We start from the raw sequence: 72,089 nt of genomic DNA, 5'->3' as shown, positions 1-72,089 counted from the left end.
CAGAGTAAGTCAACGAAGTAACTGGCTTTCTTGTTTCGGATCAGACTTGTACGAACCGACGTAATTTGTGTAAACTAAGTGAAGGCGATTCACTTCCTCGACTTCCAAGACTGTCTGTCTTCTATTTTGAAAGTAGCCACCCACTGAAGGAATGAATGCACTTCCCTGAGTTTCCAAGGTCTTTGCGCGGACAAAACATAAACCAGATGTCAAAGCAAGATAAGTTTACAAATTGCGGTGTGAAACCATCTCCCTCCCCCTCCTCCGCTCCGAGCGGCACATGACCGGTGCCGCAGATGGGAGCATACACATTCAGAGGGTTGCTTGCCCAGAAACGACAGCAGCACCATAAGCGGAAAATCCTCGAACTTGCAGAAGGCATGGGAACTAAATACTTGTCTTTCTTTTAATAAAATTATGTAATTTCTGTTGAAGATATTGTACAAACGCTTGGAATTATCTATATAAATTCACGACACTAAGATGCACAATATTGAACTTAAATGCTAAAATGGTTTAAAACTCTTCAAACGCCCCATTTAAAGCTGCTTTCAGATCCAATTAATGCTGAATTTCCAATTTTTTGTACGCCAAACTAGAATCCCAAAATGATTTTTTTATCATTACATCCTTCCGTGTATCCTTCTAGAAAAGCCTTGCAGAGTATCATCGAAATTGGAAGCATATGTTAGGAGATTCTGTCAATAGAAGGAGAAGCAGTTTTCAGCTGTTGAGAGAAACATCCAGCCGAGGCTTAAGGGCCAAAATGTATAGTTTTAAAACATGTAGTGGTAGTGTTGCTAAAAAAGCCAAGGGCGTTGGTAGAGTAATTGTAGATAAAGAGCTTGAATTTAAAGATTACGAAAATTGTCTTAAATCAGATAGGTTAATTAGAACATCCGAATGTAGAATCCAGAGTGTGGATCATTTGTTGACCAAAAATATTGTAAGAAAAGTGGCACTAGACCCACATGACGATAAGAGATGTATTTTATCATGTGGCATACATACTCTACCGTGGGGTCATTGTGACTTGAGAAGTGGTAATCAATGCCCAATTACAGAGTATGATTTGAAATAAATAAAACATGCCAATGAATTTATTTGGTTTTAAAAAAAAAGCTATTATGGACCTGCCGACACCAGCACCCTCTCCTGATATAATATCTAAACTAACTGGTTTCTTAATTATTCATCTCAATAGCATACTTACAGATGTTGATGATAAAACAGGTAAAAAATTATACATATTTAACAATAATTTAAACCACTACCAATTACCTATAGGTGGTCAATTACAATTTATTACAACTCCCGGGGGTGATGTCAAAATTTCAGTAGGGAGAAATATTTATAGAATTAAGCACTCAAATATGATTTCTGGTACTGTATATACCGTCTCAGCTGGTGACTGCTTATATATTGAGGTCCCGGGATATTATGACAAACTTATACCTTTTTTTATAGAATTAAGAATTAGATATTTTATAATAAATAACCCCTAAATCAAAAAATAAAAATGCCTAATGATATATTTGGCCATACAAGGCGCGAAGATCACAGTGATGAGATTCTGATGCTTGATGTCAGAGTAAAAAAATTAAAAAGTGATTTACAAGCTTTACAAACCACACTCAATGCTAGTCTTCAACTAGAAATTACAAATTTACAATCACAATGCATGGACCCTCTTCTTAAAATTGATTCAGAACTTAAATTATTGCTTCAAAAATATACTGATTTGGCAACATTGGATAATTTTCAAAATTTAGAGGAGGCTGTAGCGGCTCTTCAAGCCAAATTAAAAACTCAGGCTACCAACTCTGAACAATTAAAACAGCAACTAGAAGAGCAGATTAGTAGTGTCCAGACACAGTTCCAAACAATTGTCAAAAGCATAAAATCACAAGAAGATTTTGATCTAGTAATTTCCACTCTAAAAGAACAGATTCAATCACTACAGATACCTAATCTGGACCCCTTGAACAATGCCATAGCCGAGGTTAAAGAAAAAATTGAGACACTTGAAAATTTTATGAACAACTTACCATCTTCTGATGCTCTGAGTGCTATAACTCGTAGTGTAGCTAACATCAAGCTGCAACTTGAAACATATGAAGATTTTGGAAAAATTCAAAGTACCATAACCCACCTTGAGGGTACCATAGCAGCAGTACAAAATGATCTGACAAATGTACAAGAAACTCTAGAATCTCGCTTGCCTAGTATTGTAGACACCCTTATCAGTGTTCAGCAACAAATAACCAAACTTGAAAACCTCAACACCGAATCTGAGCTATCTCATTTTCATCACTTGATCGATGATATCCAAACAACTTGAAATTTTACAACAATCGACACCTACTCAGGCAGACATAACCCTGCTCCAAGATGCTATGCGTAGTGTGGTTGACGCTAGTGAATTAAATAGTGTGAAATTGGCCCTGGAATCTTTGCAACATGCTGTATCTAATTTGCCTACATCTCAGGAACTTAAAAATATTAAAAGAGCAGTGAATCGCATATTGAAATCAGAAGATATCAAGAATATCCAGACAGAGATCAAACAGCTTACTCAGACAGTGGCCACTCTACCAACCAATCAACATATTAATGAACTGCATGCTTTGTTTGAGGATATCAGAAGACAAGTCCATGATCTTACTGCCCAAAATTCTAAATTAGCTATTGTTGAAAATCTACAGCAAATTGTAGCTAATATCAAGCAACAGCTAGGGACCATCGAATCCAACCAAGCAAATGCTCTGTCTGTTTTTGCCACCCAGCTTCAAGAGATTGTGCAACAATACAAAAAACTTGCTGTGGACATAAGAATTAAACGAGGCCACGATGAGATTGTTAGGACTATCAACGAGCATCTTGAATCTGTAACAAGTAGATTACTTACAGCAGAAAGAGAAATAACTGGCCTAATCGAGAATCCTAAGCATACAATAATTCTTGAATTGTACAGTATCCCATACAAAGAATATGATTCACCATTTACACCAGGTGGCAAAATATATAAGCTGTCCCCTGCACAATTTTATTATCAGTTTTTTGTTGGGGGTACACTTAGACCAATCAAAATTAAATATTGGTTACATCCACAGGTACATCACTACCCTACCTTGTCAATAACAAATGCTGACAACAAACCAAAAATCACGAAAATAGAGTTAGAGGATTTTACAGATCCCAATACATTAGAAACATCTTATGCTGAAGATGATGGATCTCTGGAATTTAAAATACAAATAGGAGACAAATTATATTTAGAAAATCCTGTAGTATCTGCTGCTGAACACCCTATAGTTGCAATATTCTTATTTACATACCATGTCTAGACAAACTATTGTTAATGAACTACACAAACCAGGTAGACGTAACTATAAGCGACTGCCAGTGGTTACAAAAGGCATAGATGATTTATGGCAGTGTGACTTGGTTGTGATCGCGCCTCATGGAGGACAGTTGAAAAACTTAGACAAGGTCAACAAAGGATACAAGTATATACTTACTGTCATAGATACATTTTCAAAATTTGCCTGGGCATTGCCGCTCAAATCTAAGATTTGAAAATGTGTTACAGAAGCTTTCAGGACAATTATTAATCAGAGTGGAAGATCACCACGCTATCTACAAACAGATAATGGCAAAGAATTCTATAATTTGGTGTTCCAACAATTTATTAAAAGCCGGTCAATAAAACATTACTCGAGTTACAGTGATCTCAAGCCATCTATTGTAGAAAGATTCAACAAAACCCTAAAAAATCATATGTATAAGCAATTTACCCTTCAAGGTAATTATAAATGGCTTACTATCCTTCCAGAACTTTTAGATAGATATAATAATTCAGTTCACACTACTATCAACATGAGGCCCTCTGAGGTAACTTCATCTGATGAGCAAAAATTAATTAGTACTGTTTACTATCCTAAATACCAACCAACAACAAAAAAAGCTAAATACAAAGTTGGTGATCAAGTAAGAATTAGCAAATATAAGCACTTATTTAAAAGAGGTTTTACAAGAAACTGGAGTACTGAATTATTTACACTGGTTCAAGTTAAACCTGGGGCTCGTAATACATATATAATAAAAGATCATCGAGGAGAAATTCTCAAAGGGAGGTTTTATGAAGAAGAACTTAACAAAACTAGACAGCCGGACACATATCTTATAGAAAAAGTCATTCGCAAAAAAAGCAATAAAATACTGGTCAAATGGCTAGGTCTCCCAGAACACAGCTGGATCGAGGCAGACAAAGTAATACTATGAACACCTGGGATGTTATAAAAAGACTATCAGATCCTGAACAGCAGAATAAGAGAAATGGCAAACTACTACCTGATAATATTAGATGTCTTATTGTTGGGCCATCGGCTTGTGGTAAAACTACACTAATGATTGATAATTTTATATTGGCACCCAACTGGTTAGACTGGAAAAACAGGCACTTGTATGTCTTCTCTAAGAGTTTAGAACAATTAAAATATCAGCAACTGATGAATCTATATGATGGATTGGATATAGCCAGTTTTGAATCAGATGTTAAGCCACTTCATGAATGTCTCGATAACTCTGTTGTTGTATTTGATGATATTATATTGGAAAACCAAAGCAAGGTTAGAAATTTTATTACACAGGGCCGACACAAAATCATAGATTGCTTCTACCTGGCACAAACTTTTTCTAAAATACCAAAACAATTGATAAGAGACAACAGCAATTTTATATGTGTGTTTCATCAAGACCATACCAACCTCAAACACATACATGATGAATATGTAGGTGGGGACTTGAGCTACAATGATTTTTCTAAGTTTTGCAGTAGGTGCTGGAACCAGGATAGTTATGGGTTTGTCACAATTGATATGACAAGAAAACCCAATAGTGGTAAATATAGAAATAAAATTAACAATTTTCTAGACATTGAAACATATATAAATAACCATGAAGAGACCAATTATTGATGATCTTAAATTAAGAGACTATCTTGTAAAAAGATTTAAGGGATGGAAATCAGAGAACCGAGGAATCTATGAACAACACAAGCGCACAGAACAGCCGATTATTGATGCTATTAGTGAACTAGGTAAAAATATCAAAACTGTTACAGAGCAAAATCAAAATTTGATAACAGAGCTTGTACCTGTAGCTGCTAGGAACATATTAGATTATCCAATCACCCCACTTTCTAGTATTCATACACCTAGTCCTGTTGCGCCTCGAAGAATTAAAGCTACTCAGGATCCTATTGAATTGGGTCTTCTTGCTCAAAAATATTTAAGTACACCTAAAGACAACAAAGATGAGGTTTTTGGTTTATATGCTGACACAGAAGTTGATGGTAGCATCATACATAGAATTGGCAATTTTAGGGTGCATTTATGGGAGATGATCAATAGTATATTCAGAATCTCATCTTGGAGAAAGAGGTGGTTTTGTTAAGTATCCTGGAACACCTGGATTATGGGAATTGATGACTCGTAAGAGACCTGGCAGCTATACAGATCAAGACTATGAACACTACAAAGAAATATTAATAAAATCAGATGCTCTATACCAGAACAATGATCCCACACAAAGAAAGTGAAGTCTAGCAGTGGAGCAAAATACAACAACTTAATCAAGCCCATTTGGTCACAGATCAAGACAGGTAGTGGAATCAAACAATACAACACTCTGCCTAAAGAATTTGTCTGGGTTGACGATGTCAGGAAACTTGTAGATAAATTGCTCGTCATAGCTGGAGAAGAAAATGCCGGTAACCACAATTTTTACAATGAAAAAGTTGGAATTATGGACATGATAAGCACCAAATTGTCTAATTTTATAGTGAATGATACTAAGGGGATTGGATATCTTATAAAAATTATTAATACTCTACCACCTAAATTTTGGAATATCTCCGAGGGTCGAGGGCTAGTTAATGACATCATAAACAAGTTGCCATTTGAGCTACATATACCAGGCTATCAGTACTGTGGTCCCGGTACCAAACTAGACCATAGATTAAACAGAGGTGACCCTGGTGTTAATCCTCTAGATGCTGCTTGCAGAGACCATGACATAGCATACAACACACATACCGACCTTGACAAGCGACATGTGGCAGACAAAAAATTAGAAGAGGCTGCATTTGGTAGATTTGTAAGCAAAAATGCTTCTTTGGGTGAAAAAATAGCAGCGTTGGGGACCACCATAGCTATGAACACCAAACAAAAATTGGGGTGGGGGTTGTGATAGATTAAATAAATTAGCTACAATTTAATTGAACTAGTTAATCCCAAAATATGTATATAATAAACCAAAAAAATGAAGGCCAAGGGTGTTATGTATCAAATACCTTATGCAGGTCTTAAATCTTTTAAAACTATTGATAGTCTTCTAACCAAAAAACAGCGCAAGAAAAAAAGTTCTTGTCTTGCCAAGGGACATGGTATGAAATTATTACTTAGTATCCCACAATTAAAAAAATTACAGCAATCTAGAAAAAAATCACATATAGGTGGATTCATATTTAGTATCCCAGCTATTTTAGCAGCATTGGGGAGCTTGGCTGGGGGATCGGCTGCCATAGCAAAAACAGTAATAGATGCCAAGAAGAATAAGGCAGAATTAGATGAACAAAAGCGCCATAATCTAGCTATGGAAAAACAAGGCAAAGGTCTTAAGATAGTTATAAATAAGTTTAAAAAAACAAGAGCCGCTTACCAACCAAGATATTGAAGCTTTAATCAAACCACTGGGCATCAAACATTTTAGAGGAGTATACATGTCTGATTCTTTACCAGAACAATCACTCAAAAAAGAGTGTGGCATAGTTAATTTGGATAAGTACAAAAATCAGGGCACTCACTGGATTTGTTATCTTAAATATTTAAACAATGAGGCATTTGTGTTTGATTCATTTGGAGGTGTTGCACCTGAGAATTTAGTAAAATGTCTAAAATCAACTAATCTTTATTATAATAATACCCGTCTTCAAAATTTCAAAGATATTAATTGTGGACATCTATGTTTATCTGTTCTTAGATATCTGTCTCAAATTAATAAACCATCCATTGAAAATTTTCAAAAAGCTTTGTGGTATCTGAAACATCATGGGGGTATTCCATCTTACCCGCCAAAATTCAATATTGAAGCTCAAACTACATGATGCTATAGTATATCCCAAAACAATAGCTCTCAGAGCATTTTATGGCATGTACTTGATCTCTGATATTACACACCACAACAACACAATCACAGTTGGTGACCAAAAAATTGTCATCACTCCAGGGCAATATAATTTGTCTACTCTAAATGCTCAGTTACCTAGAGGTATATTGTTAACTCAAAATTCTGTTACTCACAGAGTAGAAATTGTGTCTGCTACAGAGACAGTAGATCTGGGTACTATAGGAGAGCTATTAGGATTCGAAAACAACACAAAACTTGAACCAGCCATTAAACACACTGCTATTAATATAACTAAATTCTTAACCATAGAGACTCTCAATATTCACTGTAATGTGGCCGAGGGTATGATCACCAAATCAAATGGCATAGGCACTCACAAACAAACTGGCATTATTGCAACATTTAAACCTAACTCTAAATTTATGGAACCGATCATCTATACTCCATCACCAACATTATATTTTTCTGTGTGCCATAATAGAATCGATTATATTGAGTTGATGGTCACTAATGAAAAAGAAGAATTAGTTGATTTTGCTGGAGCCACAACAACTGCTATCATAGAAATTAATATTTAAATAAAAATACATACAAAAAATAAATAAATAAATAAATAAAATGGAAAATATTGAGAGTTATGAGCTACAATCATTCCCCCCAAACAGGAGGACCTTTGCAAATTTAAATCAAGCCAACACAGAGATTGAGATTGACCTTGATGTAGGGGATGGCTTTATACACCCTCACAGAGCAGACCTGTACATAAAATTTGATGTTGTAAAACTCGATGGTACAGATTATCCGGCTAACTCAAATATAAGACTGGTAGACAATTTTGTGCCACATCTGTTCTCTGAAATCGAGATTAGAAAACATGGTGTTGTTATAAACAGAGTAGATTACCCTGGTATTACCTCTACAGCTTTGGCCACACTAAAATTATCCAAGACCGAGGCCTCATACTACAAAATAGGTGGATTTGAGGCTGGTGATAAAATAATATCTAAGAACCACACAGTACTGTTTCCTATGCGCTTGTTGCCAGGATTCTTCTCAGATTACAAAGATATTATGTGGAAGGGTGGTTTAAGAATTACATTTAGAAGAGCTGCCAATGATAATAATGCTTTGATGAGGTACAGTTCATTAAATTCTACTGGGGCAGCTCTGCCTAATACCCTACCTGATGAAGGCAAATGGCTTATTCAGACTATGGAGCTAAGAATTCCGGTTGTTGAATATGAAGCCAGTTATGCTCTTAAATACAAAGCAGATATCCTAAAAATTCCACAGGTGCCTTTACAATTTTATACATATCAATGTGTACAGAAGCCTGCCACTGGTAGCTATTATGAATTTGATGCTACAAACTCATTCTCCAGTATACAATATGACATGCCAGATTTTGTGGTGGTACTGTTTCAGACTGGAAGACACAATAATCAAGAAAAAAATTCAAGTAAATTTGATAACTGCAACATCAAGAACATATATCTTAAAAATGGCAGAAATGAGGTGTTCCCTAGAGAAAGTTATAATTTAAACATGTCCAAGGATGATTTCCTCAAATTATATGAGGCATTTTCAGCATACAAAAGGGTCACAATTGGGAATACAGACATGTATTACTCACCAGATGAATTCAAAGCACAGAGACCCATGTTTGTTATCAACACCTCAAAAAGGAAACAAGTTGTGGTTAATGACAGGACAAACATTAAAATTATCTGTGAATTCCATGAGACACTTCCTGATGACACCATATGTAGTGTTATTCTTATAGGTGAAAAATCATATGTTTATGATGTAAGAAATGAGAGAGTCACAGAGCAATTCTAGAAGACTTTTGCATATTATATTGTGTTTAGTATTAGATAAACAAGTTGAGCCTGGTCTTGAATTAAAATATTTAGAATGTTACAAGTCAACATATTAATTCTCTGAACTTAAACCGGAAGTGGACCGGAAGTAGAGACCGGAAGTGGACCGGAAGTAAGTATGTATGGGTATGTGTGTGTAGGTGTGTGTGGGTATGTGTGTGTGTGTGGGTGGGTGTGGGTGTGTGTAAGTAGGTGTAGCTCTTAAGAGCATCTTAGATTAGTTTTAAGTGTACGAGAAAAGCCATATTTTTAACAAATTTATAAACAGCAATTTTGACAAATTTAGGTTTAGCCACATCAATTTGAGAGGGTCTTCTTTTCTCGGAAGCTTTTTTTTACAAAAATCGTAGGTTTTACACAGTAACAATAAAATTTTATAAACATTTTGCCTTAGTTTTAAGTATTTCTATTCAGTCAAAACACCTCTTCATTTATCGATTTTATAATACCGTATTTTACACTACTCGAAAGGAGACAAGTAACGAGTTTCTACTCATAACATCTGATAACTCTACTCTTTGTTTCCTGGTAATGGAAGAAAATGAGCTTTACAAATGGATTTCTGTTTACCAGTATTATAGTAAAACCCAACTAATAATTTGTTATAGGCACATATTGAAGGGTCACATTTGGAGGAATAAATTCTATTGTAGCATTTTGTTTGATTGCAGGATTAAAGCCGACCCCCATGGTGGAGTGGTTAACACATCGCGCTACGACACCAGGGTTCCCGAGTTCGAATCCCGGTCTGGGCATGGATGTTGTGGGAGTCGATTCATCAATTTCATGATATCATCACTCATCCCCATCTTCGCAAATTAGCCAACAGTGGTACAAAAAGCGAAGTAAAACAAAACAAATCAATTACAATTACACTTGGAGGGTTAGAAGATAATAGAAAAACAGATCTGGTTCCAAAGTTTTAAGTTGGCAACATTGACAGCTCGGAAGCAACAAGACGGCCAGGCGAGAGAGGAACCCCGTCGGCATTTGCACGTACCTTTCCTCGCCTCTCAACCCCCTGGGATGTTCGGTACCAATACATGCGAAATAGATCCAAGATTTTACACACCCACACTTCCTGGTCCCAAGAGATGCGATTTAACACCACACTTTTACACAGACGTGAAGCTTCCAGAGCTGGCAGAGTGTAACACACACGTTAACACACAAATCGAACAAATAGCGACTTTTTGGTACCTTCGAAATACTTCGCGTACATGTCGAAAGGGGTCTCAGGAGTCTCGCAATGGTCTTTTCTTTGTTGGGACCGGCAAAAAGTCCCAACAATTTTTTTGGTCCCATTAAGAAAGGTGTTTAAACATACGCTGGTTCCCACAAGAATATATCTGCGTACTCACACACACACACACACACACATATATATATATATATATATATATATATATATATATATATATATATATATATATACACATTTACAATCATATATAGGCATATATACAAACATATACATACAGTGGCGTAGGAACTAGCTATACAGCTGTACATAGGGCACTCTCAAACCTTTAGGAAGAGGGCATAGTTTACCTCCGCGTCATCACATGTTACAACCCTGAACATTTGTCTGACAAGTGTAAATAGTTAAGGTTAGTAGAAGAAGATTTTAATCATACAAAACATTTTTACTCCCTCAAAGGAAAACATTCCTACGCAACTCAAATGATCATTTGATATGTTTCTGAATGTGAAGATTCTCCTAACATCAAAAGCATGGATATTATATTCATTACAGACACAGATTCCATTAATACATAACCGTTTTAAAAATAATACAATTCCGTGCAGCAATAAGAAACGTAGGGACATGAACTCCAATCACGAAGCACGTTCTAGTTTTTTTTTACATAAACAATATTAAATATTAACATTTGCTGGATATTTGACGTTAGAGTGACAATAGTGTAGCTGTTTATATCATATGATCCTCTATCATGGAATTTACTAATATAAAACCCTCTTTAACTAATAGAGAAAGAGTGACGGGTGTTAACACAGGTCGCCAATAGAATGAAATTGTATGTCTTGAGTGTCACATATGATACACAACAAGACGGCGGGCACCATCAAATATGGCTTTTATTTCCTAAACCATGGTTGATACAAGAACTGCTTTTGAACTATAAACAAGGTATGAATTACTTTTCATTCTTCTGTTGGTGCTTATAAGTAAATTATTTTTGTAAAACAATGATCTTTTACCGTCGTTCCAACGGAAGACGTTGGTCTACGGAATATTGTTTCGACGCTAATCGCTGAAAAATCATTTCTAGGTTTCTGTAGTCAGAGCCGACCCTAATAGAAATAATTGTGTGTGTACTGTTTATTATGGTGGAGTGAGAAATGAAATTCTTCGAAGAGTGGCTTGTAATAACACAATTATGTTTACTTTTACCTTCAGAAAAAAAATGTTTAAAATTTCACGTCCACATCTAGATTTTAAGGTTCGTCTCAACTTCTTTGAAAGTTATGGGTATTCAACCACGCCATACATTCCATTTGTTAGCGGTTTGCAAGCCAATTTCTCCAACTACGAGAATTGATTTTGGAGAGAAAACGGTACACATCAATGCTCGCAGTTTGATAAATCGCTTAAAAGTTGTATTTACAGCGGGGTTGCATACCCACAACGCTCCAAAGTCGTTGGAGCGAGCCTTAGAGTCGAGGTATCGACGTGAAATTTTCAACTCCTCTTTTGTAAGCAAAAAGGGAAACAGAATGTTGCTATTACAAGTCATATTTTGAAAATTTTAATTTTATTCCACCCTACCCTTTATTAAGATTCCAGTACTTCCAATGAAGTAACTATTGTGATTTTTCCGACTTGATTGATTGATGTGACATTCTTAAAAGCATCAACAATTACTGAAATCATATTCTAAACGAAGTTCTATATATAAATAGCGTTAAAATGTTTGAATCAAAAATAGTGAATTTCCACTATTCGTTTAATTATAGGATGAAATAATGAAATGGAAATATTATTGAATGTAAAAACTACAGCGTGGAAATTCAATGAAAAGAAAACGAAGAAGAAATGACAGAATATTATCAGATATGATTAAAAATTTCCACTTTGATAGGTGAAATTACATTTGGATAATAAATCAACAGAGTTTGGTAAATGAATATGATTAACGTTGCAGGAGAGAAACACGTACAATCACCGAAAATGAACAAGCGACACCAAGATCCTGAAATATTGGCTTCCCTGGAATGCGTTATAGTAGAAGGTAAATGAGATAAAGTCGGTCGCTATTTAATATTCGCAATTAATTTGCACGTACTTAGAACTAATTTGCACCTACTTAGAATACTTTACATTTATGTATTTGCATGTTTATAACTTTTTATGAATATATAATTATTTATTTTATGAAAACTATGTATATAGAAGGTAATTAGAGGTACTAAACGCTATGCATATGGTTTTATATTCATTACTGCAAAGTATGTAATGTATAAATCGATAATATTAATGTTTATAATATTGAAAATAAGTTTTCTATGGTTTATGAACCGCTTTGAATGGTGGTACAGGTCCAATTACGATTTAGGACGGTCCCGGTACTCGAACCCGCGATATGCAACGGTAATAAACGGTTAGACCTATAGTGTACAATGTATGTAATAATGTATGTTATTATTGTATTAAAGACGATGGTTTCAGACGCTAGACAGAATACTGTCTCCGAATTTCGACTCGGCGGTGAGGGTAGACGAGAAAGGAATTTGGGGGAAGTGCGGTCAAGGTCAAATGACGTCACAACGTCAGAACAAAGAAAAAAACGCGAGAACCTGATTGACCAATCAGAGAACGCGTCGGTAGATTTTCAGAACCATTTTTTTCCAAGGTCAACTATAACGCAAGAACAGGGGAAAGCTATGCAATACTGTAGGGCAGGGGAGGGATTCAACCAGACAACAAAGGATGTCTGGAATGCGCAGCAAGGGTCAAATTTTTTGAAACTGTGCGTCGCTTGCATGCTAGAATATGTTTCTGTTTAAGTAGGCCAAGGTTACCGAGAACACAAGATAAAAGGATTTTTGGATACACAATTAGATTGGAGCGAGAATTTTAATTTGAACAAGGAGAACGAAGCGTAAGGGTTTTATATCTGTACTAGGAAGAAGGGAGAGCTATCAGGGACTGGGCCTACAGTTTTCACTATTTGCTTTTATCACGGGGTAACGAACCTAGGACCCTTTGATTATTGATTTAGGTAGTAAATTTATGTTACTGTGTACTATTTAACATAATATTGAACTTATTTTTTACCAAACTTTGACTTTATGTCAAATCTTTTACAACTTTATGTTAATTTTTTACCAAAATAACACTATTTGTACTATTCAAGCAACATTTTTTATTAAATTTTGGACTCACAAAAATATTTTTCAACTTTTAACTTATTATTTTACAACTTTATGTTATTTTTTTTTACCAAAACAACACTATTTATACTATTCAGGCAACATTTTTTATTAAATTTTGGACTCACAAAGACATTTTTTTACCAAACTTTGACTTTATGTCAAATCTTTTACAACTTTATGTTAATTTTTTACCAAAATAACACTATTTATACTATTCAAGCAACATTGTTTATTAACTTTTGACTCACAAAAACATTTTGCAACATTTAACTTATTATTTTACAACTTTATGTTAATTTTTTACCAAAATAACACTATTTGTACTATTCAGGCAACATTTTTTATTAAATTCTGGACTCACAAAGACATTTTTTACCAAACTTTGACTTTATGTCAAACATTTTCCCAGCTTATCCTTATTTTTATCAAAATAATACAATTCAATCTGTTCAGGAAAGATTTTTTAGTTATATTTTCGACACACAAAGTGTGTGTTCTCAACTTCTATCTGTTTATTTTACAAGTTTAGGCTTATTATTACTCAAATAACACAATTTAATCTGTTCAGGAAAGATTTTTAGTTACATTTTCGACACACAAAGTGTGTGTTTTCAAATTTTTTCTGTTTATTTTACAAGTTTAGGCTTAATATTACTCAAATAACACAATTTAATCTAGTCAGGAAGGATTTGTTATTATATTTTGGATGCACAAAGAGATGTTTTCAACTTTTATTTGTTTATTTCACAAGTTTAGCCTAATATTTACTCAAATAACTTGAACTTTTTTTATTACATTTTGGACACACACACAGAGAGAGAGAGAGAGAGACAGAGACAGAGAGAGAGAGAGAGAGAGAGAGAGAGAGAGAGAGAGAGAGATTTTTTCCAAGTTTACAGGATTATTCTCTAGTTTACTCAAATAACACAATTTAGATGTGGTTTGAATTATATTTTGTACACATGAAGTGTGTTTCGTCAAGTTTTACCCTTTTATTTTACAAGTTTAGGCTTAATGTTGTTCAAATAACACAATTTAATCCAGTCAGGAAGGATTTGTTATTATATTTTGGATGCACAAAGAGATGTTTTCAACTTTTTTACTGATTTTTTGCAGGGTATGTATTAATTTTTATTTATTTTGTTTTGTATCATATTTACATTTACAAATTTTTAACTTAGAGTTTAGTATTTATTTAAATATTTTCAAAAACACTAAAAAAAGTACTTTTAGCTAAAATGTAAGCCACAGAATATATTATTATTATTATTAGGATTTACTGATTTCCACTATGCTATTTTTGGTTCTGTATTTCTATATGTATTTATTTAGGTCAGGTTACGCCTGCTACGTAGGAAAGTTTGTTTATTTTAGAGTTTGCTGAGTATTTTGTTACTTTTATACTAGGTAAAGTTTTCTAAATATATCAGGTAGGGCTCCATCCATATACTTTTGTTTTTGCTGTTTGGAGATGATGTGATCAGCATCACTCTCCATCTGCTTTTTATTTTATGTACCCAATATTATTTTGAGGCTTAGTGAATTTATGCAGGAGAGAGGGCTTGAAAATTTTGATCTCAGACAACCCACAACTATTTGTCAGAGTATTTTAAAGGATATTTTATACTTATTATGTGCCACTAGAATATCAAAGCTTGCTTAATTTTTATGTCTGTAACGCTGTTATTGTTTTTATAGCTAAGGCCTACTGGATAAAGTACACGAAATGTTTATCATTTCGACTATTTACCTTTATACGAGGCCAAATTTTTAGTGTAACGAAAATTATTGTGTGTCTATAAAGACTGAAATTCCTTTACCAAGGGGTCCATAACTGGACACTTACCAACATTGTTCCTTTTTTTTTAAAAAAAAAATATATAACCATTTATCAATATATTGACAATTCACAGGACAAGACGAAGTTCACAGACGAGTGACTATATGGACCATAGGTCCATTTGCTAAACTTTTTTCTATGCTAGAAGAATAATTTAGCTTTATAGCCTTTTTCAAGGTATTTTTTAAGTATTACTGGTTTTTTGGGTGCATCAACACTTGGGTTATTTCCATTTGGTTTATTATACGAGGCTACAATCACTATCTGAACACTGATATTCTCTGATTGAAACTAAGAGCTTAGGCTGTAACTAGGGACTTAGTATGTATAACGACAATTTATAGGACAAGACGAACCTTACAAAGGATTATAGGTGACGTAGGACCACACGCCAGAGCTTTGTTAACCTGCAAGAAGCACTTACAGCTAATATTACGAGGAAATGAGGTTGATTTTTACTGTTTCACAAGAATGCTATCTTTTTATACACCCAATATTTGCTCTTTCAAGTAACTACTTGTACCAGAAGCACTTACAGGCCAACTCTAACTAGACTTCGACTTATTCTATATCAGGTGCTAAATGTATCAAGAACACTGATTGTGTATATTTCTGAGGAAGTACGCAAAAGCAGTTTACCCGATTAAAGTATCTGAAAAACAGATTTTTCTATGCAAGTATATTTTATTAACTGGATTATTTAACAGATCAAACAGGAAGACTGCAAAATTCATTAAATGTAGTTCTATAGTATGGGTGTTTTTTTTTTGTTTTTTTTTTTGCTTCTGAGGCTAATTGCGACGCTAAGGGTAAATGGCGAGGAAATGTAATGGAGGAGAAACAGTCCCAAAAGTTATGGGCTGCATGTAAGTTAATACCACAGAGATATTACAGTAGGTGTAGGTTCTACCACCAGAACTTTTCTATCATAATAATACTGGTTATGCTGTACTGTTAGCTAAAGATGCTGATATTTGAGAAACTTAAAAGCTTATTTGCAAAATTTTAAGATAAATAATAATCTGTTAGACTGTAAACATATTTTATATCCATTCTGCACAAGATCCGATGGCAAAATTTAAAAATTGTAATCGCCCAGACAGGGACTCGAACCCTGGACAGATAGGTTAAAAGCCTAACGCTATACCAACTAAGCTATCTGGGCACAAGGTATTTTTTTCTTGAAAAGTTAGTTATGTTAAGAAATATATTGTAACATTTGAGAACACTCTTGGTCTGGTTCGACAGAGAAGGAGACAACATTTCCAAATTTTTACAGACTGGGTGTATTTTTCCACTATAGAGGCCTTCACTATATGTAATTCGAAACGCTAAAGTTCAGCTAGCTTCCAAAATTGAGGTAAAGATTGTGTTTGACGAGATTAACAAGTTACAATTATATCCAGTTATGGACAAATAAAGCTAAAAGTCTCAGATTTTCTGTACTAGCCAAGTTTTAGTAACATTTTCTTCACTTTAGTACAAATACCAAAGAAATAGGTATATTTTAGTTATAATTTGACAAAATGTACTAGTATTTAATTCACAAAGTTAGGTAAAAAACAGTATTTTAAAAAATATTATTACTGCCTTCAAATTTTATGTTATTTAGCCACTAACAACTGGTTTACACTGTTTGGCATCCTTTAAATAGGAAAAGAAGGAATTATTTGTTTAGTATTTTTACTACTTTATATTTATTTAAGAAAACAATTCTACAGTTTAACTTAATTTTTAACAAATTGTTACTAATTTATATATCAAAGGTATGTTATTTAGAGTGTATGAAGGCGTATAAAGTTAATATTTGTACTTATCAGTGCAACTAACAATTATATTTTACACACAAAAGATAATGTTTACAGTTAAATTATTTGAATCAGAGAATAATATTTTACCACAGGTCTTCTCGCCAGGTTTCGGAATGACATTTGCTGCAAGATCTATTGGTACTTCAACTTGAGTAACTTCAAATCTGTGTTGCTCCACGTCAACACTACAGGTCAGAACTGCTGGGGTTTCTTCCAGGCATCTACTCTGGGGAACAAGTTCAACACATTCTCTAATCACCACTTCTGGCGAGTCCCGAATGTAACACCGTCCAGGCTCCGGTTTTAACACTTCACTACTGTCCCGCGTCATGTAATGCCCTCTTAGTTTCCAGTGCTCAATACCCTTAAGTAGCTTTGCATCATGTTCTCTGTAATCCGATAGGACATGAACACCATTTGCACATTCGGTCATCTTGATCTGGTTTATCTCCTTATTGTATTTCTTAGGACTGCTATCGTAACTTTCCAGGTTAATATCAGTTGTGGTTTCTTCATTGACTTTCGTTCCGTTTGACTTTTTCTTCTCCTCCGAGTCATCACTACCTTCTTGGACATAAGTTTCTTGAGTGCTGGGTGGTTCACTTGGTGATGGCACTTTACTTGTTATTTTAACCTTCACATCTGATTTTATGAGGCTATCTTCAACATCCTTTCCTTCAATGTCGCTCTCTGTTTCATTCAAATCATGGGCAGTGGTGGTAGTAATTTCAGTGGTTTCCAGGACTGTCTGCATTGGTTGAATATCACTTTCACCATCTCCAGCCCCGATGTCTTGTTTTGTGAAACCTGAAATGTAAATAAGGTATTAAAATATGTTTCAATTATAGTGAAATTACATTTTCTTCCAACACTTTAATAGTAGTAGTATATCATGTTGTGTTATAGTTGTGATGTGTTTGTGTGTGTCTTGTGTAGTAGTTGTGCTGTCTAATGTGTTTGTGTTCGTCTTGTGTAGTAATTGTGCTGTCTAATCTGTTTGTGTTTGTCTTGTGTAGTAGTTCCTCCATTCATATTGGGGGTTAGGCGTAGAGCTGACAACTCTGCACTGTAAAAAGACATGTCAAGAAACAGCAATATAAGGCCATGGATGTTCCCAAGGTAAAATATTCCGGAGGTAAAATAGTCCCCCGTTCGGATCTCCAGGTGGGGACTACTTTGGGAGGTCCCTGGACTAAGCATAAAATCTACATTAGGAATAAGGATATTAAATTAGGCACCTGGAATGTTCTGAGCCTTTACCGGCCTGGGGCATTTCAGTGTACAGTTAATGAGATAGTTAAGTATAAATTAGATGTAGTAGCTGTCCAGGAAGTTAGGTGGCCAGGAGAAGGGAATTGTAAAACTAAAAATTATACTTTTTTCTATGGTGGTACTGAAAATCATAATTTTGGAACAGGCTTTTTCATAAATAATAGAATTATCTCGGCTCTTAAAACAGTAGAATTTATTAATGATAGGGTATCATATGCAGTTTTACAGGGTAGATGGTGTAAAATTATTTTAATAAACATACATGCACCAACGGAAGATAAAGATGATAATACTAAAGATGATTTTTATACAAAGTTAGAACAGGTCTTTGATAAATTTTCTCAGTATGATATGAAAATTCTGTTAGGTGACTGTAATGCACAGATTGGCAAAGAAGAGACATTTAAACCCACGATTGGTAAAGAAAGTCTTCATGAATTAAGTAATGATAATGGTATAAGATTGATTACTTTTGCAACCTCAAAGAATTTAATTGTGAAAAGTACCACTTTTAAACATAAAGATATCCATAAATATACCTGGTCTTCTCCAGATGGTAAAACTCATAATCAGATAGATCATATTCTCATTGATAAGAGAAGGCATACTAGTATAATTGACGTTCGTACACATAGAGGTGCTGACTGTGCCAGTGACCATTATTTAGTAATTGCTTAATTAAGAGAAAGACTCTCAGTGATAAATCATAAGCAACAAAATCTAAAAGTTCTAAAATTTGATACAGGAAAGTTTACTGATGAAAGAATTAAGAAAGATTACCAAATTAAACTGTCAAATAGATTTGATGTTTTGCAGGATTTAAATGATGATGAAAATATAAATGAAACAGACATAAATAAGAATTGGGAGCACATACGTAATGCAATAGAATCAGCAGCTAAAGAAAGTATAGGATACCATAAACCGAGAAAAAGTAAGCCATGGTTTGATAATGAATGTCATAATCTAATAGAAATAAGAAATCAGGCTAGACTTAGGTGGTTAAATAACTCTGATGATACAAATCTAAACAATTATAATAGAATAAAGCGAGAAGTTAACCGCACGTTTAGAAGTAAAAAAAGAGATTACTTGAAAAGTAAAATTAACGAAATTGAAACAAACAGCAAAAATAAAAATATCAGAGAATTATATAAAGGTGTAAATGAGTTTAGAAAGGAGTGGCAACCTAAAGTAAACTTGATAAAAGATAAAGACGGTGATTTTCAAGCTGACCCAAGCGATATTCTAAATAGATGGAAGAACTACTTTAATGACCTTTTAAATGTCCATGTAGGAGATAAATCAGAAGTAAATGAAGTACACACAGCAGAACCTTTAGTTCCAGAACCTAACTTGACTGAAGTTAAAGATGCTATTAAAAGGCTAAAGAATAACAAAGCACCCGGCATTGATTTAATACCAGCTGAGTTAATTAAATATGGTGGAAATTCATTAATATGTCAAATTCATAAATTAATTTGTTTAATATGGAATAAAGAAGAAATCCCTCAACAGTGGAAAGAATCCATAATTGTTCCTGTGTTTAAAAAAGGTGATAAAATGAACTGCAATAATTACCGTGGAATTTCTTTACTCTCAACAACATACAAAATATTGTCTAACATTCTTTTAACAAGACTAACCCCATATGCTAATGAAATTATAGGTGATTATCAATGTGGATTTAAACGTAACAGATCAACTACAGATCAAATTTTTCACATCAGACAGACACTTGAAAAAAAGTGGGAATATAATCAAAATGTCCATCAGCTATTCATTGATTTCAAAAAAGCATATGATTCGGTCAATAGAGATCAATTATATAATATATTAGTAGAGTTTGGAATACCTAAGAAGCTTGTTAGTATGATAAAAATATGCACCAGTGAAACAGAAAGTAAAATTCGTGTGGGTATTAATATGTCTGACAAATTTACAATTCATGATGGGTTAAAACAAGGAGATGCATTATCTCCATTGCTCTTTAATTTTGCCTTAGAATATGCTCTTAGGAAGGTAAAAGAAACTAAAGAAGGACTAAAATTAAATGGTATGACTCAATTGTTAGCATATGAAGATGATGTAGACTTAACGGGTGAAGATGTGAATACAATGAAGAATAATGCTAAAATATTTTTCAAAACTGCTAAAGAGATAGGTTTGGAAGTTAACAAAGAGAAAACTAAATATATGCTTACAGGCCGAAACCAAGTGTTAGGTAATAATCAAAATCTAATTATTGATAACAACTCGTTTGAACCAGTTTCCAAATTCAAATACTTAGGAGTAATATTAACAAATGAAAATTATATTAAGGAGGAAATAAAAAGTAGGCTTAATTCAGGAAATGCATGTTACTTCTCTCTTCATAAACTTTTGTCTTCTCGTTTATTATCTAAGAAACTAAAAGTTAAAATATACAAAACCGTAATTTTGCCTGTAGTATTATATGGATGTGAAACTTGGTCCCTTACATTGAAAGAGGAACATAAATTGAGAGTATTTGAAAATAAGATCCTTAGGAAAATCTTTGGACCTAAAAGGGATGAGGAGACAGGCGAGTGGAGAAGGTTACATAATTTAGAACTACATAATTTGTATTCATGTCCAGACATTATTAGAATAATTAAATCAAGAAGACTTAGGTGGGCAGGCCATGTGGCACGAATGGGAGAGGAAAGAGGAGTTTACAGGATTCTTGTTGGGAAACCTGATGGTAAGAGACCTGTAGGAAGGCCAAGACGAAGATGGAGGGACAACGTTGAGATGGACCTAAGGGAAATCGGTAGGGATGAAAAAGAGTATATAGAACTTGCTCAAGATAGGGAAAGGTGGAAGGCCTGTGTTGCTGCAGCCATGAACCTTCGGGTTTAAGAAGGCTAGAGAGTTAGTTAGTTAGTTAGAATAATATTTTACATTAATTGATACATTCAGCACTAGTCAGTACTTTTATGCATCAGAATTTTTCTTAATTTTCTATTACGCATGCTATTTTGGGCTATTCTTAAAATGTATTTCTAAGGCAAACTGGTTTAATTTTCTGCTTATAATGCAAAGTTGACATAATTTTCGCACAATGCATTGTACATTTGTTATATTCTCTACTTACAATCCAAACATTATGCTTATTTAATGTATAACTAACTAACTCTCTAGCCTTCTTAAACCCGAAGGTTCATGGCTGCAGCAACACATGACTTTCATCTGTCCCTGTCCTGAGGAAGATCTATATACTCCTTTCCTTCCCTACCAATTTCCTTTAGGTCCATCTCTACATTATCCCTCCATCTTTGTTTTGGTCTTCCTATTGGTCTTTTACCATCAGGTTTCCCATCAAGAATCCTGTATACTCTTCTTTCCTCTCCCATTTGTACCACATGATCTATACACCTAAGTCTTCTTGATTTAATCATTCTAATAATATATGGACATGAATACAAATTATGTACTTCTAAATTATGTAATCTTCTCCACTCATCTGTCTCCTCATCTGTTTTAGGCCCAAATATTTGCCTAAGGATTTTATTTTCAAATATTCTCAATTTATGTTCCTTTTTCAATGTAAGGGACCAAGTTTGTTTACTGTATTTAACTTTTATTTTTTGTAATTAACAAATATTAAAAGCTTATACTGTAGTTATTATATCTTTTTTCTATCAGCTTATTTTGAAATTAATATTATTAGGTATAGTCTTTGATTTATAACTATATTGCTTTTTTTATCAATTTATCTAAGAGTACACGCAGACAAACATATGTGTACACACTTTTATGTACATAGATATGCCTTTATTCAATATTTTAGTATGAAGATTGCACTTTAGCTATTCAAGCAAAGGTAGGAAAGGTAGGATTTCTGAGAATTTGTTGCAGGATTTTGTTGTCCAAGTATAGATGAGAACTGAGCTGGGAGACTGTTTTGAACCTTTTCATGAGAGTTTGCATGTGAACTGTATGCAAATTGAGCACTATTCACTATGCATGCTTCTAAGTTTTGCTGTTATTTCACATCAACTCTGTGAGACTGTAGACAGTTTTCCCATTTCAAGTAGTTTCTATTGATTGTATTTGTATATGTTTTGGGGACTTAACAGTTTTATGTTATGAGGCAGTTTATTGTAGAATATTTTTTACCTGTTGGTATGAGATTTTGAGTGTCTGCTGTTTTACTTGTAATTATCTTTCCTTCTTGTGTTGTATATTTGACTATATTTTGTCCAAGTTCGTAGTATTTAGAATAATTGTTATTGACTTGTAGATGTAGGGAGTAATAATCCTTTGCAAGATGCCCTATACTTTAGTCTGAACGTTATTCTTAGTGTTCACTTTTGAAACCTTAGTATTCTGGTAGTATTATTAATGTAGAGGTAAATTAGGCAGAAATGTAGGCATTTTTCTGATAAATTATACTCACTTAGTTGTTTCAGCAGGTAGAGGTTACATGATGGTTTACTGCTGATGATGTTAATTTGCTTTTCTTATGTACTACGTATGATGTAGCTTACTTGAGTAATTGGAATTTTCTACTGAAAAAAGGATTGCTTCTCTATTTTATTCCTATGTTGTTGAGTTTGTCAATAAGCAAGCCATGTTTTTACTCCATCCTATGCCTTGGAAGAATCTAGATATATTGTGTTTGCAGTTTTATGTTTCTCTAAGGTTTCAGCTATGTAGTTTTTTAAACTGTGCTGTGGGTGTGACTATTGATTTCTCTTTCTGGATGCCATGTTGGTTTCTGTGTATCCCTCTTGCTGCTTGAATTTGACATAGGTTGTTTGCTTTTTTGCTTAGATCTTTATTAAAATTCTCGCTCCAATCTAATTGGGTATCCAAAAATCCTTTTTTCTTGTGTTCTCGGTAACCTTGGCCTACTTAAACAGAAACATATTCTAGCATGCAAGCGACGCACAGTTTCAAAAAATTTGACCCTTGCTGCGCATTCCAGACATCCTTTGTTGTCTGGTTGAATCCCTCCCCTGCCCTACAGTATTGCATAGCTTTCCCCTGTTCTTGCGTTATAGTTGACCTTGGAAAAAAACGGTTCTGAAAATCTACCGACGCGTTCTCTGATTGGTCAATCAGGTTCTCGCGTTTTTTTCTTTGTTCTGACGTTGTGACGTCATTTGACCTTGACCGCACTTCCCCCAAATTCCTTTCTCGTCTACCCTCACCGCCGAGTCGAAATTCGGAGACAGTATTCTGTCTAGCGTCTGAAACCATCGTCTTTAATACAATAATAACATACATTATTACATACATTGTACACTATAGGTCTAACCGTTTATTACCGTTGCATATCGCGGGTTCGAGTACCGGGACCGTCCTAAATCGTAATTGGACCTGTACCACCATTCAAAGCGGTTCATAAACCATAGAAAACTTATTTTCAATATTATAAACATTAATATTATCGATTTATACATTACATACTTTGCAGTAATGAATATAAAACCATATGCATAGCGTTTAGTACCTCTAATTACCTTCTATATACATAGTTTTCATAAAATAAATAATTATATATTCATAAAAAGTTATAAACATGCAAATACATAAATGTAAAGTATTCTAAGTAGGTGCAAATTAGTTCTAAGTACGTGCAAATTAATTGCGAATATTAAATAGCGACCGACTTTATCTCATTTACCTTCTACTATAACGCATTCCAGGGAAGCCAATATTTCAGGATCTTGGTGTCGCTTGTTCATTTTCGGTGATTGTACGTGTTTCTCTCCTGCAACGTTAATCATATTCATTTACCAAACTCTGTTGATTTATTATCCAAATGTAATTTCACCTATCAAAGTGGAAATTTTTAATCATATCTGATAATATTCTGTCATTTCTTCTTCGTTTTCTTTTCATTGAATTTCCACGCTGTAGTTTTTACATTCAATAATATTTCCATTTCATTATTTCATCCTATAATTAAACGAATAGTGGAAATTCACTATTTTTGATTCAAACATTTTAACGCTTCTATTACGGTACGAGGGTAATTACGTATTATCGCTTCCTCAATTATTAACTTCACACACGCCTTCTGTATTTCCACATCACAAGAAGAAAAGCGAAAAAAGGGTAAGTTAAGTTTATCTTCTATACTTTGAACAGAATAGTCCGTACATTTGTCAAGAAGAATCCTAACTACTTCAACATTGGCATTTTCTGAAGCGATGTACAACCCAGCGCGCCCTCTTTCATCTTTGGAATAAAATATCTGCTGGAACTGAAAAACACCCTCCAGATTTGAACTAAAGTTACTGAGCATTTGTTCCAGGGGCCCAACTTTCCCATTCTGACAAATATATCTAAATAAAGTGCATTTCTCCTCTTTATATAATTTAATATTCATTCCTATAGATAGAAACAGAGAACATATCTCCCACTTCCCCACATTAGCAGCCACTTCCGCTGGTGTGTATTTGTTAAGACCGTCCTTTATGCATGTATTACATCCCCTTGTCAGGAACAATTCTGCTGCCTCCACGTGTCCATAAGATGCCGCTAGGTGGCAGGGCGTTCTTCCCAGTGCATCGCGTAGATTAACTGATATTCCCTTTTCCAACTCTTCCTTAATCACTTCTACATCATTTATGAGAGCAGCCTTATGAATTCTGTTTGTAGATAAGTTGTAGTCCAGAAACAGCCTGATCATAGAAAATCTACTTTCGTAAAATCCACTCTTCAAGGCCTTGACGAATTTCTAGCAATATTTTCTCATTGGTAGGAGATGGTATATTGCGAAGAAGTACTCTGCAAACCTGTGAATAAAGGATAGTCCTCTTCCTCCAACCTTTTGCAAAATCCCAATCCTCAGAATTTGATCTTCCTTTAGTATTTGCTGTTTCCTTGGTTCCCTCCTCAGACAGCATTTGCATGAAAATGCAGTGTATGGGAATAGATCTTGAAGAGCTACTTCAACACACATATGCCTGTGATCATCAGCGATCATTGTCCTTATGATCTCGTTAACTGAAGCACCTTCCGTTAGTTCTTTTGCATAGATGGCTTCATATTTCTTGTTTTCGAATCTTCTATAGAGCATTAAGACATTGTTAATTTCAATGATAACAGACTGAACTTGAGGGTCTTCCTTATTGCAAAATAATCTACATTTCCTTTCATACACTTCACCAAGTAACGTTACCAACAAGGGAATCCCTATCAAGCTCTCTATCCCTTTGTCCACTTTTTGGGAAAATTCCTTCACAAGCTCTCTAACATAGACGTAAAAACGTTCTTCTTTGTCCTCAGTGGAAGAAATACCCAGGTTCTTAATCCATGTTTCTGCCAGAATCGTTTCCTGCTCCGTTGCTTTCAATGGTTTCAAGCGGTAAGCAATGGCAGATACTGCTAACTTCAATTCCTCCTTGAAGTGGAGCCTTGTCGTAATAATTACCTGGCCAAGAGAGTTCTCCTTCAATTTCTGTAAGACGATACGTACCTTCTCCCGTTCTTTTTCTGGCCCAATTTCGTCGTATCCGTCCAAGAGGAGAATAAATTTCCCTGTCACTTCAAGGCTGTGTTGGAACAAGTGCAAGGAGATTGAACTATCTTCTTCTAATAAAACCTCACTCAAGCACTTGGCGATGGTGGAAATGCTGTCAGTTGGATTCAAGTTCAGGAGTTTGCAGGCAACATCTTTGAGGTGCACATTGACAACCCATCGGTTGCTGTGCTTCTTTTTCTCTTCCTCTGCTATGTGGGAGAGCAGAGTGGTCTTCCCCATTCCTGGCTCCGCGGCAACTACAGCGATTGGCTTCTGTTCAATCATGGCGACATCTGCAGTTTCACTCTCGTTTAAGTATTTGAACAGAGCATCCGTTGTACCATGAGTCTGGAGCCATTGAAATGTAATATATTGAAATGTGGAATGACGCCATAATTTATTCAACTTCAATTTATGAATGGCCTTATCAGGATTTTTTTGACATAGTGTGGCAAACTTTTCATCAGCTTCTTCCGCATTCACTAAATATATATTTGAGTTTTGCTCTGTCAATTCAGTTTTTGATAAATTTAGACTAATCAATGTAAGTAACAAGACCAATTTATTTCTCTCGTTCGAAGTTATTAAAATAAATAGCTCATCCGGTAGCTTATGCAAACTGTTCACTTCTAAAATACTATTGACGTAGAACTCCCTCGGGATGAATATCTCCAGCATATTTTCCACAATAGTACCACTTTCATCTAGGATGATGTCAGATTCTGACACTAGAGCTTCAATATCATGTGAATCAAAGGGAGGCATGCAATCCTGGCTACATAGTGTATTGAACGCTACAGGAACTCCTTGGAATGTTACTACCTTCTTCATGATTAAACCCTGACTTTCACCAGAGAGACTCTCGAAGGTATATGTGTCGTCCTCCAAACAAAGTATGTTATTGTGTAATTCAGTCATTCTAACCATGCTCACTCCCGATACAAGAAGTAATTTCGATACATTTGTCAGTTGTCTCTCTACGGAGGACTGTCGGTCTTCATTTGATTCTTCCATCTGAACTCTGGAGTCCGAAAACCGTTCCACAAGAGAACGCAAATTCTCTTCCCACAATTCTGAACTCGTCTCCATGTCGTAAACGACTAATATTGATAGCTCTTCGTTTAGAGGAAGGCAAGGCAAGACAATGCTTCTCACTTTTACCAAATCTTCGAAATTCAATAAAAGTGTTTCTTTTTAAACGTCTGGATGACTAATTAATTTGTTGCAACAAAGTTTTGGGTTACACGTGCTAATGTGAATAACACTTTTATTAGTTTGCCATATTTTTACTACCAGATCAGATGCTAAGAATGTAACATCTAACAGGATAGAAGTTTTACAAGTTTCTGAGAATTGCTGTAATATAATTTTAGCAACTCCCATTTCTGTGAAATATTTGGATTCTTGTGTGTGTCCCATGAACCAATTATGTAGGTTCAGGTAGATATTATCTCTTAAAATCTTGGGATCAATATGTGTATTCGCCTCCTTAACTTTGTTCAACAGGATATCGCTGAGCTCTTCAACTGTTGGTTGTCCCACAGCAAACCGGAAATGTTGCAAGAAGTCCTCTATGTTCTCGTCAGTGGCACCAGGTGTCTTCGTTAAGTGACGCTTTATAACGTCATCTGCAAGTAACTCAAACATGAAGTACCTGCTTGCATCCATCAGATCGTGCTCTTCTGTTACTTTTCTGAATCTGAGAGAATTATTTCCGGAAGTTATATCAGAAAATGTCTCATCGGTCTGATTGCTGTCGAAGTCAAGAAGTGCTGGTGTGTATATGACATACCTGGACACAGATGCTTCTGTAGATCCTTTCCTCTCCCAAGTGTCCAGGAATGACTGGAAGTACTTCCTCAACGAGAAGTCTCCCTTCTGCTCGAACAGAAGATCATTGAAAGTAATCTTTGCACCCTTTCTTCTGTGCTTGGCTTGAAGAAACCAGCAGATGTATTGTCCCTGGTGAAGAACTTTGAAGACAAGGTCATCGAATTTCCCCGCAGATGTGTCTTCCATCGATAGATTGTAACGGATATTTTCTTTCTTCAGGGCCAAAATCACAAACAATTCTCCTATCTTCATTTGATACTCTCCACCATTTTGTGCCCTACAGAGTGCAGAAGCCTTAAGGAAACCTTTCTGTCTATCCTTCAGCAACATCTCCCCTGCGGTAGGTTGCTTTTCCATCTCGAATTATAATTAACGATTATCTGCGACCTAATGGAGTCTAGTTTTCAGTTTAGATGTCAAGAACTGTCTGTGAACTCAACCTCAAGGTTTCCCTATGCAGATGATACACTTCTTCCATTTCTTCTTTCGTTCCTTAGCTCTGTAATGAAAGAGATGTCTTATGTAGAATCACAAACATTTGCATATTCGAAATTAGAGTACTTATATAATCTAAAAAGAATACGGCGTTACTGCAGCCCTTCGAAGGTCCAGTCATCGACTGATCAGCGCTTCGACCGCTGTATTCTGGCTTTGAGGACCTTAGTCAGCTACTAGTTCTGTGCGCCCTCACGATGTATAACCTACTCCAAAATTTTGGATCTCCTATGCTTCATTTATAGTGTAATATGATTTACATTTCTTTCTCCAACCAGAAAAATGGTTGTAAGTTCAAAACTCACGGAACGCAAGGTTAATTGATCTGCTTTGTGTGATATTTGCACACTAGCAAGTAAATAGGTTTCGTTCGTTTGATTGAATTTGTGTTTTGAGTCCACTTTATGCAAAGTAAGGTTAAATGGGACTGGATCTACGGTTTAAAGTGACATCCGGAGCACTATGTGCCTCTACCGGGTATCGAACAAGGAACCCCTTGATTACAAGGCGACGACGATACCACTGCGCCATCAGGGAGGCCAACTATTTATAGATGCCGATTGCGAATTTTATATTTGTAGTGTTGGAAAGAGAACACACAAAATATGACAATGCCTTTACCTTACGAAGACAAATTCCTCAAGTGTGTTTCATGACGTAGCGTAGGTCTAAATCTGACAACGCAACTGACAGAACTCTTCCGTAACTTCATGTTGATCGTCAATCATCTTCATTATACTCTGCACCATATCGTTTCAAAGCCACTAAGAACTCCACATTTTCAAAATTCTGAAAATAACAAGGTTGGAAACGAATATTGACAAAATAATAGTACACACGTAATAATTCAATGACACATTACATTGTATTATTGCAGAGTGCTACGAAAGTTTATCGGAAAATCCACAACGTATTTCAACATTTTTATGTATATAATGTCCCTTAAATATTTTAAATTATTATTTATCAATAGTAAAGTACATTTAATTGCTCTTTATGTAAAATATATTATGTATGTTATAATGAGACCTCGGATTTTTATGTTCTAAAAAGTGTGCTTTTAGGTTCTTAAAATAGGCTCGAAAAATCCTAAAGTAGGTCGTAAAAATCCTGAAGTAGGTTCAAGAAACCTTTGAATAGTTCAACAATTCTGAAAAATGCTGATCAGGTATAATCACCTTCAATGAAAATGGGATACGCACTATCTTGCATGACGTTGTGTGTGTTGCCTAACCCTACGGCGATGGCAGAACTTACCATTGGAACTTTGCTATTAGAATCCACTCCTCGACGTATAGTTAGGCAACAATATTTTTTCATGTTATCCACAATTAAACTCTGCAATTTTGTTTGTGAGGATCATCTTATATGATGAAAATAATCTTTCAACAAAAACATAGTCAATGCTGAAATGTTAGTTTGGAAGGCGTGAATGCCACAAAGCACCGAAGTGGCGCGAAAGTGAGCAGGACAACACAGATCAGAAGTTTGCACTTTGGACTGTGCAGGTAACAGTGGCACCAGATATTTTGCTTTGTTTAGAGCTTTGAAAAATCACCATGGACTTGGAGGAAGGGTAATCGACAGAGGGAACGTTTCAAACACGTTCGTCATTGAATTGTTTTCGTAACCAAACAAAGCAAATGACTCTGTGTGACTTAAAAATCCTGTAAAACCTTAAAAAATATATAAAAACCTAAAAAAGGCTTGATTTAGGCGCATAAACCTAAAATAGGTTCTAACAAGCAAAATAGGTTTTTTGTGGTACTATAAAACTTCGTCAGTTGTTGCGTTTTTTAATGAAACCCTGACATAACTTATTATTTCTTACATACCTGTAAAGGAAAAATAGGTTAAAAACCCAAAATCCGAGGTCTAGTTATAATATGTTAGATAATATGACAAAAGCAATGTAATATAAAAAGCACAACTATTAAGAAAATAATGTTACTATTAACGTAAATTATATACTATGCTTAGTGTAAAATTAGAGCCTAGAATATTTCTTTTCAGTTTGTGACTTAGTTTTAATTCTATGCGTCGATCGAATTCATTTGTCGACTTTCAGTAACCACCGAAGTCCCGAGGTTCGAGTCCCGAATGTGTCATGAGACTGTGAGCGTCATTCATTCATTTAATTTAATAATCATCACTCATCTTCATTATCGCTCTCAAGACGTCGTAGGTGAACGTTGGTGGTATGGAAGTAGAGATTGAAACTTGAATTGGCTTGATTTTTACCACACCCACCGCATAGTCCGGATGTGACGTCCCGTCCCAGAAGGATGCACTATGAGTGCAATTTTTCACCTACAACGCAGCTGTGAGAAGAACTGTCTCTGACATAACATCTAACATCGCTGACAAGAATCGATTGAGAAGGATGGACAGTGGAAGAAAAGTGATTATCCGGTGAAGGCTTGACGCAAAGGTGTCCTTGCTTCAACATGCATCTGTTGAAGTTTCCGTGGAAATAAACGACGAAAAAGATGATTTACCGTCGCAATCTACGGTAGTCACATTCGTTCTTTGATTGTTTCTGGAAGAACACCACTTGTTTTGCTTACCTTTATCAGTTTGGAGACGGTCCTAACCTTAATTATTTTTATTCATTATTTTTTGGTTTGGTGGTAGTGTAAATTATAATATTAATAATCAAATCATGCCAATAAATGAAATTTGAAGACCCCATATATTGGGTAAATCAACTGCAGGTATCTTCTTGGTCTCGTAATATGGTCACATAAAATGTTATTAATCATGTAATATGTAATATACAGGGTGGCTCAAAAAGTCACTTAACACCCTCGGTACAAGGCCACTGCAGCGTGCAACATGGAAATGGTAATGACCAATCGTTGCCAGGCCAAGGGGGAACCACACTGACGTCACCCGCATGGTCGGCGGCCGTCTTGATGTCCGAAATCTTGAATTCAACTTTAGAATTTTAAATAGGAAGGGGGTGATATGAAATATCAAATCAGTCTAGAATTTCAGGAGAAATGCAGTGGTGAAGGTTTTTTTGACTGTACCAATTTGCTCCTTTTCGAGGTGTTAGAAAAATGCCTTAAAATTTGTTTAGCGCATCGGTAATGCATCGAGATCAAAGTGATGTCTAGGGAGAGAAGTTCACATGCCATTTCACACGATTTTAATCGGATACCTCCACGAAGAGCTGTGCATTATGAATGGTTGTCGCGAACAATTTACAGTGTGACGCTTCAATTGAATTAAAAGTCCTTAACAGTGACAAGGCTAATGTTCAAGTGCACAAGGAAGTTCATAAACAAAATATTCGATGCTTTTTATCTGATAACTCATTTTCGACAGATCAAAGCTGAATGGTTAGTGCTGGTAAGTTAATGGTGTGGCGTGCTTTGTGGAACACGCTTAGGGCTACTTGGATTTGTTAAATAAACAGGTTTTTTCATCCTTGCTTATGGAAGAAGGTACTTTTTACACAGTTTTTTTTTCAATAGGAAGGAACACCAGAACACTGTGGGAACGTTGTGAAGTAGTTTCTGTCCAGCAGTTTCTGTTAGTTATCAGATGACAAGGATCGCATATTCTGTTTATAAACTTCCTTATGAACATAAACATTAGCCTTGTCACTGTGAAGGACTTTTAATTCAATGGAAGCGTCACACTGCAAATTGTTCGCGACAACCATTCATAATGCGCAGCTCTTCGTGGATGTATCCGATTAAAATCGTGTGCAATGGCATGTGAACTTCTCTCCCTAGACATCACTTTGATCTCGATGCATTACCGATGCGCTAAACAAATTTTAAGGCATTTCACTAACACCTCGAAAAGGAGCAAATTGGTACAAGAATTCATTCATAACTTTTTACTGGTTCAAGATACGTCGAAACAACCTTCACCATTGCATTTCTCGTGAAAAGCTAGCCTGATTTGATATCATATCACCCCCTTCCCATTTAAAATTCTAAAGTTGAATTCAAGATGGCCGCCGACCGCGCGGGTGGCTTTAATGTGGTTCCCCCTTGGCCTGATAAAGATTGGTCATCACCATTTCCATGTTACGCGCTGCAGTGGCCTTGTACCAGGGGTGTTAAGTGACTTTTTGAGCTACCGCGTAGTTGTATATATTGTACACCAACATTTATATATAATATATATAACACGCATGTATAAATAAAGACGATAGAAAATTTACGATTAAATTGCAAACCTTGCCTGTTATGGAAACCCAAATTTTCTGCAAAATACAAACCCGAAATGAAACAATAAAAGGAGAAAATGAGGGGAACCATTATTCATCAAACCGACGCTCAGTTAAAAGTTTTCCGGAACCAGGCCATAAGTGCATGCTTCTGAAAGTATGCGGTTGGAACGGGCTTTTTCCGGGAGTTTCCCCGAATTTTTCTTCCGTGGCAATAAATCAGGGACACTACTTTTGGAGAGGAGAAAACAAAAACAGCATCTACGCTGGGCATAGTGAATGAATTAAAATTCAGATTTTAAAAATTTCTGCTAAGTTACTTCTAAAGTCACTACTGCTATTACTACTGCTACTGCTGCTGCTACTACTACAAATAATAATAATAACAGTAATAATTTCATAGTTCTCACGTATGTTTACGATTTAGATCGTTGTTTAAATAATGTAACCTCATTTTTTTATATTTTTTTATTTCTATAAGCTGCTCCGCGTTTTGTTAGTGAATGTGACAAGAGGCTACTAGCGTTGAACATTACCTTAAATATATTTTTTAATTTCTAACATTGTTCGTGTCTTTCTAAGTAGTTGTCAATATGTACCTTTGACCGCAACTCTGATTTCTTGACCAAACGACCACAAAAACCTGAAAATCTCACTTTCTCCCCACCTTCCGCGCCTGATTTATTGGGCTAACGATGTTTCACGGCGCAAAAAGCCGTGATGAGTGAAAGATGAGCTCTCATCCTCTCATCCTCTCATCCTCTCATCCTTGAAGGATGAATGCATCTTATTGTAATTTTCCAAGTCCCGGTCAAATGTTTGTATATCGTGACCTTTGTAAACCTCTCTCTTTCGGGAACGATGTGCCACACACACGCACACACACGCGCGCGCGTGTGTATCACTTTCTCTCCACGTTCCGCGCCTGATTTATTGGGCTAACGATGTTTCACGGCGCAAAAAAGCCGTGATGAGTGAAAGATGCACTCTCATCCTCTCATCCTCTCATCCTTGAAGGATGAATGCATCTTATTGTAATTTTCCAAGTCCCGGTCAAATGTTTGTATATCGTGACCTTTGTAAACCTCTCTCTTTCGGGAACGATGTGCCACACACACGCACACACACGCGCGCGCGTGTATCACTTTCTCCCCACGTTCCGCGCCTTATTTATTACGCTGACGATGTTTCACGGCGCAGAAAAGCAGTGATGAGTGAAAGATGCACTCTCATCCTCTCATCCTCTCATCCTCTCATCCTCTCATTCTCTCATCCTCTCATCCTCTTATTTTTTGAAGGATGAATGCACCCTATCGTAATTTTCCAACCCCCCGGGGAACCAAAAATGTTTATATATCGTGATCTTTGTAAACCTCTCTCGGGGGAACGATGTGCCACACGCGCGCGCCTGCTTCTTATTATTTCCGTATTGTGACGCAAACAAACAAATAATAATTGTTGTTTTTTAGGATTCCTGGCCCCTATAACCTCGCCAGGGTGCGTGGTGCCCAACCAAAAAAAGTAAAAGGTTTTCTAACGGCTGCGGTTCTAGATAACCACACCTCTGTAGAGTTTCACGTGTTTTTTTTTTTTCTCAAACTTCCATGAAACTCTACAGAGGACCTCCGTAATGCATGCAACGTGTACTAACGACTCTAGTGTTATTTTGATGTTGTAATATTTTTGGATATAGAGTTTTATTGTGAAATATAGATAAAAATAATTATGTTTATTATAATATTTTCTTGATGAAGATGGAGAATATATGTGTGTGTGTTACAAATAAGGTTGCATGCTTTTTTTTCTAGTGTGTGTGTATGTGTTTTTGATGTTTCGACAGCATCTGAAACGATAAAAAAAGAAAGAATTTTATTGTTAATTTTCTTGTGTAAAAACAACAACAAATTTTTTTGTGCAAATTTTCTGATTGTCTCGTGCTATAGTGCAAAAAAAAAGATATTGTAACTGATAACTAATGAAATTGATATTTGTAACTGATCTGAACTAGTGAAATTCGTATTGTGCTATTGTAACTGATTGTGCTAGTACAAAAAATTTCTTATTTGTGCAAGAAAAGATGTTAAAAACTTGTTAAAACTGCTCTGTGACCCTCTCGTTCTTCACGTCGTAGGCGAAGGACTTCTCTGCAATCAGGATGACACTGCATAGGGTATCCTCGGGCAAGGCATCGTGGAACTCGCAGACGACCTTGATGTTGGTTCGATCGTTGACCACCACCTGCTTTCTCTTAGATGTGTTGATGACGGTCATGGGTCTCCGTGCTTTGAATTCGCTGGGCGTGTAGTACATGTCCACGCTTCCCTCGGTCACGCGTTTGTAAGCCGAGAACGCTTCGTAAAGTTTGAGGTAATCGTTTTTTGTCATGTCGAGGTTGTAATTCTCGCGCGGGAACACTTCGTTCCTACCGTTCTTCAGATAAATGTTCTTGATCTTGCAGTCGTCGAACTTGCTGGAATCTTTTTCCTGATTCTTGTCCCTCCCGGTCTGAAAGAGCACTACGACGAAATCTGGCATATCGAACTGTATGTTGTTGAACTGCGTCGTTACGTCGAATTCCATGTGACTTCCCGATGCCACCTTCTGTACGCACTGGTAACCGTGAAAGTGAATCGGTACCTGCGGACTTTTCAAGATCTCCGCTTTGTACTTGAGGGCGTAATTCGTTTCGTATTCCACCACCGGCATTCTCAATTCCATGCTCCGGATGACGCATTTCGCTGCTTCGGGTAAAGTGTTGGCTATCGGCGTGGTGCCGTCCGGACCCAAAGTAGCGTATCGCATCAGTGCGTTGTTGTCGTTGGCCGCTCTTCGAAACGTGATCCTCAGTCCTCCCTTCCACATGATCTCCTTGTAGTCCGAGAAGAAACCAGGCAGCAGACGCATGGGAAAGAGCACCGTGTGACTTCTCGTCGATATTTTGGTCCCGGCTTCGAATCCCCCGGCCTGGTAGTACGCTGCGTCCGTTTTGGATAATTTCAACGTTCCCACTGCCGTCGACGTGATGCCTGGATAATCTATTCTGTCGATGACGGTGTTGTGTTTCCTCACCTCCACCTGCGAGAACAGATGAGGCACGAAGTTGTCCATGAGTATCAAGTTTGCTGCTGCGGGAAACGCGTCTCCGTTTTCCTTCTTCACCACGTCGAATTGAAGGTAGAGGTCCGCTCTGTGAGGATGAACAAACCCGTCCCCTACGTCCACGTCGTATTCGATCTCCCTGTTCGCTTCGTTGAGATTGGCGAACGTGCGACGGTTGGGAGGGAAAGATTGCAATTCGTAACTTTCGATTTGCTCCATTTTCACTATGTGTGTTATTTATTATACGCTGATCTCCACGATGGCAGTGGTCGTTGCACCTGCGAAATCCACCACCTCTTCTTTCTCGTTCGTCACCACCAACTCTATGTCGTCTATGCGGTTGCGACATACTGGAAAATAGATCGGCGAAGAGGGCGTGTAGATGATCGGTTCCATGAACTCGGAACTTGGTTTGAACGTGGCTATGATTCCCGTCTGCTTGTGACTTCCTAACAATCCGTCCGAAGATTTCGTGATCATTCCTTCCGCCACGTTACAGTGTACGTTCAGAGTCTCTATGGCCAAGAATTTAGGAATGTTGGTTGCCACGTGCTTGATGCCAGCTTCGAGTTTGGTGTCGTTCTCGAAACCTAAAAGTTCTCCCATGGTGCCCAGGTCCACGGTCTCCGTCGCCGACACGATTTCCACTCTGTGCGTGACCGAATTTTGAGAAAGGTACGTGCCTTTGGGTAACTGAGCTTGCAAAGTGGAAAGATTGTATTGGCCTGGCGTGACGACGATGTGTTCGCTTCCGACGCTAATTTTGTTGTTGTGATGCGTGACGTTAGGTATGAGGTACATGCTGCAGAATGCACGCAGAGCCACGGATTTAGGATAGACGATGTCGTCGTGCAGCGTGAGTTTCAAGATCGAAGATTCGCTCGTGAGATGGAACACGCCCATTGTCGTGATGCTGTTTTAGGTTCCACAGTGCTTTCTGGAAATCTTCGATCGTGGGGTTATTTATTTTAGAGAGAAACGTGAGCATGGAGAGGCAGAGATGACCGCAGTTCACGTCTCCGAAATCTTGAATGCGTTCGTCGTTGTAGTATATAGAGGTTTTGTTCGTTTTCAGATAATGGACTAAATTTGTAGGTGGAACACCTCCGAAAGAATCAAAAACGAATGTTTTGTTATTGTTGTTTTTGTAGTAACATATCCAATGCGTGCCTGGATTTTCTTGATTGTCCAAGTTGACTACTCCACATTCTCTTCTTTTGACGGTTGAAGGTAACGAGTCGGACATGAAAACTCCTCTGAAGTGTTTGATTCGTAACGGTTCGATCAGAGATTCAATGTCTCGGTTGGTGAGTGCTGCTGTTTCTTTTTTTTTAAACTTTTTCATCACGCCCTTCCCCCCTTTCTTCTCCATGGCCAGGTTGTGACGTTTCTGTTCTTCCAACTCGGCCTTGTTCTTCTTCGAGTCGATGACGGTTTTCGCGATGGCGGCACTTCCGCCGGCCAAACTTCCCACGGCCCCCAATGCTGCCAGGATGGCGGGGATGCTGAATATGAAACCTCCGATCTTTTGCTGTTTCCGCGAACGCTGCAATCTTTTCAATTGAGGTGTGCTGAGCAGTAATTTCATTCCATGTCCTTTCGACAAGCAAGAACGTTTCTTCTCGCGCTGTTTCTTGGTGAGTAACCCATCGAGGGCACCTAGATTTTTAGATTCGAATATGGTATCTGGTACACGACACCCTTGGGCTTCATGTTGATGCTCTATGTGTTATTTTTTCACGGTATGTTATTTATATATAAATGTTCTGAGATTTTTTTTTCAATGGATGTTATTTTATATATACTCCGCGTAGCCCCATTACACAAATTCTATTACATGTTTTGTTTTCTTACCAAGAAGTTGCTTTGTCCCCTTGTACACGATTCGAGTTTTGTTCTCGATTAAGATAGCTAGCTTCTCGTCGGATAACATGATAGCGTATCGATCTGGTAAAAATAGACTGTATTGTGCGTTGAGCAACAGACGCACCTTGGGACCATACTGGGTAGAAACGATTGAAGCGGAAGTTATCGTGTAAGGTTTGTCGACTTCTAATTCCCGAATTTTTACATACTCGACTGACAAATTTAGCATTTGTTTTAATGCTTGGAGGTCACTCATTTTTTCAGTTGTCATATCGAAGGAGAGAAATTTTCAGTGTGTGTGTTAGAGAAATTTAATTTTTTATTCACAATGTGTGTTATTTATATATACCGAAGATTATTTTTTTTCACGATGTGTGTTATTTATATATATTTTTTTTCACGATTTGTATCGAAGATTTTTTTAACAGAGGAAGAAAGTTCGTGCTTCGGAGAACGCGATGATGTGCGTGATGATTTCTTCAGTTTCCTGTTTGGACTTACGCCAATCATCAGTATATCGTCTTCTTCCCTGCCTCGCCTCGTGCAGTTCGTCCAACCTCTCGTTCAATTTCTCCCCCGCAGCCGGCAGAAGAGTGTCGAGATCACCGCACCTCATTCCACTGATCTCCCGAAGACGGTCCTTGAGAACTATTTCGCATCCCATGTGAAATGCCGGCGTCGTTTTAGCTATGATCACAAGTTTATTAACATCTCCGTTAACTATATTTTTGAATATTTTAGATAGTAGTTCGTGCGGCAAATCAGTTATGCAAGCCATGTTGTTTTTTTTTTACTGTATGTTATTTATATACCCCACCCCAATTTTTATTTTGTGTTCATGGCGATGGTGGTACCCAGTGCGGCGACCCGTTCACCCAGCGATGCGTCTCTGCTCACGAACCTTTCGAAAGCTGCGTGCTCTAACTTTCTGTCTGCTTTGTGACGTGCGTCCAGATCCGTCTGCGTGGTGTTGTAGGCAATGTCGTGATCTTTGCATGCCGCGTCCAACGGATTTACACCCTTGTCTCCTCTCTCCAATCTTTTCTCGAGTTCGGTACCCGGTCCGCAGTACTGGTAGCCAGGTAGATGCATCTCGAAAGGTAACTTGTTGATGATGTCGTTCACGAGTCCCTTTCCTTCAGCCACGTTCCAAAATTTCGGAGGTAGTGTGTTGATGATTTTGATCAGGTAACCTATACCCTTGTCATCGTTCACGATGAAGTTGGAAAGTTTCGTGCTGATCATGTCCACAATGCCAACCTTCTCGTTGTAGAAATTACGGTTGCCTGCATTCTCTTCGCCGGCTATCACCAACAATCGGTCCACGAGCTTCCTAACGTCGTCCACCCAAACGAATTCTTTGGGTAACGTGTTGTAGCGTTTGACGCCGCTGCCTGTTTTGACCTGGTTCCAAATCGGTTTGATGAGATTCCTGTACTTCTCCCCGCTGCTCGATTTCACCCTATTCTGCGAGGCATCGTTGTTCTGGTACAAGGCATCCGTCATGATCAGAATTTCCTTGTAACTTTGGTAATCTTCGTCGGTGTAATCTTTCGGCTGCTTTTTGGCAACGAGTTCCCACAGTCCCACCGTACCCGGATACCTGGTCCAACTATCCTTCTCGCCTAAATTAACTTTAATGTCGTTGCCTTCGAAGGTCACCTTCGATTTCCCAATCTTCCACACCACACCACCGCCTTCGTTGGTTTCCATGCTAGGATACAATCCGAACACTTCATCCTTGTCGAATTTCCCCGTACTCAGGTAGTCTCGTGCCAAAGGTCCCAACTCGATCTTATCCGAAGACGACGTGCTACCAATGGCTCGACGTCGTGCCGGTGCATCCTTCAGTTCAAACGGTGTCGAAGGAATGCTCGAAATGGGCGTGGGTACAGCATAACTTTTAGCTGCGAGCGGTACGAGTTCGTTGATCAAATTTTTATTTTGTTCCGTGACACTTTTAATTTCTTTACCTAGACCGCTGATGGCATCGATCACAGGTTGATCCTGACGTTTCTTCTCTTCGTAGAATCCGCGATTCTCGGATTTCCAACCTTTGAAGCGTTTCGCGAGGTAATCGCGAAGCTTGAGATTTTCGTCTTCGATTTTTCGTTTCATCATAACGTTTATTTATATACGTCGTTTCTCACAACGTTGCAACGTTTAGAAAGTCGTTGATTTTGTTTCTGTATTTTCCGTCGTTGGGTTTCCTCGTCATGTCGATCGTCGCGAATCCGAAATCGTCACCGTTCCAGCAAGTAGAGCAGCAGCGTTCCGAAAATTGATTGTAGTTCATGTCTCCGCCTACGTAGTCATCGTACGCGTGCTTGAGGTTGGTGTGATCTTGACGAAACAAACATATGAAATTAGCGTTGTCGCGTACTAACTGTTTTGGAATTTTGGAAAACGTTTGAGCTAGGTAGAAGCAATCCATTCCTTTGTGACGACCTTGCGTGAAAAAGTTGCGAATTTCATTTTGATTTTCCAGGATGGCGTCGTCGAACACAACAACTGAATTTTCACGACAATCGTCGAGTGGTTTTATTTCCGAGGTGAACGTTGCAATGTCCAGACCATCGTACAGTTTCATCAGTTGCTGGTATTTCGATTGCTCCAAACTTTTCGAGAACACGTACAGGTGCCTGTTCTTCCAATCTAACCAATTCGGTGCGAGGAGAAAATTGTCCACGAGCAGTGTCGTTTTCCCACACCCCGAAGGACCTACGATCAGACAGCGGATGCTGTCGGGAAGCAACCCACCGTTCTTTTTTTTCTCGTTTGACTTTCCGGATCCGGTAGACGCTTCACCACGTTCCACGTACTCACAAGATCACTTCGTTCGCGTCGATCCAACTCTTTTCCGGAAGTCCCAGCCATTTGACAAACAGTTTGTCACCTTTCCTACGCAATACTTTCTCGATGAGGTACGTGTCGGGGTGTTTCGTTTTAGAGAGTTCCTCTTCGTAAAATCTTCCTTTCAAAATCTCGCCGCTACTATCTTTTATTATATACGTATGTCGGTTTCCGGGTAAAACTCGAACCACCGTAAAGAGTTCCGTGCTCCAATTTTTTGTGAACCCCTTCTCGAAGGCGCGTTTGAATTTGCTGATCCTCACCTGGTCTCCAATTTTGTATTTAGCTTTTTTGTCGTGGGTGTGTACTTTGGACAGTAAACTGTAGAAATTAAACGCTGCTCGTCAGATTTCGTAACGTCAACTGGCTTCATGCCTATCGTTCTGTGTACCGTATCATTATAGGTGTCGACGAGTTCCGACAGGATGTCGACCCATTTGTAATTTCCCCGAAGCGTGAATCGTTTCCACATGTGTGTTTTCAAGGTTCGATTGAATCTTTCCACGATGCTGGCTTTGATGTGACTGAAGGTCGAATAATGTCGAATCTTGTGTTTTTGAATAAACTTTTGGAATACAGCGTTGTAAAATTCTTTACCGTTGTACGTGTGCAGAAACCGAGGTCGTCTGCCGCCGCTTTCGCGAAAAATTAATTTGAATGCTTCCGTAACGCACGATCCCGTTTTCGCCTTCAAAGGTAGAGCCCATGCGAATTTCGAAAATGTGTCTATGACGGTGAGGAGGTACTTGTTGCCCTTGTTCAATTTATGTACGTTTTTCAAATTGCCGCTACTCATCTCCACGAGGTCACTTTGCCAGAGGTCGTCGATGCCCTTGGTTACCACGGCCAAACGTTCGTAGTTACGGCGTGCAGGTTTATGCAATTCTTCGACGATGGCTTGCCTAGACATTTTATTATTTTAGAGATTACGTTTGAAGAGAAGCACCAGCGTGATGGGATTCAAAGAGGGTGGCACTTCGCTCGTGTTTTGAATGATTAGCTTATCGCCGGCACTCACGTCGAAAACGGTAAGATCTTCGTCTTCGTGTATTTCATATATGTTGCGCGTTTCGTTCCAGCGTGCCAGAGGAATGTTTCCTGCTTTCTGGACACCACGATTCGATATTAAGGTCATGGTGGGAACGCTAGCTTTTCTGCCGTGAGACCAGTACGAAAATTCGTTTATCTGAATCGTGCCATCGAGGAGAAACTTGTAGTACGGATGATAGGGATGTAACATGTACAGTTTGTTACCTTCGACGAACGTGGAGATTCTCTGTTGATTGGGAACGCTGTTGATTTCGATGGCCTGCAAGGTGAACAATTTGGCGAATTTAGTGTCGAAGGTGACGAGATTACTGTGAACTTGTCCGAGTTTATTTTCGATGGGCAGCAAATGCTCGATTATGGTATCCGTTACGGTAGAAAAAGACGGTTTGATTTTCACTTCCACGTTCAACTGCTTGTAGTTTTCGTTGAGTTCTTGCAACTTGGCACCGAAAGAGGCCAGCGTCGATTCCTGCGTGGATTCCAGCACTCCAACTTGATCTCTGATGTTGACGACAATGTTCTGAAGGTTCTCGACTTGATTCAATTTCGAGCTCTTCTCGGTAAGATCGTTCACGATGCTTCGCATCTCTGTAAACTGCGTGTGAAGGTCGGCGACGCTCTGCGAAGTGGGCAGCGTCGACACCAGCGAACTGATTTCGTCTCGAATCTCTTCCACGTTCGCCGTTTCTGTTTCCAGTCGTTTCAACATACGTGATATGTTCCTTTTCAAAACGTGCAATTCTTTGGAGGTGGGGAGATTGGCCACCCTACTCTCGAGATCGCTCAATGAACTTTTGACATCGCTCGATTCGGATAGTGCCGTCACCGCCGTTTTCAATTTTTCCAAATCTTCGCTCGAAGGTACGCTCGTCCGTAACGATTCCAAATCACCCTGTATGTTGTCCAGTACGTGATGAAAATGAGCGAGATTCGTTTCGACGTTCAAATTTTCTAAATATTCGATCTTCTGCTGAACCGTGCTCAACGTGTCTTGTATGCTCGTCAACGCTCTTGCTTCAGCGTGAATATTTTTAATTTCTTCAGTAGTTGTATTGGCTATAATATAAACTCAGGAAAGTATGAACCCCCCTCAAGCAGGCTTGCATACACTTAAAACAAGCTCAACATGCCCATATGAGCTTTTTGCTCAAGTGTGGATCCCCGTCTAATCCAAGATTTTTGTAAAAAATGCTCTCGGCAATTTTCCGGAAAGTATGACCCCCCTCAGATTGATTTGCCTACACTTATAAAAGGCACTTCTGTCAGATTGTTGTCCATAAACGTGTTAAAAATATGCCCCTCTTGATATTATTTTTGCCCACACTTAAAACTAAGCCAAAAATGCTCATAAGAGCCACACCCATACCCACCCACACCCACCCACCCACACCCACCCACACATATTTACTTCCGGTCTACTTCCGGTCCACTTCCGGTCTACTTCCGGTCCACTTCCGGTCTACTTCCGGTCCACTTCCGGTCCACTTCCGGTTTAAGTTCAATTGGACACCAGGCTCATCTTGCATATCTAGTACTAAGACAATGCAATATGCAGAGACCCTCTAGAATTGCTCCGTGACCCTCTCATTTCTTACATCATAAACATATGATTTTTCACCTATGAGAATAACACTACATATGGTGTCATCAGGTAATGCCTCATGGAATTCACAGATAATTTTAATGTTTGTCCTGTCATTCACCACAACTTGTTTCCTTTTTGAAGTGTTGATTACAAACATGGGTCTCTGTGTTTTGAATTCATCTGGTGTGTAATACATGTCAGTATTGCCAGTAGTGACCCTTTTGAATGCTGTAAATGCCTCATATAATTTGAGGAAATCATCCTTGGACATGTCTAAATTATAATTTTCTCTAGGAAATACCTCATTTCTGCCATTTTTAAGATATATGTTCTTCATGTTGCAGTTATCAAATTTACTTGAATTTTTTCCTGATTGTTGTGTCTTCCAGTCTGAAACAGTACCACCACAAAATCAGGCATGTCGTATTGTATACTGGAGAATGAATTTGTAGCATCAAACTCATAATAAGTACCAGCGGCAGGCTTCTGTACACATTGATATGTATAAAATTGTAAAGGAATCTGTGGATTTTTTATTATATCTGCTTTGTATTTAAGAGCATAACTGGCTTCATATTCAACAACTGGGATTCTTAGCTCCATAGTCTGAATAATGCATTTGCCTTCATCAGGTAGGGTATTGGGCAGAGCTTCCCCTGTAGAGTTTAATGTGCTGTACCTCATCAAAGCATTATTATCATTGGCAGCTCTTCTAAATGTGATTCTTAAACCACCCTTCCACATAATATCTTTGTAATCTGAGAAGAATCCTGGCAACAGGCGCATAGGGAACAGCACTGTGTGGCTCTTAGATATAATTTTATCACCAGCCTCAAATCCACCTATTTTGTAGTATGATGCCTCAGTTTTGGATAATTTTAGAGTGGCCAAAGCTGTGGAGGTAATGCCGGGATAATCCACTCTGTTTATAACAACACCATGCTTTCTGACCTCAATTTCAGAGAACAGATGCGGCACAAAATTGTCTACCAATCTTATATTTGAATTTGCCGGATAATCTGTTCCATCGAGCTTTACAACATCAAATTTGATGTATAGATCTGCTCTGTGGGGGTGTATAAAGCCATCCCCTACATCAAGATCAACCTCAATTTCTGTGTTGGGTTGATTTAAATTTGCAAATGTCCTCCTGTTTGCGGGGAATGATTGTAGCTCATAACTCTCAATATTTTCCATTGTATGTATTTTTATTTAAATATTAATCTCTATGATAGCAGTTGTTGTGGCTCCAGCAAAATCAACTAATTCTTCTTTTTCATTAGTGACCATCAATTCAATATAATCTATTCTATTATGGCACACAGGAAAATATAATGTTGGGGATGGATTGTAGATGATTGGTTCCATGAATTCAGAATTAGGTTTGAATGTTGCAATGATCCCAGTTTGTTTGTGAGTGCCTATGCCATTTAATTTGGTGATCATACCCTCAGCCACATTACAGTGAATATTCAGAGTCTCTATGGCTAAGAATTTAGGTATATTCATAGCAGTGTGTTTGATGGCCGCTTCAAGTTTTGTGTTGTTCTCAAAGCCTAACAGCTCTCCTATAGTACCCAGATCCACTGTTTCTGTAGCAGACACAATCTCTACTCTGTGAGTGACAGAATTTTGACTTAACACTACACCTCTGGGTAATTGAGCATTTAGAGTGGATAGATTATACTGCCCTGGAGTGATGACAATTTTTTGATCACCAACTGCAATTTTGTTTTTGTGGTGTGTAATATTAGGGATCAAGTACATGCCATAAAATGCTCTGAGAGCTATTGTTTTGGGATACACTATGTCATCATGCAATTTGAGTTTCAATATTGAATTTGGATTTTAGATATTTTACTAAATTTTCAGGTGGGACACCTCCAAATGAATCAAACACAAATGCCTCATCGTTTAAATATTTAAGATAACAAATCCAGTGAGTGCCCTGATTTTTGTACTCATCCAAATTAACAATGCCACACTCTTTGTTGAGTGGTTGTTCTGGTAAAGAATCAGACATGTACACACCTCTAAAATTTTTGATGCCCAGTGGCTTGATTAAAGCTTCAATATCTTGGTTTGTAAGCGGCTCTTGTTTTTTTTAAACTTATTCATGGCTCTCTTAACACCTTTGCCTTTTTTCTCCATGACCAGGTTATGGCGCCTCTGCTCATCTAATTCTGCCCTATTTTTTCTTGGCATCTATTACTGTTTTTGCTATGGCAGCTGATCCCCCGGCCAAGCTCCCAACAGCCCCGAGAGCAGCTAAGATGGCAGGGATAGTAAATATGAAACCCCCCACATGTGATTTTTTTCTTGATTGCTGTAATTTTTTTTAATTGGGGGGTACTAAGCAACAATTTCATACCATGGCCCTTTGCAATACAAGATTTTTTTTTTCTTGCGCTGCTTTTTGGTTAAAAGGCTATCAATAGGCCCAAGAGATTTGAGACCTGCATAAGGTATTTGATACATAACACCCTTGGCCTTCATTGTAGGTTTATTATATACATATTCACAACCCCCACCCCAGTTTTTGTTTGGTGCTCATAGCTATGGTGGTTCCCAATGCTGCTATTTTTTCACTTAAAGAAGCATCTTTGCTTACAAATCTACCAAATGCAGCCTCTTCTAATTTCTTGTCTGCAACATGTCTCTTGTCAAGATCAGAATGTGTGTTGTATGCTATGTCATGGTCTCTACAAGCAGCATCTAGGGGATTAACACCAGGATCACCTCTGTTTAATCTATGATCCAGTTTTGTGCCTGGACCACAATACTGATAACCTGGAATATGTAGTTCAAATGGCAGCTTGTTTATAATGTCATTAACCAAGCCCCGACCCTCAGAAATATTCCAAAATTTGGGGGGTAGAGTATTAATAATTTTTATGAGATATCCAATCCCCTTAGTGTCATTCACTATAAAATTAGACAATTTGGTGCTTATCATGTCCATAATTCCAACTTTTTCATTGTAAAAATTGTGGTTCCCAGCATTTTCCTCCCCAGCTATCACCAATAACCTATCCACAAGTTTCCTGACATCATCAACCCAGACAAATTCTTTAGGCAGGGTGTTGTATTGTTTGATTCCACTGCCAGTCTTGATCTGTGACCATATGGGCTTGATTAAATTATTGTATTTTGCCCCACTGCTAGACTTGACTCTTTTTTGTGTGGGATCATTGTTCTGGTATAGAGCATCTGATTTTATTAATATTTCTTTGTAATATTCATAATCTTGATCTATATAGCTGCCAGGCCTTTTCCTAGTCATCAGTTCCCACAACCCAGGTGTTCCGGGGTACTTAACAAAAGCACCTTTTTCTCCGAGACGAGATTCTGAATATACAATCAGATCATCTCCCATAAATGTTACTCTGAAATTGCCAATTCTATGTATGATGCTGCCATCAAGCTCTGTGTCAGCATATAAGCCAAAGACCTCATCTTTATTGTCTTTAGGTGTGGTTAAATATTTTTGAGCAAGTAAAAGTAAAGTGTTCCCCTGTGCATAGCACCACGCCATTAAGGCGTATAGGGGGTGTGGGGGTAACGCCCCACACTTTCTTGATCCGGTCGTGAGTGGGGGTGATGTGATCAGCATCACGCCCCTGACCGCCTTTACCCCCCAGGGTTTCCCCCAGGTACCCATGTTATTCGACGCTGGGTAGGCGCCGGGGCCGCTTCCACCGTTAGAAAAGTTCCCGGATTTGAACCGGCCGGGGATCGAACCCGGGACCTTGAGCATGGTAGTCAGACGCGTTACCGACTGAGCCACCGCGGCCACTTCTTTTTGAGCAAGAAGACCCAATTCAATAGGATCCTGAGTAGCTTCAATTCTTCTAGGAGCAATAGGACTAGGTGTATGAATACTGGAAAGTGGGGTGAATGGATAATCTAATATGTTTCTTGCAGCTACAGGTACAAGCTCTGTGATCAAATTTTGATTTTGCTCTCTAACAGTTTTGATATTCTTACCTAATTCACTAATAGCATCAATTATGGGCTGTTCTGTTTGTTTGTGTTTTTCATAAATTCCCCGGTTCTCTGATTTCCATCCCTTAAATCTTTTTACAAGATAATCTCTTAACTTAAGATCATCAATGATTGGCCTTTTCATGGTTATTTATTTATATTTCAATGTCTAGAAAATTGTTGATTTTATTTCTGTATTTGCCACTATTGGGTGTTCTTGTCATATCAATTGTGACAAACCCATAACTGTCCTGGTTCCAGCACCTGCTGCAAAATTTAGAAAAATCATTGTAGCTCAAGTCCCCACCTACATATTCATCATGTATGTGTTTGAGGTTGGTATGATCTTGATGAAACACACATATAAAATTGCTGTTGTCTCGGATCAGTTGCTTGGGTATTTTTGAAAAAGTCTGTGCCAGGTAGAAGCAATCAATGTTTTTGTGTCGGCCCTGTGTAAAGAAATATGTATAATATCATCAAACACAACAACAGAATTATCGAGACATTCGTGAAGTGGCTTAACATCTGGTTCAAAAGTGGCTATATCCAATCCATCATATAGCTTCATCAGCTGCTGATATTTTAACTGTTCCAAGCTCTTAGAAAAGACATACAAGTGCCTGTTTTTCCAGTCTAACCAGTTGGGTGCCAATAAAAAATTATCAACCATTAGTGTAGTTTTACCACAAGCTGATGGCCCAACAATAAGACATCTAATATTTTCAGGCAGCAACTTGCCATTTCTCTTAATCTGCTGTTCAGGTTCTGGCAGCCTTTTTATAACATCCCAGGTGCTCATATTATCACTTTGTTTGCATCGATCCAGCTGTGTTCTGGAAGTCCTAGCCATTTGACAAATAACTTGTTGCCTTTTCTGCGGATGATTTTTTCTATGAGATATGTGTCAGGCTGTTTAGTTTTGCTGAGTTCTTCTTCATAGAACCTGCCTTTGAGAATTTCTCCTCGGTGAGAATTTCTCTTGTTGTTGGCTGATATCTAGGATAATAAACAGTCCTGATCAATTTTTGCTCATCAGATGGAGTTACGTCAGAGGGTTTCATGTTGATTGTGGAATGGACCGAGTTGTTATATTTATGTAGAAGTTCTGGAAGAATATTAATCCATTTATAATTACCTTGAAGTGTAAATTGTTTATACATAAGATTTTTTAAGGTTCTGTTGAATCTCTCTACAATTGAGGCCTTGAGATCACTGTAACTCGAGTAATGTTTTATTGCCTGGCTTTTAATAAATTGTTGAAACACTGAATTATAAAATTCTTTGCCATTATCTGTTTGCAAATAGCGCGGGGATCTTCCACTCTGATTGATGATTGTCCTAATAGCTTCTGTAACACATGTTCCAGTCTTGGATTTGAGTGGCACAGCCCAGGCAAATTTTGAAAATGTGTCTATGACAGTGAGTAGATACTTGTAGCCCTTGTTGATTTTGTCTAAGTTTTTCAACTGCCCACTTGCCATCTCAATCAAGTCGCTCTGCCATAAATCATCTATGCCCTTTGTGACTACTGGCAGTCTCTTATAATTATGTCTGGCTTGTCTGTGTAATTCATCAACAATAATTTGTCTAGACATAATATGTAAACAAGAATATTGCAACTATGGGGTGTTCAGCAGCTGATACTGCAGGATTTTCTAAATATAATTTGTCTCCTATTTGTATTTTAAATTCCAGAGATCCATCAACTTCAACATATGCTGTTTCTAATGTGTTGGGATCTGTAAAATCCTCCAATTCTACACTGGTGATTTTTACTTTGTTGTCAGCATTTGTTATTGATAAGGTGGGGTAGTGGTGTGCCTGTGGTTGAAGCCAATATTTGATCTTGATTGGTCTCAGTGTGCCCCCAACAAAAAATTGGTAATAAAATTGTGCAGGGGACAGCATATATATTTTGCCACCTGGTGTATATGGTGAATCATATTCTTTGTTGGGGATGCTGTACAATTCAAGAATTACTGTATGTTTTGGATTCTCGATTATGCCTGTTATTTCTTTTTCTGCTGTGAGCAATCTGCTTGTTACAGATTCAAGATGCTCATTGATGGTCCTAACAACATCATCATGGCCTGGCTTGATTTTTATGTCCACAACAAGTTTCTTGTATTGTTGCACAATTTCTTGAAGCTGGGTGGCAAAAACAGACAGAGCATTTGCTTGATTGGATTCCATGGTTCCTAGCTGTTGCTTGATATTAGCTACAATTTGTTGCAAATTTTCAACAACTGCCAATTTTGAATTTTGAGCAGTAAGATCATGGACCTGTCTTCTGATATCCTCAAACAGGGCATGCAGTTCATTAATATGTTGATTGGTTGGTAGAGTGGCCACTGTCTGAGTGAGATGTTTGATCTCTGCTTGGATATTCTTGATATCTTCTGATTTCAATATCCTATTCACTGCCCTCTTAATATTTTTAAGTTCCTGTGATGTAGGAAGATTTGATACTGTATTTTGCAAAGATTCAAGTGCCAATTTTACATTGTTTAATTCAGAAGCATCAGCCACATTTTGCATAGCATTTTGGAGCAGGGCTATATCTGCCTGAGTGGGTGTGGATTGTTGTAAAATTTCAAGCTTTGTTTGGATATCATCGATCAAGTGATGAAAATGAGATAGTTCAGATTCAGTGTTGAGGTTTTCAAGCTTTGTGATTTGGTGCTGGACACTGACAAGTGTATCTACAATACCGGGCAGGCGGGATTCTAGTACATTTGCCAAATCACTTTGCACTGCTGCTATTGTACCTTCAAGATGGGTTATGGTACTTTGAATTTTTCCAAAATCTTCATATGTTTCAAGTTGCAGCTTAATATTTGCTACACTCCGAGTTATTGCACTCAAAGCATCAGAAGATGGCAAGTTGTTCATAAAATTTTCAAGTGTCTCAATTTTTTCTTTAACCTCGGCTATGGCATTGTTCAGAGGGTCCAGATTAGGTATTTGGAGTGATTGAATCTGTTCTTTTAGAGTGGAAATCACTAGATCAAAATCTTCTTGTGATTTTATGCTTTTGACAATTGTTTGGAGCTGTGCCTGGACATTATTTATTTGCTCTTCCAATTGTTGTTTCAATTGCTCAGAGTTGTTAGCCTGGGTCTTAAATCTGGCTTGAAGAGCTGCTACAGCTTCTTCTAAACTTTGAAAATTATCTAATGTTGCCAGATCAGTATATTTCTGAAGCAACAATTTGAGTTCAGAATCAATTTTAAGAAGAGGGTCCATGCATTGTGATTGTAAATTTGTAATTTCTAATTGAAGACTGGCATTGAGTGTGGTTTGTAAAGCTTGTAAATCACTTCTTAATTTCTTGACTCTGACATCAAGCATCAAAATCTCATCACTGTGATCTTCATGTCTTGTATGGCCAAATATATCATTAGGCATTTTTGTTTTAATGGTTATTTATTATAGAGTATCTGATTCTTAATTCTATAAAAAAGGGTATAAGCTTGTCATATGATCCCGGGACCTAAATATATAAGCAGTCACCAGCAGAAACAGTATAAACAGTGCCAGAAATCATGTTTGAGTGCTTAATTATATAAATATTTCTCCCTACTGAAATCTTGACATCACCCTCAGGGGTTGTAATAAATTGCAATTGCCCACCTACAGGTAATTGGTAATGATTTAAATTATTGTTAAATATGTACAATATTTTGCCTGTTTCATCATCAACATCTGTAAGTATGCTGTTCAGATGAATAATTAACAAGCCACTCAGTTTAGATATCATATCAGAAGAGGGTTGTGGTGTTGGCAGTTCCATAATAGCCTGTTTTTTGAACCCAAATAAGTTCATAGGCATGTTTATTTATTTCAAATCATGCTCTGTAATTGGGCATTGATTGCCACTTTTCAAATCACAATGACCCCATGGTAGAGTATGTATGCCACATGATAAAATGCATCTCTTATCATCATGTGGGTCCAGGGCCACTTTTCTTACAATATTTGAAGTCAATAAGTGATCCACACTCTGAATTCTGGATTCTGATGTTTTGATTAAATTCTGGGATTTGAGGCAATTTTCATAATCTTCAAATTGGAGATCTTTTTCAACAGTAACTCTGCCAATGCCCTTGGCTTTTTTGGCAACAGCACCACTACATGTTTCAAAAGTGTACATCTTGGCACTTAACCCAGCAAATTTCACAATAACATCACCAAGTGTCTCATCTTTTAACTTGCCAGGCACCTTTTTGTTGTGGGGTTGAATCCTTGTATGTTCACTGGTATCAAAGTATTGAAACAATTCAGGCTGTGACATATCTTGATAAACATCTTCTGTTTGAATATCAAGAATAAAACTATCCGTGTCCATGTACAATAATTTTACACGATCACCATAAAAAGGTTTCAGCACATCATAATACAATATTAACATATGTAATTTGGCCAATTCCAATATCACAGCCCCTACATAAATAGGTTTATCAAATTTGATCTTTGTTTTTTTCATGTTGAAAAGTGCCATGTGCTCATCATAAATTCTTCTGTAATTGAAATTAGGCTTTGCAACCAATTTTTTGCTCAGGCTGGGGTCAGTAATTATTTTAACATCGGTATGTTTTCTGACATTTTCAATAGTTTACCATACACTGAATTCACCATCAATTTAAACAAGCCCTTATCAAATTGGCTCTTTGCAGATGTTCGAAGCTCTGTGTTTGTATCAATATATGGTTTCAACCATTCTGAGTGCCTGAACCTCAAAACTTTTCTAACTTTGGTTACTTGGACACCATGTTTCATCAGGAACTGGAGGTTTTTGTAATATAAGACACAACCCTGTTTCGGCTCCAGAGTCATCATGAGCTTCTTCTGTTTAGAGCCAGGTGAGCACTTAACCTCGGGAATTGGGGGCAGATCAGAAAATTTTTTGTGCAAATCATCAGGAATTGTCAGATCAACCTCTAAGATTAGGCCATAGTTACTGTCATCAAAATTCTTAAGATCTTTAATATTGAAATCTTCGACCCACTCAAGCCCTGCATATGGCAGTTTTTGCATCATGGCATGACCATAGAGGCTGTTTGCATCTACATACGTTATATAATTTGATGGCCGTGCTGGATCATAATCAGGCATATATTTGTTATTTGCTCTGGCATATCTCTGGGAACATTGCACCATCCCTCCTCTTATACCTTTCTCCATAAACAGATACTTATCTTGATCTTGGATCAGATCCAATTGCATGTTAGTGTTCAAAAACTTTGCGGCCCATGCTAGGTCCGGGGCACTGAAAAAATATATTGGATCCAGTTTATAATTTTGCATTGAAGATTTTCTGAATGCCTGCAATATATCAGCTAAGAGGGTCACATCAAGTTTCAAATATGCCATGTGATAATCACCAAATGTCTGGCAATTTAAATTGTTCCACATCAACTGGGCATGGTGATAATCTTCATCAGTGATTCCAGATCCTCTGATTCTGCTGTAAAACTCTTCTTGTGGTGGCAGAGAACACTCATCAAATTTAGAAAATTCTGTAACATAGTCATATGGATATACACCCTTCCGCCTAATTAATTTCAGGTCCTGATTTGGAAACAAGGCACTTGTGATTTTGAATTGATCATCAGATAATTGAGTGGCCAGTGTAGCCAGGCTAGCAGATAAAATTCTGTAAGAATCAAGAAATCTTAATTGAATAGAAACACCATTAACTTTAATTATCTTGCTAATAGATATATATTTCTCATCATTTTCAGCTAACATATTTAAATTCTGCTTGTCAAACCCCTCATATCTGACCAGATGATGGAAATCATAATTGGATGCTCCATGGCAAAATATGGGGACAAATCTTGGTCTCTTGATCTTAATATTACAGCTATTACACAGGGCCATTAAGAATTTACCATCTGTATGAGAATGGTGATGAACCTTGATATTTATATCTGAAAATTCAGAATCACATACCGGGCATTTTTCTGCATTGTTGAAATCTTCAATCTGTTTCTCTGTTAAAGGCAACATAGGCTTTGATTTTAATAAGATGTTAGATGCTATGTCACGGCACTCATTTTCTATTCTATGTGCAAATATTTTGATGGCATTTGGTCCCATGTATAAGTGTGGCTCACTAGCTACACCATCCCGTATAACTATATAACAAAAGCTGGAAGGTTCATGTAGCTGGTATGGTGTAATTGAAGATTCTTCAGGATCTGGATTGCAGAATGCAAGAGGTTTGAGATTTGATTCAAAATCACAGACAATATATGCTGGGTGTTCCAACAAGGCTTCAAACTTTTTGAATTTGCAATTTTCACTTGGATTAGGCATCACCATATGAACAGGTTTATGGTTGCCACAGTATTTCAGATGCTCAATTAACTTGTTTTTAGCAATTTCTGTGTTACATTCACGAACCCGATTTACCATTTTTCTACCATCAAATACAGTTAAACATCTTCTGCACAACTTGAATATTGTCTTAGATTTGCCTTGCTGTGTTCTCACTAAAGCTTCAAGATTATGTATCAGAGTGTAATGATTTGTGCCATCCTTTTCAATTAAGAGCAGATCAATCGGAACAGCAGATTCATCATCAAGTGTACTGATTCTGAGAGAATCTATCAAGCAATTGTCACTGCCACTAGAACAAGTAAATACATTAATAGATAATTGTTTGCCATTGATATGCCTGGCCCTTTTTTCAAATTTATCAATATTCTGAACAGACATTGGATATTCTAAACCCTCCATTGCCTCATCAAAATCATTTTCATGTTGTTTGTAATAATTTATTCTCTGAGGATTTCTTGAAGCTGGATACAAAGCAGCTAATATACACCACAAAAAGCATTTCTGGTCGGTATTTTCAATATTGACCACGGCTCTTTTGTTTTTGATATTAGCAGGTAATGGCAAATATGTAGATCCTTGTAATGGGCTGAATTCAGAAATATTAACATATAACTTGTGTGGAGAGCCGCATAGGCTCCATCCTGACTCTTTTGCTGCAAATTCAGAGTGTTTAATATTCAATTGATTTATCAAGCTGCTTATTATTGTGTCTGAATTTGCATTTGAATATACCGGTACAGTTTCTGTTATGTGGGGCTGTGTAAATTTTGTGCCATTTGGTTTCTTATATTGTGTAAACAATTTGAGGGATAGCTTATAAGAGCTATTTTGTGCATTTAGAATTGCCTGCAGATCAGGATTTATATTGTTCTAAAAATTCTCAATGCCACATCTTGGCTCTGATACAAACCGGTGATCTCTTAATTGGCCATTAAAACTGCTATGGATAGGTTCATAGCGTGGCTGCTTTGCTGCTCTAGCATTAACAGGTGCTTCATGCTTCCTTTTCAGACCAGATGTGGATGGTTGTGTTGATGACTGTACAGAGCAAGTATCTTTATGTGTATATGTGAAGTATTGCATGCTGTATTTTCTATGTCATTTGGGGCAAATTTTTGTGGGAGTTCTGCATTTGTCTGGGTTACAAATCTTTTGGTGCTTAGCCCAATTGGGGCTGGATATATTCTTATTGCATTGATTACAATGTTTTTGATTCGGCATTTTTGTTGTTGTTTATTATATACAATTTCCTGGGATTCAAATCAAAATTCTATACTGGATAAAAATAGCAGTTGGGTTCAACACTGTGCTTTGTGTGTGTGTGTATGTGTGTATGTGTGTATACACTTAATATTTTTGGCTTTGGTATTTATATACAATTTCCTGGGATTCAAATCAAAATTCTATACTGGATAAAAATAGCAGTTGGGTTCAACACTGTGCTTTGTGTGTGTGTATGTGTGTATGTGTATGTGTATGTGTATGTGTGTGTGTGTGTGTATGTGTATGTGTATGTGTATGTGTATGTGTGTGTGTGTATGTGTGTTGATATTTTTGGCATTGGTATTTATATACAATTTCTTGGGGTTCAAATCAAAACTCTATGCTGGATAAAAAAGCAGAAATAGGCCACAACTTGGCCACAAGTGGACCGGAAGTAGACAAACCGGAAGTGGACCGGAAGTGGACCGGAAGTAGACCGGAAGTGGACCGGAAGTGGACCGGAAGTGGACCGGAAGTAGACCGGAAGTGGACCGGAAGTAGACCGGAAGTGGACCGGAAGTGAACCGGAAGTAGACCGGAAGTAAATATGTGTGGGTGGGTGTGGGTGGGTGGGTGTGGGTGGGTGTGGGTGTGGCTCTTATGAGCATTTTTGGCTTAGTTTTAAGTGTGGGCAAAAAAAATATCAAGAGGGGCATATTTTTAACACGTTTATGGACAACAATCTGACAGAAGTGCCTTTTATAAGTGTAGGCAAATCAATCTGAGGGGGGTCATACTTTCCGGAAAATTGCCGAGAGCATTTTTTACAAAAATCTTGGATTAGACGGGGTTCCACACTTGAGCAAAAAGCTCATATGGGCATGTTGAGCTTGTTTTAAGTGTATGCAAGCCTGCTTGAGGGGGGTTCATACTTTCCTGAGTTTATATTATAGCCAATACTACTACTTTCTTCGTTGATCAACTCCAGTGACGCCTGAAGCGTAGCGATGGTGGTTTGAATGTGTTCGAAATCTTGATACGCCTCCAATTGAATTTTTATGTTCGCGACGCTTTTACCGATGACCTGCAGTTCGTCCGACGATGGTAGGTTCGTCATGGTATCTTCCAAAGTCTGTAACTTGGATTTAATTTCTTCCAACGTGCCGGTGAATTCTTCTTGTAATTTGGAAACGACGACATGCAAGCGTTCTGCGTCTATATCGTTCACGACGGTTTGAAGTTCAGAGAAATTCTTTTCTATTGCGGAAGTTCGTTCTTCGATTTCGAGTTTCAATTTTTCCAAATCTTCATTTTTCGATTGAAATTGCTGTAATTTGGCCAAATCATTTTGAAGCGGATCCACGCTCAACTGTATATTTTGAACGCTGTCGTAAGAAGGTACGTCGACATAATTTTTTATCAGCGTCTTCAGTTCGGAATCGATTTTCAGAATGGGGTCGAGACATTGCGTTTGGAGCGTAGCGATCTCCGACTCTAAACTTTTGTTTAAGGTCTCCTGCAAAGCGATCAAATCGGTCCTCAACTTCTTAACTCGAATGTCCAGCATGAGAATCTCTTCTGCGTGGTCCACACGCTTGGTGTTGCCGAAAATGTCGTTAGGCATTTTTGGTTAACGGTTATTTATAATAGGATAGACGATTCGTAATTCTACGAAGAGAGGAATAAGTTTGTCGTAATCTCCTAGGAGTTCCATGTAAAGATAATCTCCTGCAGAAACATCGTACGTAATGTTAGAAAGCATCTTGTCGTGCTTGATTCGAAAAATATTCTTGCCGGTAGAAATTTTGATTTCGCCTGCGTTTTCCGGATTCACGGTGATTTGAAGTTTCCCGTCGATCGGAATTTCGTAGAAATGTAAATTGTTATTGAAAACGTAAAACATCTTGCCCACATCGTCGTCCAATTTCGTCCAAATACTGTTGAGATGAACGATCAGTAAACCGTTGAGTTTAGATAACATGGAAGGTAAGAGGTTATTGGAATTTGGTGGTGCACTTTCCATGTTGATCTGTTTCCGGAAACCAAAAAGATTCATTGTCCTTGTTAGTTATTTAAATTTTCTATATGCTGTGCCCCTTTGTAGATCGAATAAAAAGAAGAGAAGATTTTATCTACGGCGATGCAATTCAAAAGACTCGAACGTGTAATTATGTCATTAGATCAGGATGAAGAAGAAAAAAGTAAGAGTTGAATTTAATGAGCCTCGGGTTTGGAGCGGGCTTAACGACATAATAACAACTTGCAACTTTTCATCGCCCGAGGGCCCCTCTTTTCCTCCGTATATTTTGAAGAATAGCAAAAGGACACAGCGGACTTCATGGCTATGGGGTTACAGTTAACACACGTCACATTTATCGCTTCCATTGCAGTGGCCCCACTCTCTCGTGTGGATTTGACAATCGAGAACACGTAGCTTGTTGTCTCTGGCATCCAATGCGACCTTTGTTACGCGCGTCGTGTACAGTTCGTGTAATTTATTCGCAATGCGATGATCTGTGCTGAGTTGTCTTTTACCTTGAAACAGGCATTCTTTGTAGTCTTTCATGCTAAATTTGCTGGTACTTATTTTTCCTACCCCTTTTGCTTTCTTGATCTCTTTTTCTTCTGCAATCTTGACGCAGTACATTTTGGCACGAAGCCCCGCAAATTCGCTGATGTAATTACCAGCCGTTTCATCTTTGAACTTTCCTATGGTCATTTTATTTTCTCTCGAATGCAAGTGATGGCCTGATGGTAAGTTGCTAAAATCAAACAGATGCTTCATCTTAGTCAGATCATGTTCGAGGCTTGGTGTTTGGATTAGAAAAATGAAGCTATCCGTGTCAATGTAACATATTTGGATGTTATCTCCATAAAAAGGTTGAAACTGATCGTAGTACGATTGGTACATGTGCAATTTTGATAGTTCAAGAACGGTAGCACCTATGGCAATCGGCTTGTTGAGCATCACTTGCTTCTTGTTCTTCTCGACGAATACTAGATTCTCGTCGAAAATGGTGAAGTTTTTGAAGTAGGGGGACGCGACGATCTTCTCAAATTTCTTTTCGTCCGTGACCAACGTTGCGTCGATGTAATTACGCACGTTCTCCATCGTCTTGCCGTAGATGGCGTTATTGAACAGTTTGTACAGATTCTTGTCTGCAGGCGATGTCGATTGCGCTCTGCGTCGCGTGTTCTCGGCTATGTAGGGCTCCAGCCACCTACTCTGTTGAAACTTCAATCCTCTATGAACTTTCTTCAGCTGCAAGCCGTGACTCACGTAAAATTGGAGGAGTCGGTAGTGCAGAACGTAATTCCGCTTGTTCTCCATGCTTAGTATTAGTTTTGGCTCCGATGATCCTCCAGGTGGCTTCTCTTTGGTAGGGGCCAGGGCCAATCCGTGATGTTTCTCGTGAAGCGTTTCGGGATAATCGAGATCCACTTCCAAGAAACAGCCCCATTCGTTATCTTCGCTCCAGTTGAGAAAATCCTCGCAGGAGAGTTCCTCTTCGGTCATCCACGCGTAGTCGCTGATGGGAAGACACTGGGACATGGAGTGGCCGTACAGGTTGTTGACATCCCAGTAGACGATGTAGGTGTTGGGCTTCGATGCATCGTAACCAGGCGTATGAGGATTGTTTGCCCGAGCATGGCGTCGGGGACATTGGACGATGCCACCGCGTATCGCACTCTCCATGAAGGCATACTGTTCCTTCTCTGCGAAGAGGCCCAGTTCCACGTTGGTGTATTTCATCATCGATTCCCAAGTCAATCCCGGCGTCGTGAAGAAATACGCAGGATCCAACTTGTAGATCGAGATGCATCTCTTGCGAAACGATTCGAAAATGTCCATGAGGAGAGTCACGTCCAATTTCAGATAGAGATCGTGATAATCACGAAAAGTTTGGCAATTGAAGGCCGTCCACACACTACGAGCGTGTTCGTAGTCCTCTTCGGAACAGACGTCCTCCGTGAGATGAGAATAAAATGCCTCCCGGGGTGGAAGTTCCGTCTCGTCAAATTTGTCGAAATCGTTGACGTACTCGTAGGGGTAGACGCCCTTGCGACGTAACAGATTCAAATTCTCATCTCTCCCCGAAAAACATATTTGCTTGGTAGCCACAAGATCTTCGTCGCCAAGTTGAGCTGCAAGGGTGGCCAGGCTGGAGGACAGGAAATTGTAAGAGTCTAGGATTCGCACTTCCACACTTCCTCCAGCCTGGAGAGGGATCCACACTCTCACTGTAATATACTTCTCGCTCGTTCTCGGAATGATGCTGATTCGAGTCGTGATGTTGTAGAGCTCTTTGACGAACAGATGCGTGTCGTACTTCTCCGTGTAGTGAAGAAACACGGCAACGAAATGCGACTCCTTAATTTTAAGATTGCACGAATTACAGATCGTGCTCAGAAATAATCCATTCTGATGGTCATGGTGTACGACCTTGCGATTTTCGGGGGTGAAAGCCTGGTTACACTCCGCGCATCTTGTCGCCGCGTCATGTCTCCGCTGTTGTTCCGTCGTGAGAGCAGGTGGAGAAACGTAAGAGCCTTTCAGGCTGGGTGCAAGTTCTCTCGCGCATTCCGCTATCTTCTTAACAAAATGTTTTGCCGCATCGGGTCCGCAATACAGGATGACATCATTCAATTTTTCTCCGTAGATGGAGAAACTACAAGGCTCGTGGTGAAAAATTTGTATCGTGCTTGAGGTAGAGGGATCAGGGTTGCAAGACGTCATGGGAACTTGGAAGCTTTCAAAGTCGGCATAAAGGACAGCGGGATGGTGGAGAAGAGCCTGGTGTTTCTGAAATTTCATCTTGGTTCCGGATTCCGGCATGACATCTTCGGGTTCTGCATTCACGGAGCCAAAACACTTGTGCTGTTCTTTCATCTTCTTACCCCCGCGAAAAATTCTCAAACATCGATCGCAAATTTCGATCTTATCGTGATGCTTGCTCATCTGTCTTCCTACTAATCGTGAGAAATTCCGTATCAAACTGTAACGGTCATCTACAAGCAAAAGTCAAATTACATTATTCTGGCTTCTAGCAGGTCTTAACACACGAATGTTGTCGCAATCGTCAACCCCAAACACAGAAATATTGATATCTTCTCCTTTTTTCTCTCTATAGTTTTTTCAAATTGATTGATCTTATTCAGAGGCACAGGATAGGAAATTCCTCCCATCATATTCTCGTATCTCCCCTCATATCCTCTGTAATTGGACAGGCGTTGGGGGTCATTATTATTTGCTGGGTGTAATGCGGCGATGACAGACCACAGGAAACTCTTCGCATCGTTACTTTGTATGTTCAACACTGCATTTTGCTTTTTTTTTTGTTTTTGTTTTTTTTGAGCGCTGCGTAACGGTTTAAAATTGCAGACTCGAAGCTCTAACGTGTGATTCTCACCGCAAAGACTCCATCCACTCCCACGTCCTTCAAAGTCTTCTTGTTTTTGTCCCAAGTGGTCGAATAGTCGTGTCACAATCTCATCAAGATCCTCCTTATTGTCATCGTGTAAGCCTTCGCACCCTACGTAAAAGCTGAAAGTGCTTGTCTTGGATGAGACAACGTTCTCATACATGAGGGTCAAGACGAGATGAATTTTAATTGAAACATTGACGAGGCAATCACGTAATTGATCAACTACCAGAGATTTCACATTGTCGAGGAAGGTGCTCGAGTCACATTTTTCGTCACCTCCAGATTTATACGTCATGATGCGTGCACTTTTATTCAAAGCACCGCCTTCATGCGCATCAATGCGAGATTTCTTTGCCGGGGGGGCGACATCATGTTCAGGTAGACGACATTTTTTCAAATGCCTGGCAATATTGGGTTTAGAAATTAATTTTCCACAGTTACGACATGCCACTTTCCCGCAAAAACCGGAGGGACCTGGTTGCGGTTCCATTTTTTTTTCCTCTGTTATTTATATATACAGAGAATTTTTTTGGGGGATTGTGGTGATGGTGGTGGTAGGGGAAAGCGCACTGAAACAGAAGAAAAGAAATAGATCAAAAAAGCTGAAAAGTGCTAGATATTTTTTTCCTTACACAAAAATGCATATATATATATTAGACGCGAACAGTGTGTGCACTGTTGTAGGAGGTGTGTGTCAATTTTTATGACTCCTCTCAATATGTGCGTGTGTGTGTGTCAGACGCAAAACAAAAGAAATATATATCGTGAAAACAAAATAAAACACACTTGAAAAAAAACTTACCTTTCAAGAGAGATAGAGAGACTTCAAAAAACTTGTAGCTCTCTAAAACTTCCACGATGATATATGTATACTGTCAGACAAGCAATTAAGAATACTGAACTGCCACGATTGACGTTCACCTTTCAAGAAAGATAGAGAGACTTCAAAATAAAACTTGTAGCACACTAAAACTTCCACGATGATATATATGTATACTATCAGACAAACAATTAAGAATACTGAACTGCCACGATTGACGTTCACTATGATAATGATGTACAAAAAGAGAAACTAGTGTGTTATATAGGAACAGGGAGTTTGTTGCCGTTTGTGGTTGCCGAGGGTGGAGTCGTCCACTGCGGAAGCGGATGGCAATAAACACCGTTGACAGTTCCACCTTATGCGTGTTTGTCATGGTATTCGATCATTTTTCCTCAACCAGATTCACTTCGGGCGGAAGCAGATGGGAGATGATTAGGTTCGGGGAGTTTGTTGCCGTTTGTGCTTGCCGAGGGTGGAGTCGTCCACTGCGGAAGCGGATGGCAATAAACACCGTTGAGGCTTCGCATAGGATTATCGATTTATGTTTCATGGAATAATCTACGTAAGATTCCAGCATCGAGAACAAACAACGTTGATTGAATTTTTGGCAGCATTTGCAATACAAATCCAAACTCGTGACGATTTTCGCCGCCACGCACCCTGGCGAGGTTATAGGGGCCAGGAATCCTAAAAAACAACAATTATTATTTGTTTGTTTGCGTCACAATACGGAAATAATAAGAGGCAGGCGCGCGCGTGTGGCACATCGTTCCCCCGAGAGAGGTTTACAAAGGTCACGATATATAAACATTTTTGGTTCCCCGGGGGGTTGGAAAATTACGATAAGGTGCATTCATCCTTCAAAGAATGAGAGGATGAGAGGATGAGAGGATGAGAGGATGAGAGGATGAGAGAATGAGAGGATGAGAGGATGAGAGTGCATCTTTCACTCATCACTGCTTTTCTGCGCCGTGAAACATCGTCAGCGTAATAAATAAGGCGCGGAACGTGGGGAGAAAGTGATACACGCGCGCGCGTGTGTGTGCGTGTGTGTGGCACATCGTTCCCGAAAGAGAGAGGTTTACAAAGGTCACGATATACAAACATTTGACCGGGACTTGGAAAATTACAATAAGATGCATTCATCCTTCAAGGATGAGAGGATGAGAGGATGAGAGGATGAGAGGATGAGAGCTCATCTTTCACTCATCACGGCTTTTTTGCGCCGTGAAACATCGTTAGCCCAATAAATCAGGCGCGGAACGTGGAGAGAAAGTGATACACACGCGCGCGCGTGTGTGTGCGTGTGTGTGGCACATCGTTCCCGAAAGAGAGAGGTTTACAAAGGTCACGATATACAAACATTTGACCGGGACTTGGAAAATTACAATAAGATGCATTCATCCTTCAAGGATGAGAGGATGAGAGGATGAGAGGATGAGAGGATGAGAGGATGAGAGCTCATCTTTCACTCATCACGGCTTTTTTGCGCCGTGAAACATCGTTAGCCCAATAAATCAGGCGCGGAACGTGGGGAGAAAGTGAGATTTTCAGGTTTTTGTGGTCGTTTGGTCAAGAAATCAGAGTTGCGGTCAAAGGTACATATTGACAACTACTTTTCTAGCCAATAATAACCAACACACACAATATTTGTACGTATTTTCTTAATAATAAGCAGTGAATGTACGACTGTGTATTTCTGAAATAGGAGCTCTCGTTTCCACGCGTGGGCTGTAGAGCGTCCAGTGATGCTGTAGCGCCATAAAAAGAGGAAAAAAGATGGAGGCTTCGGCGGTCGCGTTCGTGCAGTGGGAAACCTCTCGCCATTCGTGGGTAACACTGCAGTGTGGCATTGTCATCTTGACAGAAGAAACAGGTGCAGGTTCCGTGAAAAGGATGGCGCCTTCTCTCGCAGCATAATTACCTAACAAAGCAAGAATATGACCCACTTCTGCTCTTCAGCTTTAGTGGCCTAGAGTTCCAGTGTACAGGCGGGAAGCTCTCACCGTACAAGACCAAACGAAATCATCAAGTTTGTTGGATATTGTCAGTGAGTGTAGTTACAACGTTACAAGAAACACAAATGTATTTACTACATGCACAAGATTAACTTTGTTGAAACTATTCTGTTGTTATGGAAGAGGGGGTAAACATCACGCCAGGGTTTGAAAATTTATCTTTGTTGCCAATAAAGCTTCGGTCTGGTAAGAAGACGATTCCTTGGTGTCGCCATTAATTACCATCCTGTCTAATAAGAAATCTACTTTCTCTAACATTTCTCTCCACTTTCACTAATTGCCTGATATTCCTACCTGGAATAACTCTTCCATCTTCTCCTCTCTCCCTGTCTTGAAAAACATGAAATGGGTGATTCCGTATTCAGAAATTTTCCACTAAATAAATTCAATGTTGACCATCTAGTTGGTAGGGCTTCGGCTGGCTTCTGACTGCCACGCGGGAGACCCGGGTTTGATTTCCGAGGTGGGTGATCTAACGGCGGAATAAAGTGGATCTGGGGTTCACCCTGCCTCAAATCAATGTATACCTGTGGGACAAACGTGGGGGTGTAAAGGCAGCCGAAGCGTGGTGCTGATCACATCACCTCGAAAATGGCCGAGATCTAGAGTGTGTGGGGCACATGATGGCACGGTGCTATATGCACGGGGAACTTTATTTACACACTAATTTTGACCATCCTACCGATTTTCTTCTGGAGCACTCCTAGCATGGTTTTTCGACCTTCGGTAGATTTAGTTTAGTTTTTACTTCCATTTTCTGTGTCTTTTGGCTAAATGCGAGGTGAGGATGAATTAAGGTATGATGAAATCGATGGAATGACACTCACAAAGAACACCATGCCCAGGTCAGGATTCAAACCCGAAACCCCAGGCGTTCTCGTATCTCCAGGTTGCCTACATCAGGAATCCAATCAAGGATCCTGGACACATTTCTATCCTTTGCGACGTGCAGCACAGGGCACGTCCGTCAAAGAGTTCTTAATTCAATTATTTTTATATCAACCCTTTATTAGGCACGTGTGAAACCAATATTCAAATGGTGAACTACAGCTGCACATGAGTGCTTTTGTGCAGGTGAATGTTCTCTCTTTTGACTTTTTTCAGCTGCAATTTTCTTTTCCACTTTCTAGGTGACGATATATTATACTGTAAAGTTAACGTCAGTCGCATGCTTGGGGCACAGTTTTTCACCCACGCCCTAATTACGTAACAACAAAAATATCAGAGAGTCGGCAGACAGAGAACACAGAAGACTCAGATGTTATATGGAAGTAAGTTAGTCGGTCAGATCGTTCCAATCACGAAGCAAAAATGTGAGAATATTTAATTAAAAATAAATGATAAATTGCTTGAACTTAACCACTATGCTTAACAAGGTTTAAAGACTTGTTCTGTTTGTCTGTGTGTAACAATTACAATCCAATTAATTTAAAATGAAAGTTATGAGCTTGCTAATGAAGGATTTGTTTAATGGTATAGAATATTTTCTTAGGGCACATTATCCTTTAATGGACATTACCTTTAAAACTTTATCTTTTTTTAATATTACTCTTTGTAACTTCCCTGAGAATAATTGTTTTTTATATTGTTTTACTATTTTAACAGTAATTGTTATTATGTGTAAATTCCTTTGCATCGAAATTGGGCATTAATGTAATTAACTTATCCCACATCATAGTGCAATTTGTACTTGTATGAGCAAGTGGATGGGAAGAGGGGAAGGATGCATAGTTATGTGATGGTGACGAAAGTGAACATGAAAGTCACCACGTGACCAAAAGTGAACATGACACTTCTTCGTTTGTTACTCATTAAGGAGTATGCGGGACAACCTTCCTCCAATCACGTGACTGACGTTAACTTTACAATATTACGTCACTTAAGAAAGTTCAGAAGAAAATTGAATCTGATCTTAGACGAAAAACGAAGAAAGAACGTTCAGCACACATGTACAGTTTAATTCACGGTTTGGGAGATTAAAGGATATTACGCAGCAGTACTATGTAATGTTCTTCACTAACTTGTTTCTTCAATTAATATAGACATACTTAGTTTTATAAGGAATTTGTTCCAGAAACTTAAATGTTTAATTTATTCTGACAATCTTTCACTAACCTACAAGAGGCTTTGCTTTGGCAAAATTAGTCTATTCTTTGCTTACCTGAGCAGCTCATCTGCACTAACATAGACTTTCTTCCAACACGGAATAATAATTTAATTCAGCAAGTTGTACAGTCAATAAAATTATTCCAAATCACCAGATCTAGAAGTAAAAGCAAAAAAAATGCTGGGATAGTTTCAAAAATTAGAAATTCTTCAATTTAATTAAACCATAATTGGTTCTAATTTTAACACCTAACAAAGCACGGAAATCTGATTTTATATCAAGTGCAGCAGCATCGAATTACATGGGTACCAGGGGGGAAACCCTGGGGGGGGTAAAGGCGGTCAGGGGCGTGATGCTGATAACATCACCCCCACTCACGACGGGATCAAGAAAGTGTGGGGCGTTATCCCCACACCCCCTATACGCCTTCATGGGTGTGCACAGGGGAGCACTTTACCTTTTTATATCAAGTAGAGTGAACTGAGTAAATTCCTTTCACGGGAGTCGCGTCAGTGCCGTCCTAATTGGGAAAAATTCCGAAATCGTCCTAATTACGAACACATGAAAGTGAGAAATAATTCAAGGTCTTACTTGCGAATAATGCCTAAATCGTTCTAATTGCGAACACACGAAAGATAAAGATTTCCAGGTCCTAAGCTGACAATGCCTAAATCGTCTTAATTGCGAACACTGGAAAGTGAGAAAAGATTTCAGGTCTTAATGTGAACAATGCTTAAATTGTCCTAATTGTGAGCACACGAAAGTGAGAAATAATTCCAGATCCTAATTTCAAACTTTGACTAAATCGCTCTAACTGCAAGCACACGAAAGAGAGATATAATTCCAGGTCCTAATAGCGAACAATGCGTAAATGTTCCTAATTGCAAAAGCACGGAAGTGAGAAAAATTTCAGGTTCTATTTGTGAATAATGCCAAAATCGTCGTAATTGCGAACACGGGAAATTGATAAAAAATTTCAGATCCTAATTGCGAACAATGCCTAAATCGTCTTAATTGCCAGCACACGAAAATGAGAAAGAATTCCAGATCCTAATTGCAAACTTTGACTAAATCGCTCTAACTGCAAGCACACGAAAGAGAGATATAATTCCAGGTCCTAATAGCGAAAAATGCCAAAATGATCCTAATTGCGAGCACATGGAAATGAGAAATAATTGTATATTCTAATTGCAAACTTTGATTAAATCGTTTTAATTGCAAACACATGAAACATAGAAATAATTCCAGGTCCTAATAGCGAACAATGCCTAATGATTCTAATTGCGAACACACGGAAATGAGAAATAATTCCAGGTTCTAATTGCGAACAATGCCTACATCGTCATAATTGCGAACAATGGAAAGTGAGAAATAATTCCAGGTCCTAATTGCGAATAATGCCTAAATGATCCTAATTGCGAGCACATGGAAATGAGAAATAATTGTATATCCTAATTGCAAACTTTGATTAAATCGTTTTAATTGCAAACACATGAAACATAGAAATAATTCCAGGTCCTAATAGCGAACAATGCCTAATGATTCTAATTGCGAACACACGGAAATGAGAAATAATTCCAGGTTCTAATTGCGAACAATGCCTACATCGTCATAATTGCGAACAATGGAAAGTGAGAAATAATTCCAGGTCCTAATTGCGAACAATGCCTAAATGATCCTAATTGCGAACACACGGAAATGAGAAATAATTCCAGGTTCTAATTGCGAACAATGTCTACAGCGTCTTAATTGCGAACACGGGAAAGTGAGAAATAGTTCCTGGTCATAATTGCGAACAATCCCTAAATCGTCCTAATTGCAAACACACGAAATTGAGAACTAATTCCAGGTCCAAATTACAAACAATGCCTAAATGATCCTAATTGTGAACGCACGGACGTGAGAAATAATTACTGGTCCTAATTGCGAACAGTGCTTAAATCGTCCTAATTGCAAACATGGGAAAGTGAAAATAATTCCAGATTTTAATTGCGAAGAATGCCTAAATCGTCCTAGTTGGAAAAACGGGAAAGTGAGAAATAATTTCAGGTTCTAATTTCAAACAATGCCTAGATCGTCGTTATTGAAAACACGGGAAAATGAGAAATAATTCCAGATCCTAATTGCGAACAGTGCCTAATTTGTTTAAATTGGGATCACGGGAAAGTGAGAAATGATTTCAGGTCCAAATTGCCAACAACGCCTAAATCATCCTAAATGGGAAAACGGGAAAGTAAGAAATGATTTCAGGTTCTAATTGCAAACAATTCCTAAATCGTCTTAATTGCGAACACACGAAATTGAGAACTAATTCCAGCTCCAAATTGCAAACAATGCCTAAATGATCCTAATTGCGAACGCACGAACGTGAGAAATAATTACTGGTCCTAATTGCGAACAGTGCTTAAATCGTACTAATTGCAAACATGGGAAAGTGAAAATAATTCCAGATGCTAATTGCGAAGAATGCCTAAATCGTCCTAATTGGGAAAACGGGAAAGTAAGAAATAATTCCACCTCCTAATTGCGAACAATGCCTAAATCATCCATATTGCAAAAACGGGAAAGTGATAATTAATTTCAGGTCCTAATTGCGAACAATGCCTAGATCGTCCTTATGCAAACACGGGAAAATGAGAAATAATTCCAGATCCTAATTGCGAACAATGCCTAAATCGTCCTAATTGGGAAAACGGGAAAGTGAGAAATATTTCCAGGTACTGATTGTGAGCAATGCTTAAATCGTCCTAATTGCAAACACACGAAAGAGAAAAATGATATCAGATGCTAATTGTGAAAAATACCTATATCGTCCTAATTGGGAAAACGGGAAAGTGAGAAATAATTCAAGATCCTAATTGAAAACTTTACCTAAATCGTCCTAGTTGCAAACACACGCAAGTGAGAATAATTCCAGATCACAATTGCAAAACTTTGCCTAAATCGTCCAAATTACGAACACACGAAAGTTAGAAATGAATCCAGGTGCTGATTGCGAACAATGACTAAATTGTCCTAATTGCAAACACACGAAATTGAGAAGTAATTCAAGATCATAATTGAAAATTTTGCCTAAATCGTCCTAATTGAGTACACACGAAAGTGAGAAATAATTCCAAGCCCTGATTGCGAACAATGTCTAAATCGTCCTAATTTCGAACACATAAAAGTGAGAAATATTTCCAGGTACTGATTGCGAGCAATGCTTAAATCGTCCTAATTGCGAACACACGAAAGAGAGAAATGATATCAGGTCCTAATTGCAAACAATACCTATATCGTCCTAATTGGGAAAACGGGAATGTGAGAAATAATTCCAGGTCCTAATTGCGAACAATGCCTAAATGATCCTAAGTGCAAACACACGAAAGTGATAAATAATTCCAGGTCCAAATTGCGAACAATGCCTAAATGATCCTAATTGGGAACGCACGAAAGTAAGAAATAATTCCAGATCCTAATTGCAAACCATGACTAAATCGTCCTAATTGCAAACACACAAATGAGAGAAATAATTCAAGGTTCTAATTGCGAACAATGCCTAAATTGTACTAATTGGGAAGGAAAGTGAGAAATAATTTCACATATTAATTGCCAACAACGACTAAATCGCCCTAATTGGAAAAACGGGAAAGTGAGAAATAATTCCAGGTTCTAATTGCGAACAGATTTTTCTGTCTTGGCATCTACAACTTCTCGCAGTTCCTGTGTCTTCTTAATAAATGTTTTAAAGGAACTTGAGACAGGTCAGTGCCTTTTAGGACACGGTTAGAACATAGAACGCTCTTAAAGTTGTCGTCGAGTGGCTAATTGTTTACACGACTAAATACTGCACAATTCTAAACTGGAAATTCCTTATCAACAATAAAATAATCTCTGAAAGAGATATACAAAGTAGAAGTGAAACCAGCTGTCACTCAGCGTCACTAACCTCATGTGTTTTCCAAAACAGGTTTTTAAGTTCCATGTGCTCGCAATTAGGACATGGATTTGTTTGCAATGCGGAGGACTTCGGCATTGTTCGCGATTAAGACACAAAAATTCCATTATTTCAGCGTCAGAAGCAAAGTCGTCAAGTTTTTCTATACCCCTCATTCGATTCTTCACGAATCTGTAACTGATAATTCCGTCATACTTGTCAGAAAAAATTACTGTTATTACATTATTCCTGCTCAGAAAGTAAATGTTACTTCATTTAAAATAATAATAATTCTCTCAGAGATACATTTATAATTTCTTACCTATTTGGTTAACATTGCAAAGAACCGGAAAGTAGACTCCGCTACGAAATAGATGATATAGTTCAACATTTCTCATAAGGCTACACGTTTATATCTTTAGCTAAGATATTATTTTTCAAATTAGACAATCTCCACAGCAACCACAATATCTAATCTCGCAAATAAAAAGTTTAGTTTTCAGGTAGTTCCAATCACGTTCTCAAGTCATCCAATCACGAAGCAAAAATGTGAGAATATTTGATGAAAATATATGATAAATTGCTTGAGTGTTTAACCACTTTGCTTACCAAGGTTCAAAGACTTGTTCTGTTTGTCTGTGTCTAACAGTTACAATCCAATTAATTTAAAATGAAAGTAAAGAGCTTGCTAATGAAGCATTTGTTTTATGTCATTTTTGCCCTTAATTAACATTATAATTAAAACGTTGTTATTTTTTAATATTACATTACTTTGTAAATTTTCCTAAGTATTATTGTTATTTTTGTTGTTTTACTATTTTAACAGTAACTGTTAGTTTGTGTAAATTCCTTTCTATTCAAAATTAGACATTAATATAATTGACCTATCCCACACAATAGTGCAATTTGTACTTGTATGAGCAAGTGGATGGAACTCAATTAATCAATCCCTGGCGTTACCGCTCTTATTAGCTGATTTCTTCACCAGAGATCTGCATGGGCGGGTGTGATTAACTGGAAGAAGGCCAATCCACTCAATACACGGTTGACACACGCTGTCTGATGTTTTCTTGCTGGAAGGGTCTTCCAACTCCGGCGTGGACAAAGGAGTCACGCTTGCGTAGGAGAGAGTATTCGCAGTTCATTCGGGCCTTTGAGCGTGGGCTCCATAATTGTTCAACGTTAGCAATCCGTTGGACGGAGAGGGAAGAGAATTTGATGATACATAATTTCCTATGTACTACACAGTAACGATCAAAGTTTATGCACTATGTTCCTGCCCACCCTCTAATACGTAGTTTAATTAAGTGTAGATAAGATTGCATAAGACCATTCCTCAGAAAACTGTCGATTGACTAACCTTTAAAATAGCTGCACGATGTTGAAAGTCGTTACAACAATAGAAGCTTGTATTACACCTGCCCTGCCACTCTGTGTCCATCGTTCAGTTTCATTGACGGACGATAATTTAAATTCGTTCTTTCTTTTGACTTTTACTTATAAAGAGGACTGAATCAACTTATTAGGAAAAGCTAGATAAAGTACTTTCTTCGTTAAATTAAAGCAGATGAAATATACCTAAAGTGAACATGGATATTATCCGAGAGTTCTACTAGATTATTCAAATTTTCGGGGGTGATTTTTTCATTTCTGGAGGGTATTCCACCTCCTGAATTCATTGCTCGTTAAATACGTCACAGATATAAGAAAACATGACTGTCACAAATGTATTATTCCTTCAAAAGAATAAATGTCACTTCGTATTTAATAGTGATGGCTTTTTCAAATCAATATTTATAATTTGTAACCTGTTTGTTAAGATTCCTGTGAATCAGAAATTCGAGTCCGCTTCAAAAGTGATGCTTCCACTTGGCTTGTAAGGTAACATGTGTATATCTTTAGTTAGATATTTTTTATTGCAGATTAGATGATCTCCATAGCAGCCACAATATCTAATCTGCCAAAGCAAATAAGAAGCGTTATATTTCGTATTGCTGTTTTGTCCAATGACGAAGCAAAATAGTGACTGTACTGTCTCCCTGTTTCAAGGACATTACCACTCACATTGACTATATTTACTGTACTGAAAGTACGCACCAGGTCACAAGAAGTCTGTGGAGAAGGGGAGAAGGCGATTGGACGTAGCAAAGCAGTGCAGCTACTGATAAAGGCTGGTAGCTGTACCCGACTTTTCCTCTCCATGCACTCACTCAACCTCTCACTCGGTCTAGCCCTCAGGAGTCGCTACTTGCGCGGATTAATTTTATCGTCCACTTGCTCCACAGACTCCTGGGACAGAATATACGAATGACAATATAACACAAAACATCATCCTCAAAATGGTAAAAGAACTAATTTCTGATTCCTCGGTGTACATAAAAATCCAAGCACAGAAAGCTTTGACGGTTGTGTTGAAAATGGCTAAACACTGTAGTCCGCTTTTGGGACGGCACTGCACCTGCGATATATAAAAGTATAGTCCGAGTATCTCCTTACAGCGTAGCCAGGAGCAGGTGTGAAACTGAGCCCCACCGAACAACAGTAACCAGGTTGGACAAGGCAAAAGGGGAAATCACCCAAGTTGTGCGCGCAGTCGTAATACAAGGTTAGGTGTGGAGTGTCTGGGTGCTAACACTCAACTGAATGTGGGTTAGACAAGAATGCTCTCATATTTCCGGTTAGTTAAAACCAGGATCAAATACCAGTGGAAGCCCCTGCAGTTATACTGGTCGTATTTCCAGCTGGTCCCTTAGAAACAACGAATCAGCTCCGTTACTGGATAAAAGTTGTACGATATTACACAAAGTAGTAATACACAAAACACCGAAACACTGTACAAACAATATAATAAAAATGACGAAAATAGACGTACACTTGGCAACGTTGTAACGGGAGAGCGATGTTACCTCTACATCTTTTACTTCTTATCTGAGGTTGTTGACACTCATCATGCTCTAAGACGATTGGTGGACAGATGGGGCTATTTAGGTCAGCCACCTGTTGGGCCTGCGATGAGTATACCTGCGTGAACTGCTTCGCTCTGCCCACGGAATTTCCCCCTTCTCTGACGTCATGCACGGTATTACTTCACAGGTTCTAGGGATAGAGTATAGTCAAATGGCCCGTGGTTCTATACCGTACCATCTTCTGTGTGTCCACGATCTCGTCCGTTTACCATCCAACCCACGCGACGCTCTAAGCAGCTTCCTATCATATCCCCACCGACCTGGTGATGTGAGTTGAAATCATTCCGATCCACTGCTGTGCCTGCTATTCGCTCGGCTATCCCTAGAACGCATACCCAAAAATATTTACTACTTTACATAGGTGGGGTCTGGTAGACCCCATCAAAATATATAAATAAAAGTAATTACAAATACATATTTTGTCTACAACAAGATAAG

General features: G+C 38.2%; 1 protein-coding gene across 1 annotated transcript; it reads right to left on the bottom strand.

Annotated features, from left to right (window-relative positions):
• Positions 1–17,148: 17,148 nt before the first annotated feature.
• Positions 17,149–69,053, bottom strand: LOC145999269 (uncharacterized). Its single transcript, XM_083136205.1, has 2 exons — positions 69,008–69,053; positions 17,149–17,927 (listed from the first exon to the last, which is right to left on the bottom strand). The coding sequence occupies exon 2, from the start codon at positions 17,872–17,874 to the stop codon at positions 17,149–17,151; it is 726 nt and encodes a 241-aa protein (XP_082992331.1). The 5' UTR covers positions 17,875–17,927; positions 69,008–69,053.
• Positions 69,054–72,089: the final 3,036 nt, after the last annotated feature.

Source organism: Lepisma saccharinum, chromosome 15 (assembly GCF_977018435.1).
Source record: "Lepisma saccharinum chromosome 15, izLepSacc3.1, whole genome shotgun sequence".
Taxonomy (NCBI): Eukaryota; Metazoa; Arthropoda; class Insecta; order Zygentoma; family Lepismatidae; genus Lepisma; species Lepisma saccharinum.
The sequence above is the reverse complement of the archived record's forward strand: the minus strand, read 5'-3'. Positions and strand labels throughout refer to the sequence as shown.

Excerpts from the sequence above, each read along its gene's own strand:
- LOC145999269 (XM_083136205.1), bottom strand. The coding sequence starts at position 17,874 with ATGCAGACAGTCCTGGAAACCACTGAAATTACTACCACCACTGCCCAT.